General features: G+C 32.5%; 3 protein-coding genes across 3 annotated transcripts; 2 read left to right on the top strand and 1 right to left on the bottom strand.

Moving 5' to 3' along the window:
• Window positions 1–9,747: 9,747 nt before the first annotated feature.
• LOC126740749 (protein lethal(2)essential for life-like) lies at window positions 9,748–10,628 on the bottom strand. Its single transcript, XM_050446910.1, has one exon. The coding sequence runs from the start codon at window positions 10,511–10,513 to the stop codon at window positions 9,971–9,973; it is 543 nt and encodes a 180-aa protein (XP_050302867.1). The 5' UTR covers window positions 10,514–10,628; the 3' UTR covers window positions 9,748–9,970.
• A 17,986-nt stretch (window positions 10,629–28,614) lies between these two features.
• On the top strand, window positions 28,615–29,393 carry LOC126740752 (heat shock protein 27-like). Its single transcript, XM_050446913.1, has one exon. It carries the CDS (start codon window positions 28,690–28,692, stop codon window positions 29,203–29,205), a length of 516 nt encoding a protein of 171 aa, XP_050302870.1. The 5' UTR covers window positions 28,615–28,689; the 3' UTR covers window positions 29,206–29,393.
• Window positions 29,394–47,603: 18,210 nt separating this feature from the next.
• LOC126740751 (alpha-crystallin A chain-like) lies at window positions 47,604–48,446 on the top strand. Its single transcript, XM_050446912.1, has one exon. The coding sequence runs from the start codon at window positions 47,738–47,740 to the stop codon at window positions 48,251–48,253; it is 516 nt and encodes a 171-aa protein (XP_050302869.1). The 5' UTR covers window positions 47,604–47,737; the 3' UTR covers window positions 48,254–48,446.
• Window positions 48,447–70,291: the final 21,845 nt, after the last annotated feature.

Genomic DNA, 70,291 nt, shown 5'->3' with positions numbered 1-70,291 from the left:
GAAACTGTTTTGAGCGTTTTTTTATTCCAGTTTTTCGTTCCTAACATATGGTTTTATTTAGTTTATCGTTCCTAATATATGGTCATTTCAAGTTTTTAAATTGTCACCCCGTATATTATTCCATTCCTAAATATTCCTAATCACTACAATAAGTTCCTTTTTTTCAAATCACTTCCTTTTTAAGAATTGCCAAATAGAGCATAAAACCCTTAAATTCATATAATTTTTACCATCCAAGAAATTTGGAATTTAAGAGAGATTGATAGAAAACTGGAATAATAACAATCCTGTATTTTTTAGGCTAATTTAATAATAGTGTTGATTTAATTTAATAGGCTTTAGTAATCTGAATTTTTATTCTCAGCGCAATTAATTAATTTAATACATTTATTAAATTAATTTACTGCCATTTTCATAAAATCATAATGATTAATCAAAACACGAGCACAACTTTTTCCTTAAAAAATAGTAGGTACCTAGTTGATTCAAATATGCCTTTACTAACATATAGATCTGATTTCAATATGACTCTTATATTTAAATTTAAATAAAATATTTAGAATACGAACCTGAACACCTCCGATCTCATCAAATATCAAGTACTCATATAATCAGCAGAGGCTGCCACGTCGCTGCTGATAAAAATGCACTTGTAAGGCTCTCGAAATCCGCGAAGATTTCAGCAATGATTTCACTTTTTTTTTTTTAATTTGACTAGCCTTTAGACAAAGGTTTGGTCGATGTCTATAATTATGTTTAAACTTAATTTAAAATTTATAATTACTCTTAAATGGCGTTTGAATATTAATAATGTTTGATTAACAAATTTATATATTTCTAGGCATATCCTCAGATAATTACGGACATGTGTTGATCCTTTATCCATAAAATTAAAAAAAATTGAGTCAAAAAGTCTAACGGTTTTCAAATTATACCAGGATTTCTAAACCCTTAAAATGATATTTTCGCATGGCCGTGATGCGGAGCCTTAATACTCATGATACACAATCAGAATAATTTTGTTTTTTAACTTTTTAGCTAATGATACTAAGATTTTAATATGTAATATCTTATTTTTTACAATACCTAAATTACCTGAGACATTTTGATAGTAATTGCTATGCTTTTTTCAGTCCTATTTTATATACTGACCCATAATTTAAATCATGTTATTAGCTTAAAGTAAAATTATAGACTAATATAAAATCCTTTAAAGTATTATTTAGAACCTTAATTGTAATCATAACGAAATGTGATAATCAATAGTTACTAATAATAAAAACTTATGTATTTTATTTTAGAAGAATATTGTATACACAATACACTGTCTTAATCTGTTTTCTTATGTTTCATGTTCCACACTTACTGGAGACAACCCCACAGACTTGTAACATCTTTACCCGATTGTGACTAACCAAAAATCAAAAGTCATATTTTGTTTATATTTGCTTATACTAAAAAAATAAAATGGAAAAAACATGCATATTAACTTGTAACTAGTCATTATTAATTAACTTATTTACAATGAGAATCCAGATTTATTTTAAGAGATAGGTTCAGTTTCTGTCTTTATAAGAGTTTATGTTTTCCATAATATTTATTTGTTTGTTTTCCATAATATGTAGATATATATTATTTTGTTACAATTGTATAAATGGTTAAAAAATATATATGTTTAATTTCTTATTTAGGTATGTTTGTTAGATATTTCTTATAATGTTTTATACACTTATGGAAACAAAAAAAAACAGGTAATTTTTTCTGAAAATCCAGAAATTAGGATTTTCAGTTAAAATATGCTTTATACCTGTAAAAATTCTATTTTTTACATAAAAGGTCTTATTAATACCATACTTACAGTTTGAAGTATTTAATTTATATTGTAACTTTTTTTATGATTTTTAAAACCCTCTGTTAAATTTATTTTAATTCATCTTAAAATAAAACATTTTAAAGACAATTTAGTTTTGTTTTTTTTTATTTAAAATTTGGTCCCATATCTATCGTGCCAATAATAATTTTTGGTAAGTATCTATAGCTAGATATCTTAAATAAGCAATGTTTTGAGAACCAAATTTAAATTAAATAATATTTTAGTTGATGTGTTAATTTTTGATTGAAGTGATGAGGGATGTCTGAGATGCAATATTTTAATTTTCTCTCAACATTTCAAATTAACGATTTTAATTAAATGTGGGTATTTCTAAACTGATAAGCATATTGTTTTTTTATAATAAAATAAAATTCTATTTTAATATATCTCATCACTCGTCAGTTAACGCATCAACTTTTGTAATTCTGCAAATTACTTCAAATCGAAATATCAGACAATAGATCAGGCTTAAATTTCCCGCCACACGCCACCCAAGATGGTTGCCCCCGTCTTTCTCAACAACGTCAATAAAGCTGTCAACAGAATTTCTGTCTGTTCATTAGGCAACACGTATTTCCCTATATTTGTGTTATGTGCTTTAGCCCATAAGGTTGCGTATCTTCCCAAATATTCAATCAACGCCTAATATTTCTTAACAAAAAAAATTTTTTACGTTCTATATATCAACTGCGTTCATACATTGAACGTAGTCGATATATAACGCGTGAAATGTTGCTCCGTAAAAAAGTCGCGTAAATAAAAGTGTTTCGAGTGCATATAAATTCTGAAAAACAGTGAATCTATAAAATAGATAGTGCCTTACTTAGCTAAGCATAATTATTTTCACCAAAAACATCCAATTTGCTGCAAAATTATCATTGTTTATGTTTGTGTTGAACCCGCGCAAGAATGCATTAACAATGGAATGAAGTAGCTACGTTCCAATTTAAAATCGAAAATTTCGAAATGGAGTGCGATGTTTGCAAGCAAGTTACGCGAACATTTAAATGTGACAATTGTTTGAAGAGATTGTGTAGGGGTTGTGCAGCTCTTACGTCCTCTGAAGTAAAAGTGATAGAATTAAAAGATCGTGTTATGAAGTTCTTCTGCAAAAATTGCAATGACTTTCACGGACTTAAATTTTTGAATGATCTTGTACAAAGCAAGCAAGAAATAATATTAAGTAAGGATGAAATAATCTCACTTCTTAAGCAAGAAGTAAAAGACTTAAAGTCAAAAATCGAAGCCATCCAAGCACCAGCAATACCATCATTTGCAGAGGTTGTAAACAACAAATCATCCATACCAATAAAAACAAAAAATCGGCCAAACTTAATTATAAAACCAAAGGGCACACAGGACTCTCAAGAAACGAAAACCGATATAATGGAGAACATCAAACCTGCAGATATTAATGTAAGTATTGATAAAACCCGATCTTCACACCACGGAAGTTTAATAATTAAATGCAATGACACAGAGAGTGTTACGAAACTAAAAAATGAAATCAAACAAAAACTGGGTGATTACTATGAGGTAGAGGAAACAAAATTACGGAATCCGCAGGTCAAAATAGTTGGATATCCTGCCAAGAATAAATCAGCAACTGAAGAAATTGAAAAATCTATAAGAATGCAAAATACATTTTTTAATAATGAAGATTCATTTAAAATTACCTTTATGAAGGAAACTAAATTAAATAAATTAACCATCTTCGCCGACTGTTCCCCAAACCTCTTTAAAAAAATCATGTGGACCAAAAAAATATACATTGGATGGGAACGATACCCTGCATATGAAAATTTAGCAGTAAAACAGTGTTTTAAATGTTGTGGATATTACCACAAAAGTCCAGACTGCCCAAATGAAGCCACCTGTTCATACTGTGGAGGAGAACATAATCGAAAGGACTGTCACTTAACCCAAAATAAAGAAAATAGGAAATGCGTGAATTGTGAACATTCAAATAAAAAATATAAAACGAACCATAATCTCAAATATGATGCCACAGATTCTGAATGCCCCACAAACCTATACCATCTAGAAGTAATAAAAAGTAAAATAAATTATGGCTAGACAACAAGAAGTGGAGCTGCTTGAAACGATATCCAGTGAAATTTTTAGTGAAACTGTGGAGCCTGTAGAGATCTGTGGTAAAATAGACACAGATAAAAAACTTTTAAATATAATGCATGTTAACATAAGAAGTGTAAAAAAAAACTTTGATGAACTGTTACTATTTTTAGAGACTTTCAAAATTTCTTTCTGTGATGTTATAGTCCTAAGTGAATGTTTTTAACTCACCTCTTTTTTAGAATTTACTATTCAAGGCTTTACCACTCACTATAGTAATGGAAATATCACACGAAATGATGGTGTTCTTATTATGGTAAGAGACAATCTAAATGCTAAAGTGGCATTTCATGAACTTGATTCCACTAAAATAAAGGTGGATCGAATAACTTTGGAACATAAAAATGTGCACTATGAAATCTCTTGTATCTATCGATCTCCTCACTCATCTATCGAAAATTTTGTACAGGATCTTAATGTATATTTTACAGGAAAGTCAGGAAGCAAGTCAAATAATGTTGAAATTTTAGTTGGAGACATAAATATTAACCTCTTAAATAATACTGATTTAAACGTGGTAAATTACATTTCAACATTAAGTTCATATGGTTTTCAATCACATATAAACTCAATCACCAGGCCAGAATCAGGCACATGTTTAGATCATATATTTGTAAAGAACAATAATAAACTAATTAACATTCACACAAAACTGTATATAATAAATTATGATATAACGGATCATTTTCCAATAATGTTAAATTTTTCACATGCTTTAAATATTAAGAGAATAGAAAATATTGTAAAAACTGATGTTAAAAATAAAATAAATTACATAAAACTAAATTATTTATTTGAGAATGAAAATTGGAATGACGTGTCTAAAACAAACAATCCAGAAGAAGCCTATATACTTTTCATAAACAAATTTTTAGAACTTTACTTAAAATATAAAACAACATCAATTTTTTACAATAAAACTAACAAAAAAATTAAACCCTGGATCACAAATGGCATTATTGTATCAATAAAAAAAAGAGATAGATTAAAAAAACAATTACAAAATAACTTTACAGAAGAAAAAGAAAGAGAGTATAAAAGATACCGTAATAATTTAAAAAAATTGACTACACAAAAAACCTTTACTACAAGACAAAAATTAATGAAAATAAAAATAACTTAAAGAAAATATACGAAATATTATCTGAATATAACAATAAATATAAAAAACAAAATAAAATCCTTATTAAAATTCCCATGGAAGCTAAAAATAATTGCAATTTAAAAGAAAAAGCAAATTTTTGTAATGATTACTTTTCTTTATGTACAACAAAATACCAACTCGTCAAATATATTTCAATTAAAAAATGCAAATAACTCAATGTTCTTAAGGCCAGTAGATCACAATGAATTAATAAAGCATATAAACTCTTTAAAAAGTAACAGTGCTCCGGGACATGATGGTATTTCAGCAAAACTAATTAAAAAACTTCACATTTATCTAATTGAACCCTTGACATATACAGGGTGTTTCAGAGTTGTGGTGCCAAAACCTTAGGGGAGATTCCGCTCAGCAAAATAAGAAAAAAGTTTATATGAACATGGGTCCGGAAATGTTTCGTTTCCGAGATACAGGGTGTCAACTTTTTTCCAAAAATTAAGTTTTTTATTAATAACTTAGAAATGCGTTAGTCGATTTCATTGAATTTTTTACAGTTTATTTAAACCATTATCAGACATCTACTGAAGCAATTAAATTCGATCCGAAATTTCCAATAGAGCGAGTATTTTGTCTTTTTGTAGAAAAAAATATCACCCTGCAACTTTTTTGCGGTTTTTATTTACTTATTTTAAAAAACCCACTAAAATACAACTTTTTGGTCTCTTGAATTTTTTTTGTGTCTGGCTTCGTTTTTGAAAAAAAATTACAATACGGCACCACGGCACGTCTCTGAACTCCATAAGGAAAAATAAAAATGCTTAGGAATTATCCAAAAATGTATCGCAGTGTGTTTATTTTTGAAAACTAAAAAAAAACATCAATAAAATTTTCTCTAAAATAATACATTATTTCTCAATTTTCTTAGTAGGTTTGAGAATACATTTTTGTTAAAGTAATCACTGAAAACAAAATTACAATAAATGTTCAAACTGACAACCTCCTGCTTCGATGCAAGCATTGCACCGTCTCACCATACTTTGTCGTACTCGTTCGAAAATACCTGCAGTGTTCTGAATAGTCCGACAAGAATCGAAAATTCTTTGCTGTAATTGTTCCACTGTTTCCACGGGGGTAGCATAAACAAGGTTTTTTAGGTAACCCCAAAGGAAAAAATCTAAAGATGTAAGATCTGGTGAGCGAGGAGGCCATGCAATGGGTCCTCCTCTACCTATCCATCGTCCAGGGTAAGCTTCATCCAAATAGTTTCTTACTTCTCGGTAAAAATGAGCCGGTGCACCGTCATGCTGAAATATCATTTGCTGCCTGCTATTTAATGGAACTTCTTCTAAAAGTCCTGGAAGAGTATTGCGTAAAAAATCTAAGTAAACATCTCCGTTTAAGCGCGGTGGTAATACAAATGGGCCAATCAATTGATCAGCTACAATTCCTGCCCAGATATTTAGATGAAAACGCTGCTGGTGGCCTGTAACGTGCGTTGCATGAGGATTTTCTTCATGCCAAACATGATAATTATGGCTATTAAAATATCCATTTCTGGTAAACAACGCTTCATCGGAAAATAAAATGTTCCTATTAAACTGTGGATTGTTTATAAGGCTACGAAGATACCGCTGGCAGAAAAAAACACGGAGTGGATAGTCGGCTGGAATCAATGCATGGACTTTTTGCAAATGGTAGGGATGCAGCAGCTGCTTATGCAATATTCTCCAGACTGAACTGTGTCCAATTCCCATAGCATGAGCTATTTCACGAGTGCTAACGAATGGTGCATTTTCCACTCTTTCCAAAATTTCCTCCTCGGTAGCCACAGTTCGGGCAGTTCTTCTGGGAGCAACATCAGGCCGTGTTACACTCAATGTACCAGTTTCTCGTATTCGCCTTTCGATATTTGGAAATATTTTTCTGCTGGGATGTCGCCTATTGGGAAATTTTCGACGATAAATTCGTTCGGCTTCTCGAGAATTGCAACGGGCCTCACCATACACAAGAAGCATATCTGTTAGGTCAGCAAAAGTGTATTCCATTTTTTTTCACCACCAACTACAATACTTTGATACAAAAATAATCTTTAGAATGGATAGGTATGTAATTTCGGTATTTTCGATGTTAGTTACGATTATTTACGATTTCGATGTTATTTCGATGTTATCTACGTGGTAATAAGTTTTTTTTAGTTTTCAAACACACTGCGATACATATTTGGATAATTCCTAAGCATTTTTATTTTTCCTTATGGAGTTCAGAGACGTGCCGTGGTGCCGTATCGTAATTTTTTCTCAAAAACGAAGCGAGACACTAAAAAAAGTCAAGAGACCAAAAAGTTGTATTTTAGTGGGTTTTTTAAAATAAGTAAATAAAAACCGCAAAAAAGTTGCAGGGTGATATTTTTTTCTACAAAAAGACAAAATACTTGCTCTATTGGTACGCCCCTGGAAATTTCGGATCCAATTTAATTGCTTCAGTAGATGTCTGATAATGGTTTAAATAAACTGTAAAAAATTCAATGAAATCGACTAACGCATTTCTAAGTTATTAATAAAAAACTTAATTTTTGGAAAAAAGTTGACACCCTGTATCTCAGAAACGAAACATTTCCGGACCCATGTTCATATAAACTTTTTTTCTTATTTTGCTGAGCGGAATCTCCCCTAAGGTTTTGGCACCACAACTCTGAAACACCCTGTATAGGTAATAAACTTAATCTTTAAAACCGGAATTATTCCTAAATCTTTTAAAACATCCATTATAACCCCCATTTTTAAATCTGGAGACAAAAGTTTAATTGATAATTACAGACCAATCAGTACAATTTCTAATTTCGCAAAATTGTATGAAAAGTGTTTAAAGGAGCGACTAGCCGGGTTTTTGGATAAAAATGGACTTTTGTCTGAAAACCAGTTTGGTTCTTCTTCGGGCTTGAGTACTGGCGATGCCATGCACAAACTCATTGAACATGTAAGGTATAAATTGGACTTTGGCAAAAAGTGCTTAGCAGTATTTTTGGATCTGGCGAAGGCCTTTGACACGGTGCCCCACAAACAGCTTCTTGATGTCCTCGAGAAAAACGGGGTGAGGGGCCCCGTGTTACAGGTCTTTGCGAACTATCTTGTGGAGCGGCAACAGTACGTTAAAATAGATGACACTTTAAGTGACCCATGTACAGTAAGAATTGGGATTCCACAGGGGACCGTTCTGGGACCCCTGTTGTTTATTCTGTACATCAACTCACTTACAACTTTAAACATAAACGGTATAATTATTTCATACGCAGATGATACTGTTGTTGCTTTTGACGGAGATACGTGGGAGGAAGTAAAAAAATGTGCTCAAACTGGAATTATGCTTGTAAAAAAATGGCTTGATATATACAAATTAACATTAAATGTCCAAAAAACCAACTATATTGCATTCTCAAAGACTAAAATAAATCGACCATTGTTCACACACTTAGATATTCAAAATCTACCAGATAAAATACAGGAAGCATCAAATGTAAACTATTTGGGAATTATCATTGATAGTAACATGAAATGGGACTTACATACTGCACATTTAACAAAAAAAATTAAATTTCCTAGTCTACAAATTTTACACTATTAGAAATATTTTAGACAGAAATATGCTTATAACCATATACCAAAGTTTAGTGGAATCAATACTAAGATATGGAATATTACTCTGGGGCAGTATGCATTACAATTCTTTAAATCCTCTTCAGATAATGCAGAATAAAATATTAAAAATAATCCTTAAAAAACCATTCTTATACCCTACTAAAGAAATTTATAATGAAACCTATATAAACATAAGAACTTTATTCTGTATAACTGTTTGTTGCTTCATACACAATCGTGAAAATATTAGATATCCAATAAACCATAACCAAAACACTAGATCTAATGAAGATAATCAACTAATTCTTCCTGTATGCTATAGTGAGTTCGGAAAGAGATCCATTAAATTTATAGGACCAAAACTATACAATTTATTACCTAAACATATTAGAAACATCAAAAATAAAAAATTTTCAAAAATAGTGAAGGAATATATTGTAAACAATCTTAATAAGTTTAAGTCTGTTGTATCCTAATATTAGTAGATGCCTTCCCTTGTTAAATTATTTAGGTACTTTATTACCTCACTGTTATTATTTTATAAATATACTTAGGAGCTCATATTAATGTATATATTTTTTCTTTAAATAAGTTGAACAGAAGAAAAATGTTTATTGTACACTATTCATTTATTACTTCCCATACAGATGCTTGCATCTAGGGGAATATAACTGCATAATTTTGATATTGTAATAACTTATTATAACTGTGTAACTATAATATGATGTTATAAATAAAATAAATAAAAAATAAATAGGTTAGTCTCAGTAGGTAAAAAAGTATTATTTTAATTAATTGTTGGTTAGTAATAAGGTTTAATTTGAGCGAAACTGTTTTTTTATATTTTCATCTTTTAGAACATTTTAAAGATATATAGAGGAACTTATTATTGACTCATTTTCCAAGATATTTTGGTTTTTAATAAAGTCTACTTACCAATTTGTATAAAATATATTTTATAAACTTATATTGGAAATGCACAAGGTTATAATTAAAGACTGATGAATGTGTTCTAAATATTAATTTTATTAACTTATCAAAATAAATAAATACAAAAAATCTGAAACACTAATAAACTAAATGGAAATTCTCATTTATTACATTTATATAAATAAAAAATAAACCTAACACACAAATATCTTTTATCTAAAATGAAAGGAGGCAAACCATAGGGCCACCACAGTCTATAGAAGATTTTATTCATTGCTCAATTCCACCCTGAATGTCCTACTTCTTTTGTTCTACAGCTTGTTTTGCAGGCTCTCCAGTTTGTGTAATTGGGATAGCCTTGTGTTCTACCTCTTTGGATTCTACTGGTGGTGCAGTGATCGTCAACACACCATCTGATGATAATTTCGATTCTACCCTGCCAATGTCGTAGTTCTTTGGCAGTACATACCTCCTAACAAAATGCCTGGAAATATAACCGTGCTCGTCTTGTTGCTCTTCGTGTTTGCCCTCAATGGTCAGCACATTATCACCAGTAACTTTAACGGTAATTTCCTCAGGTTTAAACTGTTGGACATCCAGATTGGCTTGGAATTTATCTTTGTCGAAACTTACTGTGGAGCCGGAATCTTGGCCAGCAAGGTTCGAACGCCAGTTTCTCAAATACCCGGCGGGCGTCCTTGTAATCATGCGGTTGTTTAAGTTTAATGGCTGTAACAGGTCGTCTGCGTCCAGCCCTAAACCGAAGTGTTGATCCAAAATCCTGGATGGCCGAATGGCGTAGTAGGCTGGTTCGTCGAACAAGTATGGCAACAGAGACATTTTGACTAGTTTTCTAATACTTTAAACCACTGTGCAAAACGCAAGTTTTATTTACCTCGCTTTACTCTCGCTTTCAACTTGAACTTTTCACTGTAAAGACTGAATGACTACGGGTTACGGTTTGCTCCGGTATATATATAGCGAAGGCGAAGCGGCGAATATTCTGGACTGATATCGAACGGGGCGGATGGAGCATCCGCAGTGAGTTCAACGTTCGCAAATCGTTTAATTGTATTCGAGAATTTTTTGGAACAGACATTGTTTGTTTATACCGACGTTCTGGAATTTTTTTATATGCGGCGAATAATCTAGGCTGGCGTATATACATACATAAGTCTAAAAAAGTTTATTAAGTCTTTAGAAATGTAAAATAGTTTATAAATTTTTTTGGAATAATTATGCGCATAAATGGAATCACTTAAAAATTGGTTTTTAAGTTTGCAAATGGTAAACTGTATGCAAATGTGTTTACTAAACATGTAGCAAAAATGTAACGGATTATTCCTTGGACTATTTTAAGGATATTTTGTCCTTAAAAATTTTTCACAGAACGTTTCAAAGATACGACTTGAAAAAAAATTTTGACAATAACTGTTTATTACTAAAAATTAAATGCAATGTTTCTTAATCTACAAGAACTGTTTAAAATGACTTCCCCCGGCTCGGATGCAAGAATCCAATCTTCTCACGACTCCCGAACTTTTTCAAAAATTCCAGGATCGTTTCTGATTGCTACATCCAGCAATTATCCGAGTTCTCAAAGCTTCTACATCTTGAACTGAAGTAGTTTAAATAATGACTTTAGGTGTTTACATAAAATATAATCCAGGGGGCTTAAGTCCGGGGATCGAGCAGGCCATGGGTGAGGTCCATCTCGACCAATTCAGCGATCTCCGTATATTACGATTTAAAACTGTCGAGCAAAAAATGCCAATACTTTTAAGTATTACACACAAAAAATAGACGTCCTTTTGTTTCGGCTACGTTAATAATTTTAAAACTTCCAAAAATTAGATGCTTGAAATTATATTTCGACCCGTATCTTCGAATTAAAGCGTCTTATTAAATGTCATAAAAGCACAAAATATCCCTCGAAAATTCCAAGGAATAATCCCTTAAATTTTTGCGCCTGTTTAGTACAATAAACAAAACGATAAAAAACATCAGCAATTTTTTTTGCAGGATTTGATAGGGAGTGCGCAGAGAGGTTGAGTTGGCTTACGTTTAACCGGTATATTATGTCTTATTAATAAAAATATTTATTGTTTTGACTATAACTTAAATAACATTAAACCTCGTCATTATTATTTACCTATTAATAATTAAATATCTTAAATTACATAAAATATCAAATAATTTAAATAAATAATGTAGAAGTGAAGTATAGCGGGTTAAGGACAGAAATCAAACCTCAATATTTGAAAGTAGCCGACGTTTCGACGTTTATTTACGTCTTTTTCAAGGCTAAAAAAGATAAAATTGGTACAAAATGGTGAAAGCAATAGTTATTAATACATGAGTTAAGAAACCACACAAACAAAAACACAAACAAACGGAGACTAAAGCATAAAATTTAAAATTAAGACAACTTACCAAATTTACATTAGTGACATCTCCATCATACATACACCATAGATACAATCGTTATACATTAAAATACGCAGCACAACCACTAAGTAAAACCAAAAAAAACACACAGCATAAATAAACTAAAATTGGCTTATGTCACAGATTGATTCACAATAAATAAGTAGTACGTATAGTAATTATAGTAAATAATGGCACCTTCTAAGTCAGTGTTTAGTAGTAACTGTACGCAGAATTTGTTGTTATAAAGCAGAAATGATACACATTCTTTTTATGTCCGTAAAATAGGTTTAATATTACCTGGGCTCGTTGAAAAGTTAGGTACTTAACAGTTCGGATTTATACAGCTTTAAGATTTGATTATATTGTGTACTTAAGCCCTAAGTATCGGTTCGGTGATTAACAGAATTATGTAATTGGATGTGTATCATTTCACTGATGTTGCGTTTAAGATAGTGCCTTTCTCTATCAACTATGCTAACATCATCAAAATTGAAGTTATGCCCTGTGGAAAAGTGATGTTGTGCTAAAGCGGTCTTATCTTTTTTGTTCATATTTATCACTCTACAATCATATTGATGCTGATATAGTCTGTTCTTTAAATGCTGCCTAGTGATACCTATATAACACTGTTCACAATTACGACAAGGTATACGGTATACCAAACCTGAGCTTAACTCAAGGGGAGTACGATCTTTTAATTGGGAAAACAATACACTGCTTAAGTTTATGTTGTAAAAAGCCAGTTTAAAATTGTAATTTTTTTCCCGGATGTGTCGTTGGATTTGTTCTGAAAATGATTTTACATATGGAAATCTGAAATATTTTGTTTCTTTACTCCTTACCAGTTGTGTATCTGTTAAAAGTTTAAAATTGTTGATAACTCTATTTACCAATGTTGTGGGGTAATTGTTATTTCTTAAAAAAACTTTAATTTTTATTGTATTAGATTCATGATACTTCGGGCTACTCAATTTATAAGATCTAAACAATAGATTTTTAATAATTCCTATTTTGTTTGACATTGGATGTAACGATAGGTAATTAATTACTCTGCCTGAAGATGAAGGTTTTGTGTACCAATTAGTTGTCCCATCGGTGTTCCGTTCTACCATAATATCCAAAAATGGTATACAATTATTATTTTCTAATTCCATGGTAAACTTAAGCTTGTCATGATAATCATTAAAATGATTTAAAAGTTCATTTGTTTTGTTAGATGGGCACGCCAAAATTGTGTCATCAACAATCAAACATCAAATCAAACAAACATCAAATTTTAATGAAAGCCAATTTAAAAGGTAAATTGGGAACTATGTTAGTTAGGGGTTTGTTCATCACCAAATTTGCCAAAACTGGGCTGGCAGGGTTGCCCATAGCTGAACCATCCAGTTGTTGGTAGAACTGACCACCGAAAGAAAAATAACTGCTATCGAATAAATATTCAATAATTCTCAGTAAAAGACTTTTAGGTATATCTGTGTAAGCGGATATAGTGCCCCATTTATTTTTTATAATATTTAAAACTAACGATTTAGGAATATTTGTGAACAATGACGTAACTTCCAAGGACATTAAAATATAATTTTCTGGTATTGACACACTTTGTGAGAATTCTACAAAATCAAAAGAATTTTTTTATGTTAAACAAAAAGTTGATGTAACTTGGTTTAGGATACGATGAACAAAGACAGCTAAATTATTTGATGGAGAATCAATACAACTAACCACTGGTCTCAAGCTCAGGTTTGGTTTGTGCGTTTTCCGCAAACAATAAAGTTTAGGGAACACACTATTATTTATGCATAACTTTCTGAAGAATTACTCATTAATGTAATTGTTGTCTAATACTTCTTTAGCGATTTTATTTGCTTGATTTACGTAAATAAACGTTGAAACGTCGGCTAATTTCAAATCTTGAGATTTGATTTCTGTCCTTAACCCGCTATACTTCACTTTTACATCTATTGGAGGGACGTTCATTTTTGTACCATTAAATAAATAATTATTATAATTAAATAAATAACTATTTTTTAACACCTGATAAATGTGTTTGTTCACAAAATAATGTAAAATCTAAGTACATTATGCTTTTATTATCTAAAATTGGGTCCACAGCAACCCACCCAATTAAGGTGTTGCAGATTTTAGTGCTCTTTAAGTTATTCTAATACATTTCTTCTCGAAAATAATTAGGAGAGCCAATATTCGACCTTATTAAAAATTATATGGGATTTCCTATGTCCCGCCCGGCTGGGCAACACACTGTAACGTTCAGTTGAGCCATGAAATATCTTCTAAAGTGGTCATAATATTTACTTGTAGAATTTATAGGTACTCATTTGATTTTTTTCATAAATTTTGTAACTTATTTTTTAGTTAAAAATGTAGTCTTTAGTTTCATTGGAACATAGCACGGTGTCGAGAAAAACTGATTTCTCTACCTCTTTTCATAGGCGAGAAAACCTATAAAATATACGAAAATATTTTATAGGGTCAACACAAATATATGTAGAGCATACAAGGATTACATTCAATTTTAAACTTTTATTATAGTCTCTTTAAAAAGGAGAGTAAGACATATTATAAGCATATATATTTCAAATCTTTAAAAATTTAGTTATAAAGCAGAAGAATAGATATGACATTGAAATATTGCGTGAACTCGAAACAAACAGGCACGTGTACTCGGGGTTAACGATCGATTTAGTTCGAAGCATGTTTTTACGCAGGACGCAAAACAAAACACACAGGCACGTGTTCTCGAGGTTAACGATCGATTTCGTTAAAAACATCCTTTTACGCAGGACACAAAACAAAATGGAAGCGAGCAAAATGTTCTAGAAGGTCAAGAGGACAGGCTTCTTGTGTTTTACTACCTGCACGAGCCTGGCAACAGCTTGTGTTGTTGCTAGGCCCGAGCAAAGTCGATAACGGGCAACTAGAATTATATTATAAAAGGGACCGTTTCTTCCTTGCAGACCGTTCTTGAGTAAAAGGCAATGATGCATATCTATTAGGAAGGGGATTTCTCACTAAAAATTGGTGATTATTGCTAAAGTACCCATTTTTTTCACTTTTTAACTAATATTTCAAAAATTCGTGACTCGCGAAGTACCGAAGTAGAAGTAACTATTGTAATAATATGAAATTACTGTAATAATAAATGAATTACTAATCGATTTATTGACGGATGAAAAGGAAGAAGTCATTTGCTTTGCTGACGAAAGGGCCATTCTGGTGAAAGGGAGCAACTGGGAGAAGATTAAGAATAAAGCAGAAAATTTCATAAAAAAAATTAAAACCTGTTTTGATCTAAATTATTTAACGATGAATGCAAACAAATCTAACTCTATTTGTTTCTCAGTAACTAAATATAAATCTGCATTTCTAGATAGCCTTACTATTCGCAATCATAACTGTTCAGACCATTTTCAGTGTGAATGTCACTTAAAAATAAAAAAAACAATCAATTATATGTTAAAGCAGTAAATAGATAGATATCAAGAGAGATTTATAAGTTTTCCAACTCATACATTTAACGAGGCAAACTATAAAAAAGAAGCAGTAACACAAAATGTAAAACTTGGAAAATGTCAAAAAAGTCTTTTTCACATAGTGCCAAAAATATACAACATGCTTTCATTTAATACAAAAAATGAAACTTTCATAAAATAAAACGCAAAATTAACACGTGGTTACTTGTAAATAATATAGATTGGTTTACTAAATAACTGTTCGTGCTTACTTTACTTGCTACTCTATTTTCTGGTATAACTTAATCTTTTTTTTATCATTGACATATTTAAGTACTTAGTGTAATATTATATTTACCATTACTTATAATTAGTTCTTTTTCGGTATTTCATTAAACCACGTGCACACACATATTGTAATCCACTGTGCACTCAATAAGATTTTTATTACATGTAATATTTGTAATATAGTTGAATTTGAATACATTCCACATTTTCCAGAAAATACCTTTTACTCACTTATAAGTCCTGTAAGTCATTGGGCCAAAATTATATAGCAACAAAAATACAAGGTATACCATTTAAGATGGATACAAGCCAATATCTTGGTTATTTGTTGAGCGATCTTTTTCATTTTTAATATAGCTCGAAATATAGTATGTAAGAAGTACCGACGTGATGACGACGCGACGCTAGGTCATCATCATAGATCGTCGCCCCAATATTTATGCTTTGGGATACTTATGTCGGCGGGGCAATCACTTATTATAAGTGATTTGTTAATTATTAGCTATAGTTTATTACTACTGACCTAAGAGTTATTTTTCTTTAGAATTTAAGTTATGGTTACGTTAGTGTTTTTACACTTTTTAGTATGATCATGATGTTTACTTTTTGGGACGGAACTGATTTAGAAGGGACTCGCTCTTTGCTTTCTTTAGGAAAGCATGTATTTTGTTGTTCGTAACGTCGCAGTTTTATTATTAATATAATTTTTAATTTAATTATCGAGTTTTCTTACATCAGAAGTGGGATCGGCTTACTAAAAGTACCACTTATTGTTCGATATTGTTTTCGTGGACGGCTTTAAATCAGTATAATAAAAGAAAAACTTAATCGCGTCTTGTGGATACAAAAATTATGAAAGAATACGCGAAAATTTTAACCGACTCTCTAAAAACGCTAAGAGATGAAAACAAAAGTGCTGTGTCGACGTTAGTGGACATTCCGACGTTTAATCCGGGAAATGACGATGACGCTCCGGTAAGGTGGTGTAAGGAATTGAAAAAATTGGGTGAAACTTTTAAGTGGTCCGATCATGAGTTACTTGCCAGAGGTTCGAGTGGGTTGGTTGGAGAAGCAAGGGACTGGTTGTCGATTTGGAAGCCATTACAGCGAACCTGGGAGGACTTTAGGACTGAGTTATGCAGTCTTTATCCGGTCAAGAGAAATCTAAGTGAAAAGTTGCAAAGAGCCTGTTTGTACACCAGCAATGACGCTACCTCGTACTGTGAGTATGCCAGAAAAGAAAATAATGAAAAATTTATTTGGGGTGATAAAAAATAGCAAAAACTCTATCTGAAGGCATGGAAAAATTAAATCGAGTTCTAGCTTAATATAAAAAAAATGTTATTTTTTTGAAACAAAAATCGAATATTTAGGACAGGAAATATCTGAAAAAGGGGTAAGACCGGGAAAAAATAAAGTAGAAGCTCTGTTAAATACTTCAGATCCTCAAAACCTAAAACAAGTTCGTCAATTTATGGGCCTTGTGAACTATTTCCGCAAATTTATACCGGAGCTGTCATCGCGTACTGCGTGCATAACTAAACTTACAAAAAATAATGAAAAGTTTGTGTGGGGAACCGATCAACAAACCGCGAAAGCTTATATTTGTGCCTTTTTAAGTCAACGACCTTTACTAGTTTTTTTTTGATAATAATTTACCGACAGAACTTCACACAGATGCTAGTGCGGTCGGTTTTGGGGCCATACTTTTTCAACGGCATAAAGATAATCAGTTAAGGGTGGTGGCTTAGTTTTCTCGGAGAACTTCTAATGAGGAGTCTAAATACCACTCATATGAATTGGAGACCTTGGCAGCTTTTTATGCTATTAAACATTTTCGGGCATATCTTCTTGGAATACAATTTAAATTAATTACAGATTGTAACTCTCTAAAATTATCACAAAATAAAAAAGAACTTAACCCGAGGGTTGCCAGATGGTGGCTCTATTTACAATCATATACCTTTGATATCAAATACCGAAAGGGCAAATTTTACAGCAATTTACAGCATGCCGATTATTTAAGTAGGAACCCTGTGGTTAGAGATCCAGAACAAAACGTAGTAAATACAATTTCGACAGATAACTGGCTAAGAAAAGCTCAGAAACACGATTCCGAAACGTTAAATATTCAAGAGCAACTTAAGGAAGGCAAACTTACAAAAGATTATTTTTGTCAAAATAATATTCTTTTCCGGAAAAAATCCTGGACAAAATCCGCCTATTTATCGTGCTTTTGTGCCAAAAGGTAGCAGGTTAGGTTTGCTGAAATTATTTCACGACGAACAATGTCATGTGGGCCCTGATAAAACATTTGCAAAAATAAACCATTATTTCTGGTTTCCTAAAATGGCTAAATTTGTAAAAAAGTATTGCTCTCATTGCTTAAAATGCATAGTAAACAAAAATCATAGTGGTCCCAAACAAGGGTTACTGCACCCAATCGACAAAAAACCGATCCCTTTTCAAGTAGTTCATGCCGATTTTGAAGGCCCTTTTCCCATGTCTGTCGATGGATATAACCATCTGTTGCTTTTAATTGATTCGTTTACAAAATTTTTGTTTTTAATTCCTCTTAAATCGCTTTCGGGTCCTGAGACATGCAAATCTATTAAATTGTATCTAAGCTTGTTTGGAATTACTAAAACTTTTATTTGCGATAAAGGCACTAACTTCACCGACCAATCTGTTAAACAGATGTTAAAAGAATTAGGTATTCGACAACACCTGATTGCAAAAAGCACTCCTCGTGGCAATAGTCAAGTTGAGAGATATGTGAAAACTGTTTTAAATTTATTAAGAACAGAGGTCAGCGACAATAAGTCAGAATGGCCGAACTCTATTTTAAAATTACAAATAACACTTAATACTACCGTTGATTGAAAAACCGAGAAGATACGCATATTTACGGGCAAAAACGTGACCCAAAAAGCGCGCGGCGGGTAGATGGCGCCACGCTCAAACGCGCGCGGAAATCTTTTTGCCGTTTCTCGCTTATTATTGTTTAGCGGAGCTCGCCAACATCGTCTAAGGGAGTTTTTGCATGTTTGGCGTATTATTTTGTATTATTATTGTTTTGAATTATGTCAAATTCAAGCAAAATTAACGAGTGTGCTTATCGGGGATGTACTAATACTAGGAAGAGAAAAAACAATTGCCTTAGTTTTTTGAAAATTCTTTTAGTTTTTTTAAATGGGAAACTGAAAAATACCAGCAAACGAGAGAAAAACAAACTTCTAAGAAGCCGCATGGCAAAATACGTATCGTATCTAATCAATGATTGAAAAACTTAACTTAACTCTTTAGGCATATACAAGGGTTCTATTCATTAGGTCCGAAATCCACTAGCAAGAAATTTGGGATAGTTTTAATCAGGGGTAGTATCAGAACTTAATAAACCCCATGCCTCAAAGAATTGCGACTGTTTTAAAAAATAAATATATGTTCAATATAAATGAGTTTACTTTCCCATTTTGTTGTGTTTATAGAGTAAGTAAAGCTTATTATTTGTTTAAAACTATATAACACTATAAAATTTGTCTTTTTTTTGGGGGTTTAAACAGAAATTATTAAGAATTTTCAATTGGGCTAACTGAAGTGGGACGGGGCTCGTATAATATGAACAATTTAATTACATGGCGATTATTCATAATGCCCAATGCCCGGGCAATTTAAGAAATATGATGCTATTTATCAAACCAGAATATTAACCCAAAAATAATCCCATTTTACCATTTTCTTTGGTTGGATATATAGGGTTGGATTGTTTTTGGGTTATGTATGCTGCTTATGTATTTTCAAAATCAATTATTTTCTTGGGTATTGATAATTGTTAAAACATAAAATTTATCTTGCTTTAACATATAATTTTAATAACGTTTCGATCTTCATATTCTTGACCTTTATCAAATCTACAATAGACATTTTTAGATTTAAAAAAAAATACATTTAAAAGTTTTCAGCTAAAAACTTACCCTATAAAACATAAAAGTCAATCTTAAGGTGAGTAACATATACAGGGTGTTCCATTGATCATGTTACAAACTTCTATGGCAGATAGAAAACGTTAAAAAGAAAAATAAAAGTTCATATAAACATGGGTCCGGAAAAGCTTCCTCAGGGAGATAGAGCTCCTTGAAAATAACCTTTAAAAACTATTTTTTTTTAATAGCTCTGGAACTACTTTAGCTACCGCAACCAATTTTGGGAGGTAAATTATTGTTAGTACGTTTATTCTTTTGATCCTACTAAATAAAAAAAAATATTTACCAGGGGCTTCAAAATCAGGAGAGTATTTGGTAAATTTGGGGCCATTTCTTTAAGACTTTAATTTCTGCCCCAACATGGTTTGGACATTAGATTATGATGTTTAATAATAACCTTTCAATATTTTCTCCCAAATTTATACTATGGAATATGCGAATATGTCCTCAAAGAGAAATAGCGCAATGCGAAAACTCCCGTTTCTCTGCGATATTATGTCTGGTAATTTTTAATACCAAGGCTGCCAAGCGAGTTTCATCATTCCTACGTATGGGGGCGCCACCTCTTAGCTTCTAAATTGCTAGATAAAGCAAAGAACGGCTGGCTGCCGCGGTCACGAAATTTTATACAGTATTTGCGCATCTTTTCCCTTTTCAATCAACGATACTACGGAACAAAAGACCACCGGATTTTCTCCAGTTTATTTATGTCCGGCGTAAGCGGTAATATACCAGACATTAAAACATTGATCGAATCTATCCCAAATCTCGACGTACCTAAAAGTTTCGAAAATGATCGGCAACTGGCGTACTCACGTATTAGGAAACAAGCCGACGACACAAAAATTTTGTTTGATAAAACCAGACGATCTAATAAAATTATTAATATTGGCGATTTAGTATTTCACCCATCGGGAAGTAGCTAGATAATAAGTATGAAGGCCCGTTTGAGGTTATAAAAGTATTGCCAAACGAAAGGTTCGAATTAAAGAATCTAACTACAAACAGAAAATGCACTGTTGCCAAAGTCATGATTAGAATTTGGCCTGGTGAATTCTCCGAGATATAAAATTTATATTTTCAGGTATAAAATTGTTTATTGGAATGTAGAAGTGAGAGCGATTGTAAATATTTATTTCAAAATATTTTTGTTTATTTTTTTACAGTTTCAACGAATGAAAAAAAACTGCGGAAACGCTTTGCAAATATAGTTTGTTGAAAGCGATAATTGTTTAAAATTTGGCGAATTTATGCTTCGACTTATAACGCTTTGCAAACATAGTTTGTTGAAAGCCATAGTTGTTTAAAATTCGGCGATGTTATGCTTCGACTTCTAGTTAACGCTTTGCAAACATAGTTTGTTGAAAGCCATGTTTGCTAAAAATTCTGCAATTTTATTCTTCGACTTATAGTTAACGCTTTGCAAACATAGTTTGTTGAAAGCCATGTTTGCTAAAAATTATGCGATTTTATGCTTTGACTTAAGAGTCAACGCTTTGCAAACATAGTTAGTTTGTTGAAAGCCATATTTGCTAAAAATCTACGATGTTACACTTCGACTATAATAACACTTTGGAAACGAATAATAGGTTGTTGAAAGCCACGAGTTTTACAGAGTATTTTCTACGATATTGTTTAATGCTGTACAAGCAGCTGGGTTTGTTGAAATTTTTTTTTGTCAAATTGATATTGGTCAAATGTTTACACTACGCTCTCATTTCATCGACATTTAAAATGACGATTTGGCAAAATTCTGCTTTTGGTTTTCTGCTGTTACAGATTGCTGCCGAAGTTGTTGTCTCTTTGGCATATGTCAATTCGAGAGCGAATTGAAGTGTCAGGTTGGCCGTGTAAGAAGTACCGACGTGATGACGACGCGACGCTAGGTCATCATCATAGATCGTCGCCCCAATATTTATGCTTTGGGATACTTATGTCGGCGGGGCAATAACTTATTATAAGTTATTTGTTAATTAATAGCTATAGTTTATTACTAGTGACCTAAGAGTTATTTTTCTTTAGAATTTAAGTTATGGTTACGTTAGTGTTTTTACACTTTTTAGTATGATCATGATGTTTACTTTTTGGGACAGAACTGATTTAGAAGGGACTCGCTCTTTGCCTTTCTTTAGGAAAGCATGTATTTTGTTGTTCGTAACGTCGCAGTTTTATTATTAATATAATTTTTAATTTAATTATTGAGTTTTCTTACAAGTATATGTAGACGTATGTAAGTTTTAATGGGGTTTGATATTTTTCTATGCAAGAGTAAACTACCTTTAGGACACTATTTATTTAAATTTGTTATATTATACAGGGTGTTTCAGAACTATGGGATCAAACTTCTGGGGGTTGTTCAGTGCAATAGAAGAATCCATTTGAGTATAGGAACCCATGTCCGGAAATGCGTCACTACGCCCCTAAGACGCGTTAAAATTTATAAAAAACATTAATTACCTAAATAGGATCTGCTGCATTTATTTTTACCTTTTGTACATAATACCATAACAACAATTGTTTAAAATCAACGCTTATCAATGTCAATTCTCAATATCATGTTTAAACATTTTATAGCTTACAATTTCTTGCATCATTTCCTCAACATTTATCGCTAACAACATCCTCAACATTTATTGCTAATGGAAAACTTTACCAATCAAGAATTGGCGGATATGCATTTGGCATACGGAGCAACAAACTGCAATGCACGAGCAGCATCGCGGTTGTATCATGAACGTTATCCCGAACGACAGCATCCTGGATACAAAAAGTTTATTGCGGTTCTTCGGCGGCTCGCTGAGACAGGCATGTTTAAGACCAAGATGCATAATACTGGTGTTGCTTGAACCGTAAGAACGGTCGAATTTGAAAAAGAGGTGCTTCAGCGAGTTGCGGATGAACCATCAAATAGCACTCGTGACGTCGCTAAGAATATGAATACGAGTAACGCTTCTGTCTGACGGGTACCACACGAGCAACAACTCCATCCTTACCACTTCCAGAAAGTTCAAGGTATGACTGCAGCTGATTATCATCCTAGAGTTCAATTTTGTCGATGGCTTGTGGATCACATCATTGCACAACCAAATTTTTTATGATATGTTTTGTGGACCGATGAAGCCTCTTTCACAAGAGACGGTATTTTTAATAGTAGAAATAGCCATGTTTGGGACGAAGAAAATCCTTATGCAATTTTTCCAAGAACACATCAGAATCGTTGGTCTGTCAGGATTTGAAATCATTGAAAACGAGGATCACATTTTTATTGTAGTCCGCCGAAATCATGTGCGGTGTTTAAATCGGTGTATTGAGGTTGGAGGAAGACATTTTGAACAATTGTTGTGGTATCATATACAAAAGGTAAAAATAAATGCATCAGATCCTATTTAGGTAAATGCGTCTTAGGGCCGTAGTGGCGTAGCGACACATTTCCGGACATGGGTTCCTATACTTAAATGGATTCTACTGTTGCACTGAACAACCCCTAGAAGTTTGATTCCATATTTCTGAAACACCCTGTATTGAATTCTCGTCACTCAAGATATCTAAGTTTTAATTTTGATAGATATTGATATAGGATGTGTTATTAAAATAATACGATTTTTATTTTTGCTATTATTTTTCAAATACGTCCTTACGATGCCATTCGATAAACAACTGGTTTGTATCAAAGTAATAGTCGATTCAAATAGCTTTCTTAGTTTTCAGTTCCTCTAATATCCTTGAACGGGTTAAGCTTCATTTTAATAGAACCCTACAGAAAAAAACCAAACCTTAGAAGCCACTCTATAAAAGAACCATTGCGACGACCCTATTTATCTCGAAACTTTTTATTGAGGCATCTTCTTACAGGTGCAGCATTATAGATCGGAAAAGTGATCAGAATTGTGGATTGAACTCCTACAACAAATGAAAAAATATGCTCTAAACATTTTGAGTCAGCCTTCTTTTACCAATCTGAAAATCGAAGGCGTTAACGAAATTTGGCAGTTCCTACAATTTCTCCTGAATTTCCCAAATATTTGCAAACAAAACAGGCATGAAGATATTTATTATGTAAATTATATACCATTCTATAAAGAATTACATTATGATGTCTAGGTACTGTCAACTAGATAATTTTCACGGGGAATATTGATTATGATAATTAATATAAACCTATTAGGGGACCTTTAATTCGTATAGATTATTACCTTCTGAAGGGGAAGACTTTTGAAGCCTGTTTGGTATTTTCTCAAGGTTTGTCTGTTTATGTTTTAGCCTTATATAGATATCCATTAAAAAAGCAGATATATTTTTGGAAAAACTAGAAATATTAATATGTAGCTTGCCTATAGACTATGACAAAGTATTGCTATGTGGTGACTTATGACGGTATAAAAATGTGCTCTATCAGATATCTACATATGGGTAAGTTTTAATGAATAATTGAAAAATAATGGCTACCTAAAAAACCTTTTTACATCAATGAACTTAAACATGCACGTGGATCAGCCAACTCGTTTTGCAGTTTCATCTTCTTTAATAGATTATTTCTGTTCTAATCTTTATCAGCCCAATATCTATTACAAAATTGTTAATACTGGGTCCCAAACAGCATCGTACGTCCTAGGTACGTAATTTTTATGTCATATGTATGTCTATACGTTTTACTATTGTTGTAAAAAGAACGTATTTAGTACGTACTTTTGGATACGTGGTTCGTACGTACATTAGTTACGTCTCGCGGACGTACATATATGTACATATAATTATAAAAGAATAAAAAAACATGTAAATTTTTGTTAATACACAAAACTATATGCCGAGAAAGAATTTTTTTCAAATATACGTATAAAAAAAAACGATTTTCATGTTTTTTTTACTTTGAGAGAAAAAGTCAACGAATCCGGTATAAATTAGACAACTGTCAAATCGAGATTCCCTCTTTCCAAAGGACTATAATTCGACACCCTATAAATTTAATTAATAAAATAAAATATCCACTTTCGTCTTATACTGACAAATTTTAAACTACATGACATTATTTAAAAGCTTTGAGCACAGTATAAAAATTAAAAAAAAACACATCTCAGAAAATAACATATCACAAAATTACTACAGACTGACTCATCACAGCTTACCACTCCTGATCAAATTTGTAAGTTTCTTTTTAAAACAGGGACAGCTTAATGTTTTAAGATTCTCAGGTATTTTGTTATATAAAGTAGCTGTCTGATATATGAAATACGACTTGAAAAACTGTGTATTATGCCTGGGAATATTCAAACTATTTTTTCCCCTGATATTTACTTTATGGCATTCACCACGTAGCTTAAAAAAATATGCTAAATAATTTGGTAATAATTGGTAATATGCTAAATAACTGAGATAGTGATCTTATGCACTATAGAACCCATATGCACTAATTGCCGTTGCTTTATGTTGGTTTTGAAAAATCCACAACATGCTGACTGATATGCTCTCTAAGAGGCACATATCTGACATATCTGGCACAGCTGTTTTGAATTTTTGTACTTTAAATTGATTATAATCTGTGAGATATGGTTTATAGACAGTGTCTAGGTAATTGAGAATTGAAAGAATTAGAGACTCTGAGACTCTGTAAGTCTTTTTTTGTTTTCTTCTAGGAGGATGTATTTGTATTCGTGAATTGATTTTAATTTAAAATAGGCCTGTCTACATACATTATTAATATGAAAATCAAATTTCAATGGTTTGTCCATGTATAACCCAAGATTCTTTACTTTTTCCTGTCAATCAACCATACTCCCATACATGTTAATGTATACCAAGATTATCATTTTCTATATTGATTTTAGGAAATAAAATTGCTTGTGCTTTTTGAGGCTTAATCAACAAAGAGTTATGAATGCTCCGCCCAATTAAAAATGTTTTTCAAGTCATCATTGATTTTTGTAATCGCTCTGAACAGATCTTTAGGTTCACTTAAAGGGAGATATATCTGAATATCATCAGCATACATATGGTACAGGCGATTATTTATAAAATTTTCAATATCAGAAAACTGAAAACAAAAGAGGTCCAAGAATGGAGCCCTGAGGTACCCCCGTCTCCACCAGCTGACAATTGGACATAAGCAGATTACCCAGTTCATCATGTAGGCGAACAGCCTGGCTTCTCTTTGTTAAGTAACTCTCAAAAAAACTATTATACTCGATATTGTGAAATTTTAATTTTGCCAGTAGAAGATCTATATTGAGTGAATCAAAGGCTTTTCACATATCAATTAAGACAGTGGGGCAGAAACCACCCTTATGAATAGTTTGAGTGATGTCACTTGCAATTTTAAACAAAGCAGTAGAGCAGCTATAACCCTGACGGAACCCAGATTGGATATATATATCATTATGAGTTATCAGCATAAATTTGAAAGTTTCACTAGCAAAGTTATTATTGTGAAAATTGATTAGTAAGTTTTGATCTATGGTGGTTTTAGGGATACTCCTTAAGAACGCTCTATTAATTAGATCTGGATTAATTAAATTTGGAGGCAAGTTAGACGGTGTTTTTTTGAAAATTTTATGTTTTTTTATTTTGTCCCAGAACTCTTTGCTATTAATTTTATTATTGAAAGAAGCTTGCGAAGAGAAAAAGGCTTTTTTTCTGGTTTAATTGCAGATGATAAAAAGTTTTTAAGATCTAAATAATACATTTTTTCTGAGAGGTGGGGGAGTTTTTAAACTGTCTGTAGGCTCTATTTTTTAAATGAATCATTTTTTTAAGGTTGAAAGTTAACCATCCAGGTCTAGATTTACCTCTCTTTTTCTTTTGAATTGGACAATGTTTATTAAAAATTGAGAGAATAGTGTTATTAAAAAATTGTACCTTACAGTCGGTATCATCAGTAGTGTGGAGAGGATGCCAGTCAGCTTGTTAAAGGCCTTCTTCAACCTGATTGAAATTGTAACATAAGTTGCTTAAGTTACGATATTCTAACTCTATTTGTGGGAGCCTCGGAGTGGCTATGTCAAAATGGAAATTATAATTTAATTATGGATTAATTGACATGCTGATCTGATCGAAAAGTATAATTAGGTATAGGATTTTCAAATTGAAATATTTGTCATAATAATCAATATTATAAAGAAATATAAATATCAAAATTATCAAGATGGGTCGCGAAAGCAACCCAGTGTTTCTGTTGCCCCCACTGACTGTCAAATAAGTAATTGGCAATATGAGGGAGTTGACACTGTTGACAGTGTTTAAGACAAATAACAGATGCGAGAATGAATGCCCTGCTTTCACTTGGTTTAGCAATATTGGCGTGATGGCGTGGGTTGTCCCTTTGTGATAAAAGTTTAAACACCTGTGATTTATCAAAATTCGACTTATAGTAATATTTTGAACTATCGATATATTTGAACTTAGTTTTACCGTTGACTTAGTGATAGGAAGGATCTACTACGATCTAGCCCAATTCATGGTAAGTAAGAGCATATTTATTTATTTTAGTAGTAATGAATTACTTATTTGATAATTTGCTTATTTTAAATTATAATTTTAAGGTGCAAAACTACAAGACGTAAGGATTGAAAGTACAAAGGAAATTGAAGATTGTATTCACAATAGTTGCGAAGAACAAATGTTTTTTTTGTATTTTATTAAAGGTTTATTATTTTCTGTTTTGTTTTGAATTTTTATATAATCAATATATTTGTAGTTTTTATAAATCAGTCATTTTTTCTCCCAATTACATTTTACCACACAAAAAAAGAGTCATGTAAACATACTAAACACGTCATATTATGTACTTGACGTAAAATGTCCTAAAAGTACGTACCTATAACGTAGAATCCTGCGGAAAGTGGACGCTCTATATACGTCTATAGAACGTAATACGTCTTTTGGGGTACGTACTGTGTACCTATATTATGTCATGGAGTACGCACAAAATACGTCTTTAATACGTATGTGTGCTGTTTGGGTTTGTCTGACCACGAGACCGTTCTTGGTTATGCGGATTTCAGTGTAAAACGAAAGTCCAGTGCTAGACTAGGTATAGAAACTGGTCATTTTGCTCAGGTTTCAAGCGATTTAAAAGCTGACAATCAAAATTCATTTTACTGTACTATATTAGAAACCATCCCTAACTTTTTTTCCAAATGTGTAGGTATGTTTTGTGATAGCTCGTGGGAAAGGGAATAAAAAAAGAAATATGACCCACTATCTACTTTTGTATTTTGAAAAAGAATCCCACAGTTTTGTGAAGTAGACAAAACTGAAGAAGACACCAACGAATTAAGTTTTTGTTACATGTATATATCTTCAAATCACTTCTTTTCTGCAGATCGGCACATTCTTGGGAACAAAACAAACTAACATAACCTGAAAATAATAAGTTTCGTACGTCAATAGCAGTGTTGCCATCTGGCAACTCCAGTCCTTCATGAAAGAAATCAAAAAAGCTTAAATTATTTATTTATTAAAAAGTATTAAAAAGTATAGTTTGGTGACGAATCACGCCGAGTTTAGTTCTTTTCATTTTAATAAGTATACCTTTTCTATTTATAAATTTGTTAAAAAATTTATTAAAATGCGTGGTGCTTTTGAAAAAAAAGCTGCCGTTTGTATATATTTTTTTCTTCATTTTGTATTCTATTTATTACAAACAAGCATGCAATGAGTGGGTTTTTTCCGTTGAAATAATAAAACTCGATTACTTCCCGTTCCGACCCCATTCTATTCGCGACGTTTCTAGACGTTTGCGCCGAAATATAAATACAGGCGCCACGAATTTCTGGCTTCAGACTTTACTTCGCAAGCTGAAAGTAATATAAGCGAAAGTGGTAACAAATAATACTCTTAAAGCGACAAAATGGCTCTAGTTCCAATGATGTTAGACGATTTATTCGATGTCGTGCCTCATAGGAATTGGCTGTTGAATACTGATAATATGTTGCAGCCCTTTAGAAGGGTGTTAAGTGAGTTGCAACCTTTGGAACAGGACGCATCTATCACTATGGATAAGGACAAATTCTTAGCTAACATCGATGTTCAACAGTTCAAACCAGATGAAATTAGTGTGCGACTGGAAGATAATAATACAGTGGTAGTCGAAGGCAAACACGAAGAGAAGCCCGACGAACATGGTTTTATATCCAGGCACTTTGTGAGAAAGTATGTGCTGCCCGAAGGCTGTGACGTCAAGAATATACAGTCCAAACTATCCAGTGATGGAGTCCTGAGTATTACTGCGCCGAAAAAGCCAGAGGGTAAGAAGATTGAGAGTAAACAGATTCCGATTTCGCTGACGGGACCGATTAAAAAAATCCAGAAGAAGATTAGCAGAAAAAATCCCAAAGAGAAGAAATTATCAATTGGAAAGGCGTAAAGAGGAGACGGGTCTCGTATTAATAATTATTATGTAGTTTTTTAATAAGCATTTTTGTAAACTTGTTATAAAGTTACACATATATGTATATTAGAATTATGTATTTATTATTTATTTAATCTTATGATATATCCAGTGTTCATTTGTTAAGAATGCATATTTATTAAATTACTTTTTATTATTGTAAATCGTTTTTTTTTGTTACTTATTACGTCTTTAGTAGACATACTCCAAGTTTCACACGCTCAGAATTTCTTATGTCAAAAAAGTGAATAGTGTTAAATATCTTATATATAAATAGGGTGGTGCCTAGCTGGCTATAGCGAATCCCGTATAAATTATGATATTTTCAAATATTGGCTCCAATATATATTTTACGGAAAAACTGTATTAGACTTTTTTAAAGGTGCCAATAAGATAAGCCACCATACAAAATTTCATGACTTTTCATGAAGTGATTTTATAAATAAATGCAACCAACTACTTACATGCAACAAACAAAAAAGAAAGAAAAACTAAATAAACAAAAAAGTATTTAAAATAAATGCAAAAAAATGCAAAAATGCAACAGGAATAGGAGCCTAAGTTTGATGTGCGTGACATCATCGGCTGTTCCATTGCCGCCGGTATGAATAATAATAAACAATATTGTGCTGATCCATAGTAAAGAATAAGTGTTATTTAAGCAGATTTAGGTTTATGTGTGAGATCGCTTACGTGTTAGATATTATTATTAATTCGACCGTTCTCGTTCAGAGAGTTAAGTTGACTTTTGTATCCCTACATTATAAAATAAAAACTTTTAAATAAAATATAATATATCATTATAAACTATATAAAAACCGTGTTTTTATAATAATTGCCATCTTTAAAGTCTTTTAAATTTTGATAACGCACATCTTTATAAATAACTCGTTTGGTCGGAAAAAAATTCGTTTGGTGAAAGGTGCGGCGACCTCCTTGCTTATTTATAGTGTAATTTGATCGGTCTCATCCCAAATATTTTTTCAAAAAAATGTGCCAATAACTTATGACCAAAAATACCCGCCTAAATATTTACCTTTTGAGAGTACTGGGTCCTTGTAAGAACATATCTGTGTTCGTTTTCTTTACTACAATAACGAACATTTTAAATATTTGGCTCGTTATAAATATTTGGCTCGGTAAAGGTGCATTCATTCGTAAAACAAATAATTAAAATAGTAAAAAGTCCCTTCGGAATTTATCGTCTTTCCTTAGTTCCTGATCTTTTTGATACTTAAAGGAATAGTAGTTGTATTTTTTTAGTGTGCGCAATATTGTACTATGATCTTTTCCTACAACTTCTGCAAGAGTTCTGCTATTAATTCCTTTTTCAGCATGAAATGACATGTCAAAATCTCAATTATTTTCTTGTCTTGCCGTGAGTATTTGCATTTACGAATTACTGTACTCTTAGTCTCAAAGTTATTAACAATATCCTGAACTGTTGTTTTACTTGGAAAATGCCTATCAGGGAAATTCACAGAGAACATTTTGGAGACCTTTTGTAAACTATTCCCCAAGTAGTACAACTTAATCATAGTTTCTTGATTAGTCTAATAATAATTATTCATACTGACCACTTCATAAATAGATGGCAACACTTGTTGCGTTTTTTTATTTTTATTCGTAATGACCGTTATACTTTAATATTCTTGGTTGCAACGTCGCATATAATGTGTTGCGTCATTATTACGTCTTGACATGCCAGACAAAAAGCATGTAATTATTAATCATTATTTTCTATACCTTTTATAGTATTTTGTTTCTTTGAGTTTAGTAAGGAGAAGTAATTAATAAACAAACTGTACATAAATTCAAAAGGTGTATCCAATTTACCGGTTATCATCATTTTGAACTAGCAATATTAAACTACAGGAAAACGAAAAGCTCCAAACTAATATGTCAGCAACGTAATCTTCAACAACACTGACATAATATTTTGATAATTTGGTTGGTGTTTTCAGATTTTAGTTCTCAGTTTTTTTAAATAAATTCTAAATCACTTACTAAATTTGGTATAGTGGGTATCTTACTCGCACCTTTAAAAAAGTCTAATACAGTTTTTCTGTAAAATATACAGGAAAGCCAATATTTCAAACTATCATAATTTATATGAGATTTTCTATGGCCAGCTTGGCAATGCCCCATCCGGTATAATACAATGTAGTACAGGGCTATTCCTTATATTTAGACAGAGCCTAGCGTTTTAAGAGTGTCTTAAAAAAAACTTTGCAGTTTTGGATTACTCTTACAAGTTTATACATTTTTCATGTTGCATGTGCTATACCTAAGTCCAAGCGTTTTGGAGTTATTCTCATTCAAAATTTGAAAATTGAAAAAAGGTCATGAAAAAAAGGAATATAAAAATAATTTTTGAAACGTTTTATTCTTTCGAAAACAAAGCTTCGCAAACTTAAAAATAATTTTATTTCATTATTTTATTAAATTTCAGCAAATGTTCGAATAGTGCTCCGTTAATACTCTGACAATAGCCTAATCGATCTACAAATTCGTACTGCACATTTCGGACCAGTAACCACTTCGGTCATTATTCGACGTGTTTCTTGATGGATGTATTGTTTTAAATCTTCCTTTAAGGTATCCCCATAAAAAAGTCTAGTGGTGTTAGATCGGGTGATCTTGGTGGCGACTCAATAACACCGCTCCTTCCAATCCACCTGTTTGGGAAAGGGTCGTGCAAATAAGTTGGGGAGGAGCGCCATCTTGTTGGAAGCACATGTTCTGATGTAACAAATCTGAGCGTTTTATCTCGGAGAAAAAGGATAGCCAGAGCTGGAACAAGTTCCTCTTCTAGAAAACTCAGATATCTCTCACCTTTTATATTTTCCTCCAAGAAGAAAGGCCTGTTAATAATGTCACTAAGCATGCCAGCCCACACGTTTATTTTTCGATTGAATTATGTATGTCCTTCCCTCATCCAGTGTGGATTTATATCGGACCAGTACCGATAGTTCTGGATATTTACGCCTATATAATGGTCATTCAAGCAGAAAGTGGCTTCATCGGATTTTTTTTTATTTTTCACTAAATTTGGATTCTCTAAACACATTTCTTTAAACACATATTTCATACAAAATTCAAGGCGCCTCTCAAAGTCTTCTTCCAAGAATTCTTGATAAATTGCATCTTATAAGGAAAGTATTTATTCGTATGTAGTATTTTAGGAGCACTTGTTTTTCCAATATCCATGTCCTTTGCTAGCTGCCTTGATGCTACATGCTGAATATCTTGAACCACCAATTAAAATTCTGCTTACTTGCATCAACTTGAGGACGACCAAATCTAGGAACATTTCTTACATGACAGAATTGATTATATTTCTGCTCAATCTTGCTCACTCTTGTTCCATAAAAAAAAAGAAAGAGATACCTTGAAGGGTTAAACGTAACTTAGGTTAAACGTAAGTTAAACGAAGGTTAAACGTAAGTTAAGAGTTATATAAAATAAAGCAAGACTATTATTAACATACTTCACCTTTTCCCATATTCAGCGTGTTTTGTGGGTGGGAAGGGGTGATCAAGTTACCACAGCAGGAAGACAATTGTGATGTCAATTACTTATTTATCATAACTGTATTCTCAGTTGTAAAATATTTACCAATTACTGACTTATGAACTTAAAGATAAAGTGAATAATTTTATGCAGGACTCAAGATGTGAATTGTAACAATGATTATTACTCCCAGGATACTTATGCGCGGTTTACATAGATTTTAAGCTATAGATAATAAACAATATTGTAGTTACTTGAATTAATATGTTATGTTGTGTTGTTAACTTTATAAGGTTATCGTATATGATTTATTGAAAAAGCACTATTTATTCTATTCATTAATTCCTGTAAATTACTGTAGTTTGTTTTTTGTGATATTGTTGTCCGCAAAATAAAGAGTAAAATACAGCTTACTCAGTAGCCATCCAACCATCGATTAGTAAGTACAGGTCAGTCCAGGATGCAGAACATATCAGCATCAGGACATCTTATTAGGTACGTTTGATCAAATCGCATGGTAGTGGAGAAAGTATAACAAAGATAAGGTACAACAAAGATGAAGAAGTGAAGGTACGGGAAATAGTAGTAGACTAAAGGCTTAGGAATTGATTGCCTGAAAACAAGACCTTATTTGATGATGAACTCATTGATGTTAGGTAGCCATAAAGTACTCAGTTTACATTAAGATGACGTAAGAAATGGGTTTGTACCCTTTTAAATTATCAATGACTACATTAAGAGAAGAAAGTGAAATAGACGGAAAAAACCAAAATGTAGAAACTTACCGGTAAGGAAGGTTATATAAATCCAAAATCCAATCTAACCTATTCCCCTACAAAAAGGAAATCCGGAAATCTATTCGGATATCGCGAACAAGATCCGTTTAGGCATTCAGCCTTATAAGCCTTATTTCACACACGGTCTTAACAGGACAAAAAAATAAAGATCGAGTGACAAGCAACAATTCATTTCATTGGTCCGTCCGTCAATGGTAGGCCGATGGTCTAAGCGCAGTCGCTTAGGGTTCGCGTCCAATCAGTATTGGACTATCTTGTTTAATTTGTTCGCCCTTGGTTGGGGTTCACTGAGGGGAACTGCTTTTGTTTTGAAACTCCGTTTTTTGCCTGCTTCCTTCCATATCGTCATGTGGAGTGCTTTCCAGGTTTTTTTTATATGTCCTCACACCATCGCTATGGTGTGAGGACATAGCGATGGTGTGGGGTGGGACTCTTCTGTTTCAGGGCACAATCGCGTTCGGAAGTTACCTCTCCAGACTGCTACAGGTTTTACGGAAAACCAGTCTCTTTCAGCATCAAAGCCTCAAGATTTCGGACAAACTTCACTTTAAATTGATAGCTATCAAACCAGTTCCAAACCAGAGAACAACAACCCATTCGAATAACTTCTTCATCTGCAACTACAATTGACTTTTTCTGTACAAATTTTGATGACGTTTTATGCACAGTACTCCCATCTGGTATTTCCGACCATGAAGTTATTCTTGCTAAAATGCCAAATAATACTGTATTATCTTCATCTCATTATATGGGAAGAATTTTCAGCAGGAGAAATTTCAATGCTTTTTCTGCTGCTACAGCTTCGGTAAATTGGAATGCACTTGAAACGGCTTCTGACCCACTTACTTTATTTTTTCAAGTTCTGTGTTATAAGATCAATCAGTGCTTTCCTAAAATGAGGCTTAAAACTAAGAAACGAAAACCATGGGTTACAAGAGGCCTTAGAATTTCTGCTAAAAACCTCCGTTTTTTGACTAAATTGTGCAAATATACCACAAATGAAAATATCCTTGTATATCATCAGAAATACCGTAGTCTGTACAGAAAGACAATTAAAGCAGCAAAATCTAATTATTATAGGGATCGCTTAAATATGTCATCAAATAGGCAGAGAGAGTGTTGGTCGATTATTAATGATTTTAGACATTGCCATAGAAAAGTATCGGAACCGGAGTTAAGACCTGACATTTTAAACGACTATTATTGTGATATACCTAATATCTTGCTCAAGGGCATTCGTAGTAACATTTTTCTTTCATCCTGTCGAACTTACCGAAGTAAAAAATGAAAACAAACGCCTAAAAAACCATAAATCATCTGGAGCTGATGGGATATCTTCGAGGTTGTTACTCTTTTTGCGTGATTCAGCCTTAAATGCTTTAGTTTCTGCCATAAACAATTCTTTACATAATGGCATTTTTCCTTCATGTTTAAAAGAGGCAGTGGTTATCCCTCTTCATAAGGGTGGAGATTTGGATCAGCCTTGTAATTTCCGTCCCATTTCTATTTTGTCTACCCTCTCTAAGATAGTTGAAAAACTTGCAAAAAGCAGAATTTTGTCCTTTTTACATCATAATGGCATTTTGTCTGCAAATCAGTTTGGATTTCAAGCCGGTAAAGGGACTCATGATGCTGTTTTTAGCTTGTTGGAGACCGTCTATGTGTCCTTGAATTCTGGAGAGTCATCGGCGGCAGTGTTTTGTGATCTATCCAAAGCATTTCACTGTGTAGATCATGGAATACTGTTATCTAAGCTCGATAAATATGGTTTTAGAGGCGTAGCGTTGCGATGGCTTGAGTCCTATCTATCAAATCGTACTCAGAAGGTTACAGTGTCTGGGCGTTTGTCTGCTCCTAGATCCCTAAAATGCGGCGTTCCCCAGGGTTCAGCGTTGGGACCACTGTTATTTTTGACTGTGGATGACTTGAGTTCATTGAAACTGCAGGGCAAGGTGGTTCAGTTTGCTGATGATACCACCATACTATGGAGCCATAAAAATTCTGATTATATTAAGACTTGTATCCTTGAAGACCTTCAGATTTTATCAGGGTGGTGTGCTTCTAACAGGCTCGTGTTTAATGTAAGAAAGACGTCTATTATGGGGTTTAAGTGCGATGTTCAGGGTCTGATGTTTGACGAAAATTCCCTCTTGCAGAATAAAGAGTGCTGCAAGTTCCTAGGAATTACCATTGATGGTCGCCTTCGGTTTGAAGATCATATTTTACATTTAGCTGGGAAATTATCTTCTGGATGTTTTGCAATAAGAATGGCAAAACAAGAGCTGGGAGGGGTGGTTGCACGTGCAGTGTACTTTTCACTTATTGAATCTCATATTCGGTATGGCTTGCCTTTTTGGGGTTTAACCAATAAGGGGCTACTTAACATTATCTTTGTTATTCAAAAAAAAGCAGTTAGATACCTGTGTTCTGCTAAGTTAAGAGATTCTTGCAAACCCCTCTTTATTTCTGAAAAAATCCTCTTTCTCTCTGAAAAAACTCTTTTTTCACTCTTTATCTTAGAAACAGCTGCTCTTATTCACAAAATTCCCAAACTACCCTCTGACACTGGCCATTTGACTTGTCGTGTAAATGATGTTCCCCTACCTATTCCTACGTCTTCCCTTACCAAAAACTCATTAAGTTACATAAGTAAAAAAATTTACAATCATGTTCCTCTGTGACATATATCGGATGTTAAGAAATTTAAAAGAGAATTAAAGTCGCTTTTATTGGCTAAGGCATATTATAACCAGGATGACTTTTTTAATGATAGGTTTTAACCTTGGACATGTTGGAAAGTTTTCTTTTTTTCCTTTTTTCTTCTCTAGTTTTTTCAACAAGTTTACCTTTATTTAGTAATTGATTGTTTTATTTAGTTATCTTTAACACAGCATAAAGAAACCAGCAGTCGCACTCCGCTCGAAAATGTAAGCGAACTAATAGCATCCTCAGCCATGCCGCAGCCATGTTCTCCGGATGCCGAGCTCACTGTTTATCGAACTGTGTTCATAGGTGTATCGCCTAGTTCAGCGCCGTACTTAGTGACTATTTTGATTGTTTGATTTTGATTTTGGCGTTTTTACAACATTTTCAATATCGTCGTTGTTAGATGTAGAAATGCGATGTTTATTTTTGTTTAAATATTTTGTTAATGCATGAACTTTATTAATATTAAAAAATAAATATTTGTAATATGTAGGTATTTTTATTTTACAAGATAATAATATCTAAAAAAATGTTTAAGTCCGGCTCTAGCCAAGGCAAAAGCCGCGTGGACCGTAGCGAGTGTCAGCGGCATCCCTACTATAAGCAAATATGCCGCGCCTGCATTAGTACACATGCACCGAACTCGCTTATTCAAGCCAATGTATTTTTATTGAAGTGCGACTGCTGGTTTCTCTATGCTGTGTCTTTAATTCAAGTATGTTCAAAAAGTTTTGTCTTCTTGTGTTTGATTTTGTTCATTGTTTTGTCAATTTTTGAAATTGTATTTGTGTTTTGTTTTTTTAGCTTGTAGGATGCTTGTACACAAGATTAGTCTTACGTAATATAGCACATTTCTTTCTTTCTTTCTTTCTTTCTTTCTTTCTTTCTTTCTTTCTTTCTTTCTTTCTTTCTTTCTTTCTTTCATTCAGATGTATCACCTGAACGAATTCGTTCCGCAAAGAGTACATAAAGGTAAACCCACACCTGCATAACACAAAGCACAGATGTGATCGGTCGAATCATTAAAACAGATTGGATATTATTTTCACTGTAATATCTATATTTGTTTTGTCGATATATTGGAATACACGTTTATCCTAGAGTTGTAAATATAGAAGATTCATTTATATTGATTAGTATTCTTTTAGGAAATAGTTTCATTGACTTGACTTCACCAAGCCTCCAACGAATACCCTGAATAATATTCGTCACTACCGAAATTCCAATAGACTACCCAAAATGATAAGAACTTAAAAATTATATTGTGGAAGTTTTGTTGTCTAAAAAAACCGTAACACTATCGATTGCTATATTGGAGGATAATTGGGGTATTTTTTTTTAAATAACTCATGAACTTCCTGATGCGTTCTACCTCGATAGCCAATCATCATCAAGATTTCAATGCGCTGTGGCCTCAGGAAGCCGCAGCCGCATATTAATGTAATTTAGTGTTAAAAAAACGAAAATAAAATTAAAAGCTAGTGAATAGCTTTAAAAGCTTGGACGTAGGTATAGCACATGCTACATGAAAAATGTTTAGAATTGTAAGAACAATCCAAAAATGCAATAAAAAATTGGGGTGCAATTTGAAAAAAAAAAATTTCAGAATTTTTTTTTGCAACATAATTTGCGCCGAAAAAAAATAAAATCTTCGAATTCTAGCGATTAAAAGAAAACTACGAGATATTGAAGTTATTCCTTGCTTTATGACAACCCTGTAGTAGGTTAATGTTTGATTTAGCTGCTCTCCAAATATTTAAATAAATTGTAATAATTTAGAAAAAAGAATAAAATAATTGTTTAACCAAATCCTCGTTACTATGACATTGGTCGTTAATAATAGAACAAATAAATTTATTTGCCGTGCTGTCACTGTTAATAATTTTCTTGTAACGTATCTTTTGAATACGTGCTATACAAAAGAAGAACAGGTTGAAATTATTAGGCTATTTTACAAAAACCACAATAATATAGCGGGTTGGGAAGGGCGGGAAGACTTTTCTCGACAAATGAATTTATTTCCATTCCAACCCGCTATATTATAGCCACTCCACTTCACGAATGGACAACATAATGTTTGAATGGCCAACCAGATCGCCATATTTAACTCATCATGATTACTTTTTATGGGGATACTTAAAACGCCAGGAAATTTTAAACATTACTTCAGATGTCATTGACAACGTTTTAAAAAAATGTTTAAATCGCCTTGGTATTGTCAGGTTGTTAACGGTGCTCAATTCGAACATTTAATTTAGATAGGTATTTCTCTAATTTTACATTTTATTATCATTTTTCGTTTAAAATTAAATATGTAACCACTATTCATTTGTATCATATCCTTTGTAAAAAATGCGTTCTTTCAGATTCTGCCTTAAAAAATTGTGGTTTCCATTTAAAAAACATATTGATGACGTCATACCTTTTTTTTGAGTCACCCTGTATATTTAATTTCCACGTAGATACCAAATAATAAAATCGACGGATTCGGACATTTTTTTCAGAGAATATACCAATATTATATGGGAGCACCATTGATTTAAGGTAAATAATCCAAAATAGTAAAAATTTTATACAAATGTTTAAACTAATTTTTTTCGAATTTCCTTTAATATTAATTTGTGGCCCTGAACAAGACCGATTTAAAAGAAAGAGAATTTTATACCTTAAAATGTTGTTATACATTCTTGAAGTCATGGGTAGATAGAACTGCAGCTTCAGTTTTGGCTCTGGGTATATTCCTAATTGCATTGCGAATCCGGTTTTTCATATCTTCTCTCGTCGTAGGTTGACTCTGAAACACAATGTCCTTTATTCGATCTCATAAATAAAAATCAAGACAAATTAAATCTGATGATTGTGGAGGCCATGGAAGAAGAGTTTCTCTTCCAATCCATCGCTTTTGAAAAACTGCATTAATGTGATCTAGCACAGCAATCGTAAACTGTGCGGGGCAACCATCTAACTGCGAAAATATGTTTTGCCGCAATTCCAACAGCACATCTTCCAGTAACAACGGCAATTGATTGGTCAAAGACTTAAGAGGGATGTTGTCATTTAAGGATTGTTCGAAAAAGTATATCCCAATAATTCTGTTTCCCCTATATACCACACCACAACACACTTTTAAGCGACTTTGCTGCTGAACTTCACGCAACATTCATGTAGATTTTGTGCAGACCAGTAATGCATATTGTGCAGATTGACTCTATCATCTCTATTAAAGGTGACTTCATCGGTCCAAAGAATTTTGAATAAAAAATCTCTATTTTTCGGAATCATACACAACATCCAATGACAATAGTCCGGCAAAACGACATGATATGGGTGCATTCTAAAATTAATTAAAATTACTAGAAAAAGTTAAAAAAAGCTAAAAAATTATTATTAAATTAGTTAAAATAAGTAAATATATTGTGACAGTCATTTAAACATACCTATGGTCTTTTAAAATATTTTGATTAGTGGTTCGCGATATGCTAAACTCAAAGGACAATGCTCTTGTGCTAACATGAGGATGTTAGTTGCCGTTGAAATGTAGGCCGAAAACTACCATTGACTCGTAAGATAGCCACTAATCGGGGAAAAACTCTAACATCGCAAGGACACCGACTTGGATATCGAGCCGCGTATTTAAACTTCTTTTGCTATACTGCGACATTCCGAAGACAATCAAAATAAACTGCAAGCAAATCCACAGCGTTTTACGAACGATGAACGTTCGTAAAACGCATTATTACGACAAAAATTATACAGAAATAAGCGAAACTATTGACAATTTTAGATATATTTATGTTTTAATTAAATATTTGTTTTTTTGTTTTCACGGCGTCCTTTCATGACCTGGTAATTTGCCAAGAAAAATTAAGTATATGATTTTTGTATTAAATTTTCTTTGGCCTAAATTTTAGTTTAAGAATAAGATAGGTACGATAGACTTTTTCATGAAAAAAAATCATACCAATGCATTTAATTTTTTTGAGGAAATTTATCATTTCTGTCGGAAAGTTCAATAAAGCCTTCTCTCGGCAACATGTTAAACTAACAGAACTTCGAATACAGGTGAAAATTCTAGTATAATGACTTAAGAAGTTAGGAAGCAAAAAACAATTAAATGCTTAAGTAATCATGACATACAATGCATACACTAAGATAAAAAAAATACAGCAGACTAAATATTAGAATAATTACAGTAAATAATACTTTTGCATTATTATGTGTCAATAGAAACTTTTTTGAGCTAGGAATTTATTAAATATATAAAAGGCCTGTTTGACAAGTACGAGTAGAGCCTTTACTAAAATCTGATATATTTACTAATAGCTAATGCTAATAAGGGACAATATTTTTAAAAATTCTGCTATTGTAACTGTGAACATCTTTATGCGATCAGAACTAATATGCACTCCGCCTTATTAAATGAATATCCTTAAGGATTTACTAAGATGGTAAAGTTAGGATCGTAAAATCTATAAAGGCCTTTTGACCTGTTCAACCTGAATTCGAGAGATGTCTCACATAATCCACGACAGGGAATAACTATATACAGGGTTACAGTTTCAGATTTTGCTCTATTATATTTTTACCCTATATATTGTTTCTGATTTTTGATTACTTTTTATTATTAAAAATCTTTACCAAGAGATCTAGGCATTTTTAAAAAATTCCATAGAATTCCACTATTCCTATATTTCATTATTCTACTTAGCATATTTTTCAAAAATTTGCGGTCCTCCTGCTTTTTTAAAGAATGCGTTGCCACTGGATGAAGGAAAAAACTAACGACTTTAATTTCTGCTTAAAATAAATTTGCTATTTATCATATAAGGTTTAAGTCATTTGTCATATTTGTATTTATACAGTCCATATTTTGTCTGATTTCACTGAAAATTATGTTTTACTGGCCTTAAAGACTATCAAGCCAAAATCAATAGTTGGCCCTGATAAAATACCAGCTTTTCTCTTATATGATTGTGCTTGTATTTTTGCTAAACCGTTAACAGTTCTCTTTAATCTGGCTCTGAAACAAGAATGTTTCCCGAACCTCTGGAAGTCATAAGAGATAATTCCAGTACACAAGAAAAATGATAAAAATCTCATCGAGAACTATCGGCCAATTACAATAATCAACAACTTTTCTAAATATTTTGAACGTGTTCTTCATTCGGCCTTATTTCCTTCAATGAGGGGTCTTATAGATCATCGTCAGCATGGATTTATGAAAGGTAGATCTACCACCACAAACTTAGTTTTTCTTACAGAACATATATCTGAGTCAATAAATGCCAGGTCACAGGTTGACGTTATTTATACAGACTTCTCGAAGGCTTTTGACCGTCTGGATCATGGTATTCTTCTAAATAATCTTGACCAAAACTACGGTTTTTCTTCTCACCTAATACACTTTTTTAGCTCTTATCTTACGGGTCGTCTTCAGCACGTGGAATGTTATGGCCGTAGTTCGGCTCAGATAGTTGCAACGTCTGGAGTTCCACAGGGCTCCATATTGGGGCCGCTCTTCTTCAACACATTTAATAATAGTATATCGGAACAGCTCACTGTAAATAGTTGGTTATATGCGGATGATACAAAATTGTATTATGGCATCAATAGTATCTTAGATTGTATGGAATTGCAAAATAATATTAATCTCCTCAATGCATGGTGCAAAAATAACAATCTTCCTCTTAATGCTGCCAAGTGTAAAGTTGTTTCTTACTCTTTGAAGAAAAACCTGATTATGTATGACTATACTATGGACAGTGAGACTGTCCCGAGATCAACGGAGTTCAAGGATTTGGGGGTGACATTCGACAGCACTCTTTCCTTTCAGCCACACATTCAGGACATTGTTAATCGGAGCTACAGAATGCTGGGTTTTGTCATTAGGAACGCACGTAGCTTTAATAATATCTTTAGTCTTAAAATTTTGTATTTTTCTTATGTGAGATCAATACTGGAATATGCTTCTTCTGTGTGGTCACCATTTTATATAAATCATATACATGAACTAGAAAATGTTCAGCGTAAATTCTTAAAGTTCCTTTCATATAAATGTGACGGAGTGTACCCAGAAATTGGTTTTTCACATCAACGCCTACTAGAAAGGTACTCCTTTAGTAGTCTTGAGGAGAAGCGAAAATCTGCTAATCTGAAATTGTTATTTAAACTTCTTAATAATAAAATTGATTCGCCAGACTTATTACGACATGTAAATCTTCATGTGCCCCGCATATCATCTAGAAATTCTGACACATTTTACCTATCTAGACCTAGAACGAATATTTGTAAATATTCTCCAATGCGTAGAGCATGTGGCACTTTTAATTCTGTTCAGGATCAATGTGACATATTCAACTGCAGTTTGTCCGAAATTAAAAGAGTACGCTTTTCCTAGATAGTAGACATAAACATAATTATTTTTTATTCAAGTATTGTATAATATTGTAGGAAACTATTGCTATTAATAATGTATTCTTTTTTTTTCTCTAGTTTTGGATTGTAATTTGTATAATACCGGGTGTCCATTTATAAACTGACACATTTTAACTGCTTATAAGTCGAGAACGAAAAATGACAACAATGTGCGGTTTTCACAGAACTTCATCAATATTTTTAAAGTTTTTTTTGACAGTGTTGCCAAGTTTCAAAATTTACCCGAAAAGGGAGAAAAAAATTAATGATTTTCAAAGGCCGATTTCTCAAAAATTTTTAATGTAACACCCTGTACTTTTTAATTTGACATGAAAGCCTGTTAAATCCCCTTTCCGAAAATGTATATATTGTCTAAAATTCATTATTATTTTTTTACAGAGCCACTTTTAGTAAATGACACCTTTTTGAAAATTTTCCTAGAATACATATTCGGTGATTGATCAACATTTTCCTATGTATCACTTTAGCATGATCATAATTAAATAATTTGCGCTATTTCCATGTCTATAAAAAGTATTTATTCTATGTATTAAATTACAACTATTGACAACAATTTTAACAACAAACAATTGAAGAAATTAATTATAATTTATAACTAATAAATTAGCTGCTGAATATGACCCCCATTTTACTCGGAACACAAATGTAGACGGAGAAATAAGTTGCCGAAGGCGTTTTGTAGCATTCGCGGTGTAATTTAGTTGAAAACGTTTACTATGTTGTTGCGCAGTTCATCCAAATTTCTTGGGGTTGGATTGTAGCAACGGTCTTTTACATATCCCTATATAAAAAAATCTGGAATGGTTAGATCAAGAGAATAAGGTGCCCACTCGATTGGACCTGCTCGCCCTATCCATCTGTTTCCAAAAGTAATATCTAAGAAATCCCTTGCGTTCCTGGAGAAGTGTGGTGGTGCAGCGTCTTGCTGGAAGTAGACCGTGTCTAAAATTCCATCCTGCTGAAGTTGAGGATAAAAAAATATTTCCAACATATCGGTGTAATTGTTTCCATTCACTGTTGCTTCTTGAAAAAAAAATGGCCCATAAATTTTAGATTTCGGTACTGCACACCAAACGTTCAGCTTAGGAGAATCTCTTTCAAATTCGTTATACACTCGAGGATTTTCATCTCCCCAAATTCGGCAGTTATGCTTATTTACTCGACCACTGATGTGAAATGTTGCCTCATCAGACATTATTAAATTGGTATCCGGCTCATTTCTAAAAAGATTCAGTAGTGTTTCGGACATTAAATATCTTTTTTCAAGGGCGCGATTTTCTATTTTTTTTAAAGTTTGAATTTTGTAGGGTTTAAACTTAATTATTTTTAGAATTTTATGTACTTTACTTTTTGACAAATTTGTCGTTTGACCTATCTTCCTAATAGATATTTGGTTATTGTTTAAGGACAACACTTCTTTTACCAGCAAAATATCATCCAACTGATTATCTTGTGCATTTAGGTTTGTTCTAAGTAGTCTATCTATAGTAAGTTTGTTCTCGTAGGCTTTTCTTTTACCTGTTCCCTCCTGGGAAAATTGGCGTATATACCCAATGAAGTATAGAATTGCGTGAAGGTGGAGCCCTTTCAAAAATCAGCCTAAATCTTCTTCTCGTCTGCGTAACTGATTTGCATTCACTAAATAATAACACGCAACGTGCCTTTTCCCGGGTGGTAAACATATTTAAATCTTTCAAAATCTTTAAAAAATGCAAAAATACATATAGAAATCAAATTATTGGGACTGCCCAACGAATGATGTTAAAAAGATTTGACAGTAGTTAAAGCCCACAAAACAAATTGTGCAACTCACAGCCTCCTTGACAAGCTACAATTGTTATTGTTATCACTTGATACCGAGAATGTTATTTAATAGGTATTTATTGTAGGAAAATTTTTAAAAAGGTGTCATTTACTAAAATTGGATTTGTAAAAAAAATTATGAATTTAAGAAAATTCATACATTTTCAGAAAGGGGATTTAACAGGCTTTCATGTGAAATTAAAAAGTACAGGGTGTTACATTTAAATTTTTTGAGAAATCGTCCTTTGAAAATCATCAGTTTTTTTCCTCCTATTTCAGGTAAATTTTGAAACTTTGAGCAACACTGTCAAAAAAAACTTTAAAAATATTGATGAAGTTCTGTGAAAACCGCACATTGTTGTCATTTTTCGTTCTCGACTTATAAGCAGTTAAAATGTGTCAGTTTATAAATGGACACCCTGTATTGTATTTTTTCCCCCACTCAATAATTGGAATTTTTTCTGTGGAGTGGTGTAATTAAAATAAAATAAAATAAAAATAAAATAAAATTTATTATTTTGTAATGTTAAAGGCCGAAGGTTATAGGTTGTTCTGCATCACCCTTTATTAACTCATTTAGTACTAACTATTCAATACCTTGCCATCAATATTTAAAAGACCTATTGCTGTCACCGCGATAATTATACAATTAGGTCAGAGCAATGAATTACACGTTATAAAATATAATAGGAATATTTCCTTAAAAACAAGGAAGGAATGAAAGCATTTTAATAGTTTGTTAACCTATTATTAAAACCTTTATTAAGGCTATACCTATATTTAAACCTAAACAAGTAAATTTCGTACCCGCAATTCACGTAAGCGTCCGAAAATCGGCTCAATCAGAAATGTTTCTGCTACCAGAGAATATTCCTAAATAAACAACATATTGATCTTTTTAGCAGTGGCGGCTCCTTCTTAGGGTCAATTGGTCAATGACCCCCCTTAAATAATCTCATAAAAATACCAATTTTATTATAAATATCTTTTATCTAAAACTTCATTGTGAATTATAAAATTCTCTAAACAGTCTGCATTGGCAAAACAAATAAATATATTATCGCGCCTCGCGCGCATCACAAACCCCTCGGCTGGGCCGTATTTTAAATTGTCCCTATACAGTTCTTATGGCTTATGTAGAAATGCATGTAAAATAGAACAAAGAAGGCAGATTAGCATTTCGTGAGCGGAAGTGAGAGTCACTTTCAGTCCTATATCGCTAACGTAGTCGACGGCCCGACTGGATGAATGTTTTATTGTTTTGTTTTAGTTAGTTACTGTTTGCCGCCCGCACGAAATAATTGCCTTAAAATCTGCTGGAACATTAAATTATGAACGGCGGCTTGAGAAAAAGGAAAGTGGCCGACCAAAAACCAAATATGAATTTAAAACAAACAACAAAGGATAGGGGTAAAGATATTCAAAGATATTTTAAAGAATCAATGTACAATTTGTGTGATTGGATTTGTGGCTGCAGTGTGAGAAATACATTTTTTTGCTACCCGTATTTATTGTTTTCGACCCTGTATGGGCGAAAAATGGAGTAACTGACATTAAGCATTTAAAAGTGAAAATTACAAAGCATGCTTCTTCCACTACTCATATAAATTCATCAATGAGTTACGCAAGTTTAGGACGTGTTAACATAAGACAGCAACTTGATAGTGTATATCGTAAATCTGTGCATGACTTTAATGAATCGGTTTCTAAAAATAGGTATATTTTAAACAAACTAATCGACTGTGTAAAATTTTGCGGAGTTTTCGAAATTGCATTGCGCGGTCATGACGAAAGTATCGGCTCCAATAATCCTGGAATGTTTCTGGGCCTTATCGATTTTGTTTCTGAACTGGATTTAATGTTTAAAGAACATATTGAAAAAAGTACAGTATTTAAAGGCACATCAAAAACAATTCAGAACGATATTTTAGAATCAATGTTAGCCATTGTACATACTCATATAATTAAGGAGATTGGCCAGACAAATTTTGTGGCAATTCAAGTAGATGAGACCACAGACAGCTCCAATAAAACGCAGATGATTGTCATATTGCGATATGTTTTAACTGATATTGTACATGAAAGATTTTGGAAATTTGTTAACCCTCCAGGTGCCACAGCACAACACTTAACTAATGTAATATTGGAAGAACTTCAATTATCAGAAATTAATGAAGCACCTGAAAAATTAATTGCCCAAAGTTACGATGATGCATCAGTCATGAGCGGTAAACTGGGAGGAGTACAAACAAAAATTAAAGAAATATACCCAAATGCACACTTTATTTATTGCTATGCCCATCAACTTAATTTTATCCTGCAAAAAGCAGCGAGTCAACATAAACCGATAAAAATATTTTTTGCAAATTTACACGCTTTTTCGTCCTTTTCGGCCGATCTCCAAAACGTACGATGATTCTGGATGGAGTGGTTTCGATAACCTGTTTATACCCTTTTTCCTATATTTTTATTTAAAATATTTACTCTAATAAAAAGGCAAAGTTAATTTTCGGAAAACGATTTAAGCATTTAAAGTTATTTTTACCCGCTTAATAGGATAAATATCTCGGTAAATATTATTGAGTTTTATCTAAGTCTGTATTTTTTAATCTAAAATATAAATGCTAAAGGATCTTTCAAATACTTTAAAAAATCAATAGTTTGATTTGTTTTTTTTTCTATTAGAGTAAACTATAAGTTTTCAAACCAAAATGACCCCCCTGAAGATTGACCCACGAGCCGCCACTGCAGTTTTTAGAGCCGTTGTATTTAAAGTTGCAAAAATAATATAATTGTAAATAATTTGACATTCTCTTTTGTTTCTTTTAAATACAATTTACTATTTTAAAATTGTAAATCTACACTTTTCTTGCAAGTCTGCGATATTTAACACAATATTATTCTTAAATTGTTTTTTTTTTTTGGCTACATATTTCTCCGAATAGATCCCACTGTGTCTAGAGTAGTCTAGTATTATATAGGCGGGTGTGTCACAATAATGAACAAAATCAATAGCGTTTTCAGTTACTACGTAGACCAATCCGCGTCCTTCATTCTATACTAACCTCATCCATTCCGGAATTTTCGAGACGCTTTGCGCGCGACTATATAATACGTTCGACCGGTTCACGGCCATCAGATTTGAGAATACGCGAGCGAGTGGAAACAGCGAATAAACAAACAACCGATTTACCGTAACTGGTGATTTTCTAAAACATAAGTGCGAAATAGTGTGCGAATTGTGCCAACCAAAGATGTCTTTACTGCCATATTTATTGAACGAAACTCCGTTGATCCCGAGCAGGCAATGGATTTCATATTTTACTCCGGAAGAAGTTTTACGTCCTCTGGATTCTGCTCTGAACCAAATAGCTGCTTTGGACAAAGACGTGTCAATTTCATTGGACAAGGATAAGTTTCAAGCCAACATCGATGTTCAACAGTTTAAACCAGAAGAATTGACCGTCAAGTTGAATGATGATAACACCGTTACTGTGGAGGGCAAGCACGAGGAACAGCAAGATGAACACGGGTACATATCTAGGCATTTTGTGAGGAGGTATGTCTTGCCCGAAGACTGTGACATCAAAGGGTTGCAGTCGAAACTATCCAGTGACGGAGTGTTGAGTATTACAGCCCCGAAAAAGCCTGAACACAAACAGGTTGAATATAAGCAGATTCCTATAGTGAGAACTGGCCCCATAAAGAGGATCCAGGATAAGGGAAAGTCAGAGCCAACACCTAAAAAGAAGGCTTCTCATAAACAGTAGTGAGTTATCCCAACTATTTTAGGTCATAATCATTTTCATTTTTTTTAAATTACATCAATCATTGTACATTCAGGATTTCCTTTTTTTTGTTATTTATTATTATGACTGATAATGTATTTTTAAGTTTATTTAGAGTAACCTTTTTGTTATTTAATTTGAAAAATAAATAAAGGTAACCTTGTATACCTAATAATGTAGTCGTTTTAATTGTCAATATGCAAACCTATTTGGAGCCTCAAACAGATTAAACTGTTGATGGTAAGTATTATAGGTACTAGTAGATACAGAAAAAGGCTTGCTGGTAACCCACATAGCACGCGATATCCACTGCATATATATACCTATAAAGTCCAAAAAGTGCAAAAAATATCGTGTATATTCTATGTATATACAGGGTGTAAATAAATAGATGCGAAAAACTTCAGGGGCTGATTCTTGGGTAAATTTTAAGAAAAAAACTTTATATGAACGCATGTCCTAAAAGTACTAACTTTTGAGATATTGGGTGGTAAAGATTGAAGAAAAATATGCTACGTTTTTTTACAATACCTGTGAAACCCTTACAGATATTTTAGTAATTTTTGGTATGCATTTTCAATGCATCAAGAGTTATTTTCTGAGGCTCGCTAATTTTTTTTTTAGTTGTGTGTCAATCAGTGTCCGGTAGTGGATATTGATAACTTAAGAAATCGAATCATTAATTTATGTGCCGTATAATTCAAAATTCTCCCGGAATTTTTTTTTCAGATTCGTCGACAAATGCGGCGATATATAGGCTTGTATAATGGTAGAGGGTGGTCATTTTCAACATTTTTTATAATTATTGTAAAATACGCTTTAAAATGTGGTTTATTACCTGTCAGAGTTGTTCTTAGCCAATGGGTCTCTACAATGTAAATTCACTCAACAGTCATCCTTCTCATATTGTTAGACATAAACTCGAACATCACATAAAAATAATAAAAAAAAACAATATTTACTGTACTGTCAACTTTTGGCAATAATAAAATATACTCACCGGGGAACTTCCCTTCCCTTGCATCATATCAGTCAACATCAATTTACGCAATGTCACATTTCAATATATACATATGTCAAACATGTTATCTTCCTTTATTTGACGACTAGCTAGTGTCACCTAGAATAGTAAGGGCTTCCCCAGACGCTCCACTGCCGCTAAACAGTAAGCATCTCAACGAATTAGACAAAGGATATATTTCTACTATATCCTTCTGTTTATTCGTGTCAATCGAGCCCCAGGTAAGTCCCCCAGTCTTACCAGAACAGCACTCGAGGAATTGCGCATTCGTTCCTAATTGAACAGAGGCTTTCACACCTACTTGTGCGGGCATCTTCAAGATGCGCAAACAGATCTGTACAAACTTCTCATAATGGCCACATATCTACTCAAGATCAACTATTTCTTACATATTCACCACTATTAAATTTAGCAGCCTGGTTTAACCAGTAAACACAACTCTTTTTCCAACACACCAACTTACACACATTTGTCTCAAACGTTGCTTTCTTGACTGACTGGCCAATTAATATTTTTGGGTGTCCTCTTGATTCTAATGAATATTAGAGATCTTTAGCAATATACGTTATTTTAAATATATCAAGTTATTAATTGATTATGGAATTAATTAAATTATTGAGATAGAATTATTATAGATCATTTATAAGAGTTTTGTTTTAAGTGAGAATACATATATTAAAATATAAAATAAAAAAATATATAATATAATAAAATGATAAAAATAAAATATGTTTTACATTATTTAATTTATTTTTCTTTCATTTAGTTTAAAACAAATATTAGAATCACATCTAAACGTTAATAATAAATACGTAATAAATACATTTAGGTAGATGAATTTAATTTTTTTAATCGAACAAAAGAAACCTCGGACAAAAGAAAAAAAAGTCAGCAGACCAAATTTGCTCAGAAATAAATGAAAATTAAAAAAACAAAAAAAATAAAACAAAAGTGGCGTACCATATTTTTCATCAAAAATATTTAGTTTAAACCTTACACGGACGTCACTGGTACAAGTTTTAAAAAATACTGAGCCTCAGAAAATGCTTTTTGATGCATAGAAAATGCATATCAAATTTTATTAAAATATCTAAAAAGTTTTTACAGGTATTATAAAAAAAAAACATATATTTTTTTTCAATCTTTACAACCCGGTATCTCAAAAGTTACGCCTTTTAGGGCATACGTTCATATACAGTTTTTTCTTAAAATTTACCCAAGAATCAACCCCTGAATTTTTTCGCATCTATTTATTTACGCCCTTTATATTACACATTGAGATTTGTTTGAACTTTATTTTTTTTATGTTCAATTATAAATAGTATATGTACAGTAGTGGAAAAATGTAGAGCAACATTTAATAAGTTGCTAAAATAAAATATTAGATGATGACTTTTAGCATAAAATTTCTGTAGATAAAAACATATGCTACTTATAAATGGTTTGCAAATAAAAACTGTTCTAATTTTTCTATAAATTTATTTTGTTAGAGTTCTAATTCTTATCTCGTTTTACCAAGGGACACAAAAAAGAATACTTCAGAGTGGAAAAAAGTAAAGCAACATTTTTGAAATATTTCTCAAATCATGCAAAATATTTTACTTAGTGTTAGTTTATTTTAATTTTATTTATTTATTTAATATTTAAACAGAAACATAAAGTAATTTACATCGAGTTTTTACAAAATAGAAAAGCTATATAAATATTAGCACCTAGGTACGCAGTACCTATATGTGCTTGAAAAATACAACAAATACTCTAAAAATTACAACAATTGCCTCATTTTCCAAACGCTCTAGTTACTTCTAACGCGCTTAATAAATTCATAATACACAAGATAAACTTAATTTTGATTTATGGTACATCGTTTTTAATTATTATTGAAAATTTCAAAAAAATTTAAGATGTTACATAAGATGTATTCTTTAGATTTCTTCTTAAATGTGCCCATGATTTCTATAGTTCTTATAGTAAGTTTCGGCCCTAAATAATCTACAAAATGTTGTTCCATAGTATTTTTACATAAGATAGAGTTATGTAGTTGGTTTGATTTACCTCTTGTAGGATAGTTATGTGATATGATATTGCAACTAAAGTTATTATTTAAATGGACATAATTACAAACTTCTATTACATATAATGTTCTTATATTAGATATTTCTTTTGAGTATAACTTGTAAGTAGGGTAGAGTTTTGGTTTTTTTTTAATTATTTTAATTATGTAATTTTGTATAACCCTTAACTGTTCCATATTCATACTGTACATACCACCCCACACCAACATACCATACCTAAGCAACGGTTCAACAAGTGCCTTATACACTACAATTAAATTGTTTTTGTTTAAGAACTGTCTAAGCAAATAAAACTTGTAAATTAGACATCTGATTTTTTTAGTAATATATATAACATGTTGGTTCCATTTTAAATTGTTATCTAAAATAATTCCTAAGTATTTTATTTTGTTTTGCTCTTTTATTAAATTGTTATCATTTATTTTAATGTTGCTAAAATTTGGTCTATTTTCTGCTGTAAGTGAAAAGGCTACATAATATGTTTTAGAAATATTTAAACTTAGTTTGAATGTATCCAGAAAATTTTTAATTTTTTTGAAACCAACCTTAAGTTTTTCTTTCACCCCTTCCCAAGTTTTATCCGAAAAAATTATTACCGTGTCATCAGCATAAGCTATAACCTTCCCACCCACATTAAGATTACAAAGCATGTTTATGTAAAGAATAAATAAAATTGGTCCGAGAACGGTACCTTGAGACACGCCATGTTTTATTTTTTTGGGAGAGCTTAATATATTATTTATTTTGACAAATTGAGTACGATTTGTGAGATAATTCTCAAAGATGCTCAAAACCGGTCCCCGCACACCATTTCTTTCAAGGACATTAATGAGGAGGGAATGGGATACGCTATCAAATGCTTTTTGCAAGTCCAGGAATAGAGCTATCGGTTTTTTGCCTATTTTTAAATTACCAGTAACATTTTTTACCAATTCATACATTGCATCAGTTGTCCGCTTACCTTCAAGAAATCCAAATTGATTCTCTGATATGCCGTCAATGGTATTCAAAAAAATCAACAAGTCGTGATTTAAGGCATTTCTCGTAAATTCTAGCAAAATTTGAAACAACGCTTATTGGCCTATAATTTCCTATATCGAGTTTATCTCCTGATTTATGAATTGGTGTAACGATAGAAGCCTTAAAGTAAGATGGTACAATGCTTGTTTTGAAAATTTGGTTTATTATATGTGTAATTGGATCCTTAAGTTTTAAATATAGAAGTTTTATTGTTTTAGAAGTAATTTGATCGATACCAGGGGAGCAATTATTTTTAAGCGAATTTATATGTTTTACTATTTCTGTTGAATTTGTAGGTCTTAAATACATAGAGTTAGGAATTGATTCTTTTATAGGGGTTGGCGTTTCTGGGATATTAAGGGCACCAGAAATTTGAGCACCAATATTAACAAAATAATCATTAGCATAATCAGCAATTTCATTGTTTTTAGTCAGAATCATATTTTGCTTCCTAATTTGTAATATCTGTGGTTTTTTGTCATTTTGATTTGTGGCCTCATTAATTAATTTGTACAATTTTCTAATGTCATATTCATGCTCAAAAACTTGATTTTTATAGTATTCATTTTTGGTGACCGTAATTAACCTTTTTAATTTATTTCTGTAATTCGTATATTCTAATTTATTTTCGTCAGTAGGATTTAATCTCAAATTTCTTTTCATTTTATCTCTTTTTTTAATAGAAACAATTAACCCAGTTAAAATCCATGGTTTTGCTCGTTTGTATTTTAGTTTTATTTCAGTATTTATTTCAGTTTTTATTTCAGTTTTTTTTATTATGTCAGTGAGGTTGTTTATTAAATAATTGCATGCTTCTTCTGGATCATTAATGGCTAAAATAGCATTCCAATCAACTAACTCAGCTTTATGTCTTAGTCGTGTGTAATCAGTTTTTGTTAGTGTATTTATGTCAGTGCTGTCTATATTTTCTTTGTCGTGACTTGAGATATGTATCATAATAGGCAGGTGGTCAGTAATGTCGTGGTTAATAATAAATGTTGTAGCTTTTTTTACCTTGGCTTTTATTTTATTTCTCATAAATATATGGTCTATACAAGTATTACTAATTTCTCTTGTAGTTTTGTTACACATGGAAACAAATCCAATTGAATTCATTAAGGCTAGGTATTTTATAATTTTTTGATCACTACTTTTCAACAAATCTATATTTATGTCGCCCAAAAACAGATCTATGTTAGATTTTTGACAATTTTTAAAAAATAAATCAAGGTCATCTAAAAATTTAAGTACATTGGTTGACGGGGATCGGTAGGTAGAGAATATATTATAATCTAGATGATCTATGCGAATTTTCATAGTAGTGACAGTACTACCTGATTGCAGTTTATTATTTGAAAATGCAGGATTTAGATGATTTTTGTAGTATATTACTACTCCATCAAATGAATTGTAATGTGCCTCATTATAATATATACTATATCCAGGAATATTTACAGCATCTGTGGTGTCTAAATTATGACATTCTGAGAGAACTATTATATCACAATAGGAAGCGAGATTATATGAAGTAATAAATACTAATAAATTGTCTAAATTTGACTTTAGCCCACAGATATTTAAATGCATTATATTTAACAGTTTTTTATCACAACTTATATGACCAGACAAATAACTCGGAGTCACCAGCATATATTCAGGTGTGTTTTCTTTAATATTGTCAATGTCAAAATTTCTAGGATCAAAGTTATCCATAATTTACTTTAGATTTTGCACGTGCCAAATGGTACTGGTAATTCGGACATTGTGGATCATTAGCCTCATGATTTATTTTATGTGTAGTTTTGTACTTATTATTACTCAGTTCACAGTTTTTACACTTTACTATACGACTTTGACAGTCATTGACATTATGCTCCCCAGAACACCTGCTACAAGCTTGTTTGTGGGTACATAAATTTTCCTTGTGATGAAATTGTTGACAGTTCCAACACTTTAACAAACCAATATCTTCGTATACACTAAGTCTCTCCCATCCTATATAATTCTTCTTAGTGCACATAAAATGATGGAAAACTTTAGGTGCACACTCCGCATAGATGGTCATAGTGTTTTTATTTTGAATCGTTTTAATAAATGTGACTTTAAGGTAATCATTTTCAGATATAAAATTATTTTGTTTTTTAATCATATCTTCAATTTCCCTATCTGTGTACTTGTTTACAAGACCTGGTATTTTGATTCTGGGGTTTTTCAAACTAGTCTCTACTATATCATATTTTTCAGTAAGATTTTTTTCTACTGAGGTCTTAAGAACAATAAGGTCTTCTTTAGAAGGAAAATTTATTATAATCTACCTTCTGAAAGCCCCTTCCTACTTGAAATTTTAACTCCCAGAGCTTCGGACTTAATCTTTTGTTCTAGATCCAAAAACGTTTTTTCGCATCTTCTATCTGTTTTGGCTTTAACAAAATACTAGGTATATTTTTCTTTATTGGTTCATCCTTATTTGTAGTTTTAGACCTATAATCAGCATTTTCTAGAACCATAGCGCAGTTTTTTTGCATTTTATTTTCTATATGTGCAATTTTACCCTGTAGATTTTCCAGTATTCCAAACATTTTCTTTGTGATGTCCTCATATTTTGCCTTTGTCATCAACACTTTAAGTTTCTTTTTACAGCAGTCGCACATCTATAATAGGATTTTGCCAATATCGCCTTTGATTTTTTTAAATCTACAGTTGAGAGCTTATGTCTAGGCAGGAGACATGATACCACGATTGACATTTACCTTCGCAGAAAAGCCCCTGGTCATCACCTCTAACTTCCCTTTTACAGATCTTGCACTCTGCATCCTCTTGATCACTTTCACTCATATTTAAAGCTTTTGGTGTTTAATATTTTTCTACCTGTTATTGGAACGCAGCACATGAATATATAAACACAGAACACGAGGCAGCTTAATGTAAACAATGCAGATTTAGGCAATTTGTGGCGCTTTTATGACTGATAAGTTAAACTATAAGTTGACGGTATTTGGCTGCTTAAGATGCCTCGCGGTAAACATTTATCTGTCGATATTAAAAATAGAATTGTTGATTTATACAAAAGTGGTCAAAATCAGATTGCAACCTATTGCAAAGACATTTAGGTTACATAGATCTATCGTGTCTCGTATAATTAAACAGTTTCATATAAATAGCGATTTATCTGTTAAGAAAAAGTCAGGAAGACGTAGAAAAACCACTCCATATACCGATAAACAAATTATCAAAATTGCTAAAAATGAGCCTTTTCTGGGATCCAATAAGATAAAGCACCGCATATCCGAAGAGCTTGGAGTAAACGTGACTTCGAGGACGGTGAGAAATAGACTATTAGAGCGTTGATTGAATAATAGGTTCCTATTATTCAATCAACGATTAGAGGCCAAGTTATTTGCCAGAAGACCTGCCAAAAAACCGCTGCTGTCAAAAAAAAAATAGACGTTTCCGTTTAAGTTTTGCCATAACGCATCTACATTATACAGAGCATGATTGGAAAAAGGTAATCTGGAGCGATGAATCCAAGTTTTGTTTGTTCAAAAGTGATGGAATTGTGTATGTTAGACGCCCTGTCAATGAAAGACTCAACCCCAAGTATGCCTGTCCAACAGAGAAACATGGTGGTGGAGCAGTAATGGTTTGGTGATGATTTTCGGGCTATGGTATTTGATGTGTTGCAGATGCCGCACTAACTAGTCCGTGCGGCTATGTCATATTTATTGTTGCATGATATATATGTTTAAATGGCAAAATTTTATATTGTCTATCTATGAAATCATTTTAAATATACGTAAAACCCCATGTTTTATACTATTTTTTATTTTTCTTTCGAAAATGTCAATTTTTAGAAAGAAAATAATATCACAAGAAAATAATATCAAAAAATTGACCGCGGACTAAAATCCAAGCATCTTACAAAATATTTTAAACACACACACCAGCACTCACAGACTTGTCACCTCTTTTTAGCCAGTCTATTAAACAAAGATAAAACACCTGCGTTCTGGCGATTCCTACTTTAGGCTGTGCAAGTGATTGTGTATATCTCTCTATCCCACTGATTTTAAGAATTACGGAGCCGTACCCAAATAAATTTTTGGGCAGTTTTTGTATTACTTTCGACGTGTTTTTAAAGAGATATTTAAGGATGGGTCTATCGCCTTTAAAATAGTTGTTGGATGGGTCTCACAACATTTACTTAAACCTACACGTATTTTTTTTAGGCTTTTTAAGGCCTGATGATGCTCTATTCAGAGCATCATCAGGCCTTAAAAAGCCACTAACGTTGGCAAAACAGTCCACTGTTTGTTTTTCTCCTGTGTGTTTTTCATTGTTTTTCGTCTGTTGTATACGTCGGTCTCTTTGTGAAAAATGGATGAGATTTTCTTATTATTACGTTTATGAAAGTAAAGAATTTAGAATTTGGCCTGTATTCGTCTAAATTTTTTGCAGTTTTTACTGTGAGGAAGTGTTTTTTTATTTGTGTTTGTGGATTTTACCTAATGGTATTATACCTAAAGACCTTAAAATGTTTTAACCCTGGGAAAATAGGCAGGAAAATTTCGCAAATGAAGAGGAAAGACAATAAGATTTGTGATAAAAACAATAAGAGTGATCTGGAGAGTGATTTAGACTTACATAGTTCTGATAGTTCATTTTCTAGTATTGAGGAAGCAAGGGAAGTAGAAGCTACAGAGGTTGTTTAAGTACGGACGCCAAACAAATTTATCTAAAGACAGAATAAAAAGGAAAGATGCAGGACAATTAAAGGGACTTGACACGGATATTGCCAAATTGCTAAGGAAAGGTGTGTATTCTAAATACAAAAACAATGAGGTTCTGACCATAGAGACACCTTATCGGCAAGGGACAAACATTTCTCAGTCTCAACCTTGCGGAGATACCTGATAAAACTTGGATTTAAGCTTAAGATGGTTAACAAAAGAGCTGCTGTAATGGAATTGTCAGGTGGTGTATAGAATATTTGAGGAAAATTTAAAAAATTTGGGAGGAAGAAAGATCTATATATTATTTAGCCGAAACATGATATGATACATTTACGATTGATGTATGATTTCCATTCTCTGGGAAAAAATTCCATTTTTTGCCATAGTAAGAAAACCATATTTTTATTAATAAAACAAGTTTAAAATTTTGTTTTTTACAGCTTACTGCCCCTGTTTGTCCTTCAGTGACACAATAAAGACTGCTTCTTCCACCATTCTCTGGAAAAAACCCTTTTTTGCTATGGTAAGAAAAACACTGTTTTTAATAAGAAAACAAGTCTAAAACTTTGTTTTTTACAGCTTACTACCCCTGTTGTCCTTCAGCGACACAATGAAGACTGCTTCTTCCTCCATTCTCTGGAAAAAAGTCCCTTTTTTGCCATAGTAAGAAAATTCTATTTTTATTAATTAAACAAGTTTAAAGTTTTGTTTTTTTTTAGCTTACTGCCCCTGTTTGTCCTTCAGCGACACAATAAAGTATATATAATGTAATACTTTAGTATCCATATGCTGATGTGCGAGATGAAGCTGGAATCCATGACGGCAACAGAGAAACTGTTTCCTTCCTTCATGGAAGAAACTGCTAAAGAACAATGGCAAAAAAACTTTTTGGGGCAGATTCAAAAGAGTGGTTAAATTTATAAAAGTATTTAGTATCCTCACTGTAATTTTAGGATCCAGTATACTTAAAATGTAGTGTTTTGTATAAAATTTTTAGTTTTTAGTATAAGCATTTAATAATAAAGCATAATAACTAAATACGAGGCAAACAAATTAATAAATATTACATTCAGGATGTAAAGTGTGTTTTTTTTATAAGTAAAACTTGTGTCTTTTAAACGCATAAAGTATAGACAGCTAGATGATTTTTAATGTAAAAGTTTATTTTAAAAAATATACTTCCAATTTTCTGACTACATAATTACTTTTTATCAAAAGAAGTTGGTACTAAATATAGAGATGGGGGGTTTTCATGAGTATATTATTATAATAATATATCCTAATATGTATTAATAAAAAAAAACTATAATAAAGGACATTGAATATGGCAGCCACAATCCCCATTAATGATCACCACCATGTAAAAATAAATCTCAATTCCCAAAAAAAGGAAATATATAAAATTTGAAGACAAACCAAAACATTTTACACTTTTGTGTCAAAAAGTAACTATTTAATGCCTTAATCCACAGAATAAATGGGCCTAAGTAATTCGTATCACCTATTCTCTCATCAAACTCAAAAATGCTTTATTGTCAATATAAACATAGAAGTTATAGACAAAGACTGTACATTAAAGGAATAAAAACGAGAAACTAATTTAAAATAAAATAAAATTATATAAAACTTTGAAAAATACTTAAATGCTAATCATTAAAAAATTCACCTAAACTATAGTAGGTACGCTTTACTAGCAAGAAATATTTTCGCCCTTGTACGTAGGCTTTTTTCAGTCTTAAGTTGTCTTATTTCTAGTGGAAGTTTATTAAACAGCTTTCTACCTCATGATAGAGCTACGGACAAGTTCAAAATGAGGAATGGGTAGCCTCAACAAATAATTTTGTCGCGTATTATAGTGGCTTCCTAAATGGAGTTCCTGTTTATATTTTCTAAAAACTAAGCAAACTGTTTCCAAAATAAAAATACAACACAGGGTTAAAATATTATGACTTACAAAAAGCGGGCGACATGAGTCACGAGGCTTGGCCCCACATAGATATCCAATGGCCCTTTTCTGGAGAACAAACACTGAACTAAAAAGTGAATTTGAACATGAACCCCAAAAGCAAATTCCATATCGAAGGTGCAACTCGATAATCGCGAATGAATCGAGAAATTAAGACTGGTGGCCATATCCCTTAGGGCGTAGCAGCCTGATGAGACTTTTCTACATACATTCACAATATGGTCTTCAAATTTAAGGAACTTGTCTATGGAAAGACCCAAAAACTTACTGAACGGTGGCATGGTGATGGCTTCATTATTTAAACATATATCATTTGTATTACATTTAAAATTAAGGATATTTGTTTTGGAAACATTAAATGTCAAAAAATTTGCATCACACCAGTCTTTTATTTTTAACAAATCTGCACGTATATTGGCCTCTATTTGAGAAACATCAGAGTCGTGCCAGAGGATCATCGGCAAACATGTAAATTTGCCAGTTACCTGCAGTTGTGGCAGATCGTTCACATAAATGAGAAAAAGTTAAGGACCAAGTACTGATCCTTGCGGAACACCCACATTTATATTAAGTTCCTTAGAGATACCACCATTAAATTTGACAGCCTGGACAAGATTTGATAAATAGGAACGAAACCACTCAAGGGCAGTTCCTCTGAAACCATAGAGCTCCAGTTTCATCAGCAGCACTCTGTGACTCACGCAGTCAAATGCCTTGAACAAGTCACAGAATACCGCTGCTGCAACTTCACCAACATTCAGTCGGTTGTACAGGTGCTCTAGAAAGCTAAAGATAGCATCATTTGTGCTCACAGACTCACGAAAGCCAAGCTGCTGAAGACTCAATAGGCCAAACCTATTTAAAAATAAAACCATCCTCACCTCACCGAGCGCCGTTCCACTATCTTGGCTAAAGTAGGCAATAACACTATAGGTCTAAAGTTAGAAGGACAGTCGCGATCGCCACCCTTGTAAAGAGGAACAATCATTGCTCTTTTTAAGCACTTTGGGAAAACTCCAGACATAAATGAAAAGTTAATTGACTCGGCCAAGACTTGCAAAGCAACAAGAGGTAAAACAGAAAATATTTTAAGACAAAGCCCATCCCAGCCTGATGAACTCTTATTGTTAATATTAACCATTAATTGTTTAAGCTCTTCTACACTTGTGGGGGCAAAAAAGAAAGATTCGGCTACTACCACATTGCTGAGATAGCTCCTGGGATCTATTTTTTGTGAGAGATTGGCTGCAAGGTTACTAGCAATATCACAGTAGAAGGAATTGAGGACATTGGAATCTAAGGTACTTGGAATAACCAAGACATTATTTTTGCCCCTAAGCTCATTTAAAATCTTCCAAGACTCTTTTGCTCTGTTGGAGGAATTATTTATCTTCTTTTGAAAGTAGGTCCACTTAGCCATTCTGATTGAGTTTCTGTAAATCTTGCGGTATCTGTTATAATAATTTAAAAATGATGCATTGTTCATAGCGTATTTTCTAATGTAAAAAAGGGAGCGCATATTTTTTCCAGATACTCGTAAACCCTTAGCATACCAAGGTTTTCTATTTCGTTTCTTAATATTGACAACAGGAAAAGCAGTGTTAAAATTGTTTAATACTATTTGATGAAAGCTATGCAGTGGGTTAACAGTAGTCAATACAATATTCCAACTTGACATATTGCAAAGCAAAGAGACTTGACTTGTTATAAGGGACTGATGGCGCTAAAAACTAAACTTATGAAATTAAAATTTTTGGTTAAACTCATTTAACGTACTTAAATCTTATATTTAAATTAAATATTATCTTGCTATCAACTATCCTGAATTTCTAACTTAATAAAACGAAACCCAAAAATCCCGAATAATAAAGTTTTAAATACAAATAAATTTTAAGGCCATAGATCTCTGAACTGAACTATATAATGGACCGGTTTCAATATAAGGACATATTAGAGAGCCAAATGATTCCATATGCTGATGATACTATGCCTTTAAGACATTTATTTCAACAGGACAACGATCCCAAGCATTCTTCTCGGTTCGTAAAAGCTTGGTTCAGAAAGGAAAACATTAATGTAATGGAATGGCCTTCACAATCCCCTGATCTCAATCCAATTGAGAATCTGTGGGACATTTTAGATTCCAAAATCAGAGGAAAATCTTATAAAAATCAGCAAGAATTGTTTGAAGCATTGAAGGAAGCATGGGTGAATATGTATCCAGGGATTATTTCTAAGCTAATAAGCTCTATGCCAAAACGTTGTGAAGATGTAATTAAGAATAACGGGTACTTTACAAAATATTAACTTATATTTTTTTTTATTTATTAGAAATGAAATAAAAACGAATATTAAAAAATGTTGCTTTACTTTTTTCCACCTAAAAAATAGGACAAGGACAAGGAAACATGTTTTTTTTTTCTTAATATTAAATTGCTTGTATAATAATAAATTACTGGAATTAATTTTACTTCTGGTTTACATTCACTGCTTGAAAAAATTAAGTTTTTTCAAATGTTGCTCTACTTTTTCCCACTACTGTATATATTTTGTGAACATTATCGTCGACTGCTAATATGACTGCTAAATGGACATGGACGTTACTGCCATAGAAGTATTCTAAAATTCACGCCATGGGACACCTACTGCTATGGCAGTAAAATAAATCGCGCATAAAAATTTCTTCGCACTTCTGCCATAGCAGTAGGAATTTGAATATAGATTTACTGTAGTTCAACTAATACTGTCCCACCGCAACTCTTTTAAATTTGGGGCACTGTCCTACTAGTAGGAGAAACTAGTTTGCATAGGCAAGCTGTTTGTTAGTTGAGTGGGGAGTCATTTTGGCGCTCTTACTGCTATAGCAGTAACCGTCTCATTATTTACTACCCAGTTGTATCTTAACTGTCCCAGAGGTAGCACGTGTTTTTGTCTTTGTGATCTGCGTAATTAGTAATGGATCCTAAAGAACAACAGAGATTGTTAAAACTTTATGATGAAGTGTCTAGTGATGAATACTGTGAGAGTGATTCTACGGACACGGAAAGGCCGGACCCTTTTGTAGACAGAGACGGTTAATTTGATATAACTGACCCTACTTATCAACCCAGAGATAGTGATTTAAGCAGCAGTTCTGAAATTGAGAAGTCAGAGAAAGAAAATATTGAAACAGATACCAATTGTTAATATATTGACACAGAAAATGAGGGAAACGAAGACAAAGACGGTGAGTTTTCCAGTTTTATACTTTTCTTTGTTTTTTGCATGTTTGTATTTTTTTTTAGATGAATGGGTTGAATTTGTGCAAGATATCCCCAATTTTAACTTTGATAATGATGCAGCGGGAATAAAAATTGACATTACTGATAATATGAGTTCCCTTGAAGTATTTCAAATGCTTTGGACAGCTGAAATCAAAAATTTAATAATAAATTGCTCTAATAAATATGGTGAGACCATGTCCAGAACTTCTCGACCACACAAAAAAAATTCCAGGTCATCCAAATTTGTTTCAATTGAGCCAAGGGAATTTGATATTTTTATAGCTGTGACCCTTCTTAGAGCCCAAATAGGATATCCCGAGCTAAGGAAGGTCTTTTCAGTGGATCCCTTATACTATCACCCTATATTTTCTCACTTTATGTCTGGAAGAAGATATGAGCAAATTCTAAGATACCTATGTTGTTATGAAAATGTAGGTCAAGATAAACTGTACAAGGTACAACCTCTTCTGGACATTATTATCCAGAACTTCCAAAATGCTTATAGCCCTGAGGAATACTTAAGTTTAGATGAGTCACTACTGCTTTTTCGAGGAAGGCTTAGTTTCAAACAGTACATAAAAAATAAAAAAGTATAATGGAATAAAATTTTTTGAGTTATGTGCGCCAAATGGGTACCTATTTAATATAGAAATATACAAAGGAAAAAGTGAAAAAAATGATGCAGAATCAAAAGTGGATTCGCTTGTTTTGCGACTAATGAGTCCATATCTCAATAGAGGACACTATCTGGTGATGGATAATTTTTATAATAGTGCAAAGCTCTCAGAAAACCTCTTAAAACACAAAACTCACACAACAGGGACCCTCAGGAGCAATAGGAAAGGCAATCCAAAAGTTGTGACTTTGAAAAAGTTGAAAAAGGGAGAATACATCAGGAGAAGACGTCGAGGTGTATACGTCTCTAAATGGAGAGACAACAGGGATGTCTTACTTTTAACCACCAAGTATGATCCCAAGTTAATTGAAGTCTCAAATCGCTTTGGCAAGGTAAATTTTTTGTTTTTCTAAAATAGGTACACTAATATAATAATATATTTTTTTTTAAGGCGAAATTAAAACCAGTTGAAGTAGCAGAATATAACAAATATATGTCTGGTGTTGATAGACTGGATCAGCTTGTTTCTTACTACTCATGCCCACGAAAAACAATAAGGTGGTATAAGAAAATCATTTTTCATTTACTAGACGTTACAATATTTAACGCATTTATTATTTACAAGAAAAAAGTAAAAAATATCAGAATGATCGAATTTCGAGAAAAGATTATTCGAGGATTGCTCGAAATACCTGCAAATGAAAAAAATGATAGACTTTTTTTTAAAACAAACAAAAACATTGCTGTACATGACAATCGGCGAACACCAGCAAGACCAGATAATAATGATACTCCACATTTTCCCGAAAAAATCCCCTTGCCCTCTGAGAATTATAAAAGGAAGAACTACTTTTTAAACTGCAAGGAGTGTCTCAAAAAGGACAAAAAGAAACAAGTTTCATACAGATGTAAGGGTTGTGAAGACAAACCAGCATTATGTCCGACATGCTTTGAAAGTTACCATTTTAGGAACTAGTTTTTACTTTAAGTTGTATTTTATTTCTTTCTTCAAAATAAATGTTTCTCCAAGTTAAAACGTTTTAGAAATTTATACTGCTCTAGCAGTACAGTGTCCCAAAATTGTCATTAAAAAATTACTGCTTATGCAGTAATGCATCCATAAAGTCATAAAGTCAGAAAGTAATGTTGGTGGGTCACAACTGTTATGACAGTATGGCGTCCAAAGTTGTTTTTTTCAAACTTTATCCTATTTTATATATATGGTCAAAATATGAAAAAAATGGGTTCATATGTTTCTAAAATATCAATGTGATTTTTTTGGAACATAGACTATGTTCACACTGTCCATCAATGTGTTAAGAACAATATATAATTTTTAATATTTTTTATATAAGTGTATGTAAAACGAATATCTGTTTTATTTTGTTATACCTATTTACAAATGAATAAATAAATATATATTTGGAATTTAAGTAAAAAATTTTTTCTCAATATTCAAGTTCTCAAAAACTATTTTAAGACCTTAAAATTACGTACTATTAGTCTTTAAATGTCATCATATATAACTATTTGATGTCTTCCAAAAGCCTATTTAAATTCCGTTTAAGACGCCTTTTAGCCTTTATTTAGGACTTCATTTCGGATGTGACATTTGTACGTTAGTACGGTAGTAAGGACGTCAAAATGACTCGTATAATATAAAATTCCATCACTCATGTAGACCAGAAAGTAAGAAAAACGACGTATTCAAGTCATTTTGTTACCTAGGAATTTATGCATATATGTATGGTATATCCAGAACATGTTTCATGCATATATATACCTATATACCTAGAAATAATTATTATGTATCCTGGAATATTAAAAATGTATTTGTATATTCTCTAAAGATACATGTAATTTAATTACATGTGTATGTAATTTAATTTAATCATGTAATTTAATTTTTAAGTGGCGGCTCATGATATTTGACTATGGAGGGGCGCGCAAATCCAAATAAATGAAGACCACAGGGGAAAAACGATCCAAGTCCAAAATTGTAAAATTTTTGATTATTCGCTATTTTTATACCCTTTCCCTGGTACCTTAACGTGCGATAAAATATTCTTCAGAATACCGATGGTAGTCCACTAAAATCAGCGATATAAGTTTGGTACACTTTGGAATAACGATCCAAGTCCGCCCGAACTCGACAAAGTCAAAGGTCAAAGTCCACAATGTGTCCGCTTAAATCGTTTAAGATTCGTTAGCATTTTAGTCGTTATTGTTGTATCGTCCTAAGAGGTTGTTGGCGTTGTGTATTGTTTGTTTTGCTATCTTGAAATGTCGGAAGAAAGTAATATTAGTGACAGTGATATGCCTTTAAGTATTTTGAAAAACAGTAAAAAAAGACTAAAGCTTGGACGTGTAAGTGATGCGGCAAAATTTTTGAGAAATCATACTTATGAGACGGGTAATGCATGTGGCTGCAAAATATCTCGTTGTTTTGAGGCTATATCCACTGAAAAAAGACGAAAAATCATTCAAAACTTTAATAGCTTAGAAAATAGAAATAGTCAAAACAGCCATTTATGCGGATTAATCGGGATTAAGAATGTTAGTAGAAGAAGACCTAAGACAAAACGAGAACACAGCAAGGCTTAGAGATAACATGTATACGTTTAAAGTAAGAATTAAACTAGATTGCGAGGGCGGCATGATTTATATCGTTACACGGGATTACCAATCGCCGTATTATGACTATGAAAGACTACCTAAAGAAAGGCGGTTATCGTTTTGCTGATATGAGGGGGAAACATCAGAATCGCCCTCACCAATTGAGCTCTCAGTTAATCGAAAATGTGCGTAACCACATAAAATCTTTTAAAAGTAGGAAGTCACATTAGAGCCTTAAAAAACCATCAAAGATCTACCTCCCTGAAGAGCTCAATGTTAAGAAAATGCACAAAATGTACGGCGACAAATTTCCCAATGACCCAATAAGTTATGAAGCATACAGACAAATTTTCGTCAAAGATTTTAATATTAGTTTCGGGTATCCTCGCTCCGATACGTGTAGTATGTGTGATGAACACAGTTAAAATGAAGTCACTACAAGAGAGAAACTAAAGAACACTATCGAAAACAAGTCATAGTTGGAATTACAAAATGAAATTAAAGGTTTGGAAAATGAAAATAAATTGCATAAACTTAAAGCAGCTACTTTCTATACTAGAAAGCGACACGCTAAAATACAGTCCAGAAAAAATGAGTCAATTAAAGCTATAACCATGGACTTTCCAAAAATCTTCCTACATCCAACATCACTACCAATGATGTATACTACATAAGGCAATTGCCTTTGTCAGTTTTAATATTCATAAGCTCTCAACCAATGAGCCTGTTTTTTATACATACCATGAGACTATTGCCAAGAAAGGTGATAATGAAGTCGCGTCTTTATTACATGATTTTTGCCATAATATTCTAGGATAAACTGTTAGATGTTTGGAAATATTTTGCGACTCATGCGCAGGCCAAAATCAGAATTATACCATTATACGCCTCTTACATCATATGGTCCATAAAGAAGGTAGGTTTGATAAAATCAAAATTACATTTCCAATTCTTATTCAATTTTTAAAAGTGCTAGGGTTAAACCATTGCCATTTAATGTTATTGAGTGTACTACAGGCATTTTCCATGCATGGAACTAATAATAAGCCATCAACATCCACGAACAATTCAAATGCGAGAAATACAATACAATGGAGCTATGTCAAGTTTTATTCTAATACCCCCAAGGCCAGGCATAGCGGCTGTAACACCAGACAAACTTTACAATGGCCTCATTCCTATTCCCAAGTTGAAGTATGACCAACTGCAGGAACTTAAGAAGTTTGTAGATGAAACGTCACAAATCTACTACACTAATTTGCCTTATCATGCTAATAATAGGACTGTACATGATGCAGATATGGTAAGTGACAGCGATGAAGTTATATTTTCTACTAATAATAAGGTGATTTATTTTTCAGCAAAAGTAACTATTAATACCAATGTCTATTATAATGTCCGTGCCAAACATGACGCGCTTCGAAATGAAGGTAAGCTAGAACGGTCAAATATTAAGGTCCTTAGTAATGTTGTATTCTTGTTATAGCGGCGTCAAACCTAATTCTTGTGGACTTGGACCGTTTCTCGGTACACCGAAGAGAAGGAATCTTCAATTTTTTTTCCAAAATTTTGTTTATTTTTTTATGATTTTTATTAGTCCCTAAGTATTGCCTATGTTAATGACTTCTAATAAAAAAATAGTATAAAAATTTATTTTTTATTGTTTTGCATGGAAGTCTTCAAACTTTCAAATTCGTTTTTCTCAAAAATATAAAAATGTGACTTAGATCGTTCTTCCCCTGAATTTTTCAAATATATACTTACTAATAAATAAAAAAATATAACTGGACGTACCTAATATGTTATAATATCTGAGATATGACGGTTTGCAGTCATCATGGTTCAATCACAAAAAGTTTGCACATAAATGTCTTAATTTGGCAATCAAAAATAAAGAACATTGTTACAAAACAATCGCATTTACACATCACGGAACCCCGCACGAAAGTATTTTTGCCACCTCTCTGCGGTTTTAAAAACAATAACAAGTAACTTTAAAACGTGAAGAAAAATTATACTTATTAATAAATGTTCAATAGGTACTTAAGTTACTTCTTAAAAGTAAAATCTGCTCGACGGTCTTTCATATTTATAAATCTTTCCATTACTTTTTCATCAAAATTGTTTATTTCCATCACTAAATTTCTATTGATGGACATCATGGCTAAAGCATTAAGTCTTTCATTAAGCATAGTACTTTGCAGGAAGGTTTTTACTCGCTTAAGGGTGGAAAAATTGCGCTCGGCCTCTGCAGTTGTCATTGGGGTCGTCACAATGATATTTAATAATTTTATTGTTTCGGCAAATGTTTCGCTAAGATTATTTTCTAAAATAAATGAAAGCAAGTTCATAGCTCCAATATTTTGTGAGATATCTGGTCTTGAGTAAATGACTTCTAGTTCAGTTCTTAATCTAATTTTACATAACATTGGATAAAAAGTAACTACATTATCTAAAATATCCACTGGAAAGGTCTTGTTATATTTTGGATACGCTTCTTTATGGAACAAGTTAGCTGCTTGAAGATGACCTCGATAGGAAAATCTGTCCTTCGCTTGGGTAACAACTGTATCACATACCTCTTTTGCAATAATACTTCTCAAGTTATCATCAGTTCTTCTTCTTTTGACACTTTCAAAGTTTAATTCTACATTAGCCTTAATATTATCGGTGTCGTTTCTTATTTTGGCAATGCTTGATTCAAATATCGACAGATCCTTTTGCAATGACACACTATCCTTACTTTTTGACTGGAGCTGATTATAAAGTATGTCCACGTGCGGCATAATTTTGTGAAAAAGGGTAAGCCAGAAAAAGAATTCTGGATCCTCTAATGCTCTCCTTAAACCGGAAGCTTCATTTGACGTCACACTTTTCTCACATTTCTGCTCAATTTCTTGAAAAACCTCAATTAATTTTTCGCGATGTTCATAAACAATATTCACGGTGCGAATATTATAATTCCCGCTAGCTGTTGCCACTCTAGGCAATTTTCTATGTACTATTTCTTGTAGTACATCACATCGGTGGGAGGAATTTGAGAAAAAAGCTGGTATTGCAGACAGATTATTAAAAAAAACGCGTACTTTCGGATTTTGAGATACCGATTTTTGCATAATAAGGTTCAGCTGGTGAGCATAACAGTGAACGAAATGCGCGTTTGGATATTTTACTTTAATCTGAGCTTGAACACCGTTAATTGAACCACTCATTAAATTTGCCCCGTCGTAGGTTTGAGCTATTAATTTTTGAGGTGTCTTTAAAATTAGCGGATCAATTTCTTAATTCCTGAGTTCTTTTTATATATTCCAGTAATGTGGATGCTAAACAAAGCTCAGGCGTCTGATTAAAAAAGGGGAATTTTAATTTTGGTTGAATTCTACCAGGTCCTAAAGTTTTAATAATATCTAGTATTAAGATTTCTATATATTCACTTCTTTCAAAAATGTAGTTAATTTTTATTTTCGAAAAAGTTTGAATTCTTTGAGGGGTACATAATGCAAATAACATTACTAACTTATAAGTTAAGTTGCATAAATTTAGCCCCGGAAGAGCATATAAAGATGAAAGATAAGTAAGTACTGGAGTAGGGTCCCAAGCAGGGACGGATGGGCTCTCTGAAACCGGCCCGAGAAATTTTCGGGCGAAGCGGCCCACTTAGCCCTGATGAATTATATTAAAAAAATTCGCTAGTGCCTACAAACACACATTTTTTTATTTAATTTTAAAAAATCAACGTAAATTCAGTAAACAACGAAATAATAACAAATAATATATGTATGTCTTAATACTGTCCTAAATTATAACTTTTCTTTATTTAAATTCAGTCTTCAGTCAACTATTAAATAGAAAGAACAAACAAGCTTAACAACCGAAAAGTTTTAAAAATAAGAAAATGAAAAAGGAACAACGAACTCTCAAACAAAACATAGAAAATGCAAAAAAACTCAGTACATTAAACTTTTTTTATACAAGGTACTGGACTCTGCCACCTCATTTATAATATCTTCATTATCTATTTGATTAAGTAGAGATCTTCCTATATTCATAAGCATGAAAGATTCAAGCAAATTATCACTTAATCTATTTCTTAGTCTATTCTTAATGTATTTGAGAATGGAAAATGATCTCTCACATGAAAACTGGGTTATTGGCAAACTCAAAATGTATTGATACACGGTTGCTAAGACTGAATACGCCTCCTGATACAAGTTATATTTTAAAATAGCAACGTAACAGCAATACACGCAATCCCTGCAAGAGCAAACTGTAATTTTATCTTTCCAATCTCCTTGCACATCGTCTCTATCATCCTCCCCTTCACTGTCATCGCTATCGCTACGATTGGAAATATCGATTTTAGCAAACGTTTGACTATGGAGGGGTGCGCAAATCTAGTGATGCCGCGAGATACGAGACACGAGATGTCTCGTCTCGTCTCGTCTCGTCTCGAAGTCATTTTATCTCGTCTCGAAAGTATTTTGTCTCGAATTTCGAGACGAGACGAGACGAGATAAAAATGTTCGAGACAAGGCGAGACGAGACGAGACGAGACGTCTCGTTATATGTAAAATGCTTCCAGTAATAATTGGTAAAATTGTAATTAAAATCACGGAATAGGTTTTGATTATTTTTTTATTTCCCCATTATTATACTAATGGGCTTACGATTTGTGTAACAGGTGGTGGGTAGATTGGAAAAAATATGCTTAGA

Source organism: Anthonomus grandis, chromosome 9 (assembly GCF_022605725.1).
Source record: "Anthonomus grandis grandis chromosome 9, icAntGran1.3, whole genome shotgun sequence".
In the NCBI taxonomy this organism is placed as follows: Eukaryota; Metazoa; Arthropoda; class Insecta; order Coleoptera; family Curculionidae; genus Anthonomus; species Anthonomus grandis.
The sequence above is the reverse complement of the archived record's forward strand: the minus strand, read 5'-3'. Positions and strand labels throughout refer to the sequence as shown.

What these genes read in the sequence shown, in the direction of transcription:
- LOC126740749 (XM_050446910.1), bottom strand. Translation starts at nt 10,513, where the DNA reads ATGTCTCTGTTGCCATACTTGTTCGACGAACCAGCCTACTACGCCATT.
- LOC126740751 (XM_050446912.1), top strand. Translation starts at nt 47,738, where the DNA reads ATGTCTTTACTGCCATATTTATTGAACGAAACTCCGTTGATCCCGAGC.
- LOC126740752 (XM_050446913.1), top strand. Translation starts at nt 28,690, where the DNA reads ATGGCTCTAGTTCCAATGATGTTAGACGATTTATTCGATGTCGTGCCT.